Here is a 60,948-nt window from a genome sequence, read left to right on the forward strand (position 1 = left end):
TAATATATATTTTTTGCCTTTTTTCTCTCAACCCAATAAGCTTTAACAATTGTGTTAAAGGAAAAAGAATGGGACATAACAGAAATGTAATTTAAATATTCAATGGATGGAATTCGCAACTTGTGCTGCCACTTTTTTTATTCTGTTTTTTTCCTTTTCTGTTTTGCTTTTCATTTAACTATTTTTCTTACGCAATAAAAGATAACTCTAGACAAAATGGACTTTGCTATCTAATGAAAAAAAAAAAATCAAATACCTACATATTTGTATTTAACATATAACAGAGTAAGAGAATTATGTATTAAACCTCCTGCACACACTTCTATGTATGCAAAGGTGACAATGTTTCCTTATAACTTTTTCTTTCTTTCTTTTATAAAAAATGTAATAATGAAAAATTCATATAATGTAAGCCCTAACTCTAAATTATTGACAAAAATTATATAAAAAATACTACAGCCTTCCACGACCGCGCGAGGCGCGGGTTGATACACTAGTATCATATCATGTGTGGATAAATATACTAGATTCAAGTCCCTTCTCTTTCTAATAAAGTAATATTACTGGTTAATGAAATTGCTATTGCTCATCAGATCTTCATAACGATAAATTTTAGAAGCTTTTCTAGAGAATATGCTTCACATCTTTCGAGCCCATTTGGATTGGCTTATAAGTTGCTGAAAATAGCTTATAAACTGTTTTCAGCTTTTTTGGGTGTTTGACTGACCAGCTTAAAGTCATTTTGTGTTTAAAATAAGCTCAAAAAAATAATAGAGCTCGTTTGGCTTAGCTTATCTAAAGCAGCTTATAAGCCAAAAAAAAAAAGTTGTGCTATCCCAACTTTTTTTTTTTTTTACTTATAAGTTATTTTTAACTTATGAGCTATTTTTTTTTATGCCCATCCAAACAGACTCTCATCTGGTTACTGCTTATTTTTATTAGAGTACACCAACTAGAGTAGAATATTTGTTGACTTTGAAATTCATCCTTACCACGTGGACTATATTTTGGGGACCACTTTACAATATGGAGAAGTTCTGTGCATGTCATGAATTTTTTTTATTAATGCTGGTATAAATGAGGGTTGACAGTGATGGATTTGTGCCACCAATACCGGCGCCAGAGTCAGAATTTTTACTAAAAATTTTCAAATTATAAAAAATAAATACACGAAAAAGTCAAAAAGATTTAATATTTATTACTTATATAGTATATATAACAAATAATTTTAACCTTGTATGTATCATGTTACTTTTCAGTGAAAGAAAGTTCAGATGAGCCCTTTTTGTGACGCCCCTAATGAAGGGAGAGCTAATGAGGGCGGGCCAAGTATGATTGAGGGGCTACGAGGCCGGCAAATTGAGCTTCTGAAAATGAGATGCACATGACATCTTAGGCGAATCCTACATCAAAATGAGAGCGGAAAGTGAAGTAGTTTATAAGTCATAACTCAATTCACATAGTATATGCGCTGTTGAGGCTTGATGTGGTGCAAGCAGAAAGATAAATTTCTGTCGGCTAAGCCTAAAGCGGAAAATACGTGCTACGAGCTTAGGTCATGACACCTTTGTGCACCCAGCTCTGCCACTAACCACCAAAGATTGTGATCGCGTAATAAATATATGTTTTTTAATAAGGGCGTTTCGAATTCAAGTTCTGAAAATAAAGTAACCTTTAATAGCAAGTGTTTCATCCTAAAAGTGTAACTTTCCGATACAAATTCGATTAGTTGGATTATAAAAAGGATATGAACATTGAATTAAAAAGCCCAAAAGAAAGAGAAAAACAAGAGGCAAGTGGATTTGTGAATCACAACGTGATGGGTGCATTTAAGAGAGCAAAAGGCACATGGTTCTGAGCAACTGCCACAATTCAGAAATATGAATATAAGACCGTACTCACCTCGTTTTCCACAATTTTAAGTAGTGTATATATACGTACATTTTCTTTGGAAATTGCCCTTCAAACTTAAAAAGAATGCTAATTTGAGTAGCTCAGTTTATTAGTCAACTATATTGGTACTCAATTAAGTAAGTTTAGTTTGTAATTTTCTTTTCATTCTTTGTTTCTCTCATTTTCTTTGCTAATGAATACTTCAATTTCAAAAGGATACATTAAAAGCAATTATTCAGAAATACCATGAGATTATGATAAACTGATGTACATATTTATACTACATTCGGTCCATATTGTATGTCTTTAAGGGATCATTTGTTACGAGGTATAAGGGATAATTAATTTTCGGATTAAATTTGAGATGAGTTTATCTCAAATTTGGTTGGGGATAAAATTATGGTATAACTAATCCCAGTACTGTTGTGATATTTTTATCCCTATGAGATGGTGGGATAACAATTTCGGGATAACTAATCCCGAGACAATTAATCCTGGGATAACTTGTTCCCCAACCAAACGGCTCCTAAAGGTTTCGCATGCTCCTTGCATAATACTCACATTAAGTTACGCGAAATTTATTATTATTTTATATGAATATAACATAGAATAATAATACATGCATTAGCAATATATATGAATTCAATTATTTAAACACACAAATACTAAAAAGTATTCTTTTTTTTTTCCATTTGGTGTTTGTTGGCCACTTTGGCCTCCAACTAATTAATCTGAATTTGCTTCGAAAAGTTTGTGGGAGGATAAAACGTTCCCTACTAAATGTAACTGTATTATCAAGCCTTAAAACTAAATTTCTTTTTAAAATAAGTAATTCATGTACAATAATTTCTTTTATTGATCACTACGTAACAGTGTTTTTTATTAATCACCGCAGAAAATTCCATTTGTTATAACTTCCACATACCTAGTATGCGAACCAAACGATCTCTTAGTTAATATTACTCATGCAACCGTTCACATTGGTTGTACTATTATGTAAAAATGTCTGGTAAAAAATTGTTAGTTTGAGAATTTTCATTTTTGCAATAATGTCATCCTTTTCTTGGCAAGAAGAATGCTTGGTGAATTTTCCCTATCAAAGTAAGGTACAAATTTCAAAAGAAAGAGTACACTACAGATAAAAATGAAAAAGAGAAGCATTGCACTTTTATTAGCAATATACTAAATAACAAATTTCCACAGTATAGTGCTTTGTCCCACGCCATGTTTCTCTTTATGCTCTCCATTTTCTTTGAATTCCAAATATGCCCTACAAAAATTTATTAGGGACAATTTTGTAATTGCAATAACCATCCTTTTTCCCCATTTTGACACCATAGTCTATTAAGAATTAGAGACGGAATCAAGATTTAAGATAATGAATTTCTACAATAACTTTAAGTTAATAAACAATAATAATTGAGTGCATATTTAAATATTCATAAATATTTATTTAATTATTAACATATATTTTACTCCCTCCGGATAAAAAAGAGTGTCCACTTAGCCATTTGCACACTCCTTAAGAAAATACTACTAACTCCTAGACGAATATAGGTAATTTGACTAAACCGCCTTTAATTAAATAGGTATTGAAAATTGATCACATATCACTTAATAGGGCCAAATCTAGAAAGATAAGGTTAATTCTTTCTTAATTTAGGGCCTGTTTGGAAAGCCACCCAGGTAATTAGAATTGCGGGTAATTACACAGTTTGAACTATTTATTTGACCAAGTAATTATACAGTTAGGTGGGAATTGGGTGTAATTGAGAGGGTGTAATTACACTCTCCAATTCTCAGGGAGGTTTGAGAATCGGGTGTAATTACACCCTGTAATTACAGGGTTACTTTTTTGCTTATTTTAATTTCTTTTTATTTTTAATTTATTTTTTATTTCTATTATTTTAATTTCTTTTGATTTTTAATTTAATTTTTATTTCTATTATTTTTATTTCTTTTTTATTTTTTAAAATGTAATTTTCTTTTTATATTATTTATTTTTCATTTCCATTCTTCTCATTCTAACCTTTACTTCTTGTGGTTCCATATAATTGCTCGTACTTTTTTTTAATCTTTTTATTTTATTCATTTAGCATAACCGTGTTATTATTCTAATTTTTGAAACTACACCTCTTAATATTGAAAATAATGAGTCATTAACAAACTTGACATATAACGAGTAACGTTATTAAATTAGAATTTCGTTGTGAGGTTATAGGCTTATATTTTCCCTTTCTTTTGAATTATTTACTTAAATTACGTTGGCACTTACTTATATAATGTTGGAATTTGACATTAGAGTATTATGTTAAACTTTTTCTTTTGGATTTTGAATATAGGTTATACTTTCAATTTTAAGTTATTTGCTTTCACATTGTATGTTATTTATTTTTCACTTACACTTGATGGATTTTTTGTGTCTAACATTTGACTAATGTTATGACATTATATTTATAAATATTATTTTTTGGCAAATATCCAATCCATGACGTTCTCACAAAAAAAATCATTCTTTTAAGTTTTATAATTAATTGTAGATCCATCTTACTATGTGACTATGTGAGAGAGAGATTAGAGCAGACAGAGAGAGAAATTAGTTGGAAGTTGTACTAGCTCAGTTGCAACTAAACCTACCACCCTAACCTGATTAAACTGATAAACCAACTTTAATCAATGAAACACTTTACTTTATTAAACTGAACTAATTAATTAATTAATTAATTAATTTATAGATGCTCCTCCACACACGCATTCATAGTTGAGAACTGTGACAACTGTTTTTGCAGATCAACCCCTTTTTCTTGAACAATAAAGAACCAAATACTATGCTATATAGTACTAATAATAATATAGTTTAAAAAAAAAAAAAAATAGGAGCAGTACATCACACACTCTCATAAGATCAACCCCTTTTCTTCTTTTCACCTAATAAAAATGTTCTTCTACAAAGCCTATTCTTGAATAAAAAAGCAATCTTTATGTGTTTTAGTGCTTATGGGTACTCAGAGTTTTTTTTTTTTTTGATCTGCAAAGATTAAAACTTTAGTGTATTGACTGATAAAGAAAATGGTTTGACTGATTTTTACATTCGTGGAATATTTTTTCTTGGATTTGTTTGAGTGTTTTTAGTAAGTAATGGAATCAAGAATGGATCATTATGAGATCATGGAACAAATTGGGCGTGGAGCATTTGGTGCTGCTATTCTAGTTAATCACAAGCAAGAAAGAAAGAAGTAAGTAAATTTTTTATTTTTTATTTTTTTAACTTGAATGCTTATAAAGATTTGAATTTGATGTAAGTTTTGATTTTGTTTCTTGAATTTCTTTTGTGGGGTTTGTTGAATTAATAGGTATGTGCTAAAAAAGATTCGATTAGCTCGACAAACGGAACGGTGCAGGAGATCTGCTCATCAAGAGGTAGTACATTGTGTTGTTTTGTCAATTTTATTTTGGTTATGTTTTTTACCTTTTGTGCATTCTTTCTTTGTGTAGTTACTAATAACCTGTTTCGGCGAGCTTTTGGGAAGTCAAAAGTGTTTATTTTCTAGAGTTGAGGTATTTGGTCGACCTTTTAGGAAAAAAAATAAGTAGGCGTTTGGTCATAGAAATCAAATATTTTCCATTTTATTTGGAATTTTTGAAGTTGGAGTTGAAGATGGGATTGTGTTTCGTTATACTTTTTGCAAAGGAGAGAAGTGAGTATGTTATTTGGAATTATGAAGTTGGATTTGAAAAACAGGTTATAAGCTGTTTTTCAAATTTGGAATCCGACTTCGAGTTGAATTTGGAATTTTCATGGCCAAACACTGATTTTCAAATAAAGCGAAAAATTATTCCGGAAATAAGTGAATAATCTTTATGGCTAAACAGGTCCCTAAGTGCTTTTGAGTAGTAGCGGAAGCTATTTTTCAGAAATTGAAAAAGTAGTTTTTCTCCGGAAGCACTTATGGAATCTTGGCCAAGCATATATTGTTGCTCTAATATTACTGTAAGTGCTTTTCAAATTGATTAGTCAAACACAAACTGTTGCTCTCCAAAAGTACTCTTTCGAAAAGCACTCGTGACAAAAAGCACATTTCAAAATAAGCAGATTTTGGAAGTTGCCATAAATAAGGATACAGAAATTTTGGTGCAGGAAGAAGAAGAGATGTTCTTTAGCTAAAATTGTTGGATATGATGGCTTTTTGTCCTGAATAGTATATGTTCAGACTGAATGTACTGGAAGTAGAAAAGATTCTTTTAGTTTACTTTTTTTGAATATGATGGCTTTTTGTCCTGAGTAGTTTATGTTCACCAACTATTGAGTCTGAATGTCACTTCATTTGGTTTTAGAGTTGAATTTCCTTTTTTTTTCCCTGATTCTGGTTTTACCTGATTTCTTGTCTAGCTTCTGTTGTCCATTGAGAGTGTTTTCATATCATTTAATAAAGATCATATATCTGTTATTCACTCTATGCTGGGAATTTAAGTGAAACTTCAAGCATTAAATGTGGATTCGCCGCTCGATTTGATCTCTAAATTCTTATGTTTTTCTAGTTGTGCTCCATTTTGTCTCTATCATATACATTTTTCATTTCAATATGTTCTCCTCTTGGATCTTGCTGCTTATTTGGTGCATGAGACTCTTTTATCTATGTAAATTAATGCAAATGCATAGCTATTTAAAAATATTGAACGAAATTTTATTGCTACTTGCATTGTGCAGATGGCACTAATTGCTCGGCTTCAACACCCATATATTGTTGAATTTAAGGAAGCATGGGTAGAGAAGGGCTGCTATGTTTGCATTGTTACCGGCTATTGTGAAGGTGGTGATATGTAAGTCTCTTATTAACTTCTCATTTTTCATTAATTTAACTGCTAAACTAAAGCTTAATGATGCATATTTTGATAGGGCTGAACTGATGAAAAAAGCAAATGGGCAATATTTTCCAGAAGAGGTATGTTAACAATATATTTTAGTTTATTTTTTCACTAGGACATATTTATTATACATCTAAATTGTACACTACGGATAGCAAAGCAAGTGTATAGCTAATTTAAGAGTATAAACTTCAGTTAGTTGCCATTTTCGGGTGTCTCATCCTTCAAGGAAATGTTCACAATGCAGAACCTTCTGAAGTGGTTCACTCAAATACTGTTGGCTGTGGAATATCTGCATTCAAATTTTGTACTGCACCGTGACCTTAAAGTGCGTATCTTGTTCTGTTAATTTTATTTTATTTATTTCTGTTTCCAATCTATTTTTTGAGGTAATTTCTGCACCCTTCCGTGGCAGTGCTCAAACATCTTTCTGACCAAGGAACACAATGTTCGCCTCGGTAATTACCAACATTTTTGTTCTTTTATTGCATTGGAGATGAATGTAGTCGACTTTTTCTGATGTAGGCCTTCATAATTTTCTTACCTTATACTTTTTTTTCTCCAGGGGATTTTGGCCTTGCGAAAACGTTGAAGGCTGATGACTTGGCTTCTTCAGTATGTATCTGATACTCGGTGCTTTTCTTTATCATTGGCACCTAAGCTACATAGCTCAAACTAGTTTCTATATTCCTTCTTAAAATGAAATGTAGGAAACAGTATGGACCGGGTGAATCAAGTTGGTATTGTAATGCTTCTGGTTAATTACTTACATTGTAAAAGTGAATCTGACAAAACACAGACCTAGAGACATGCATCGGTTTATATGGCTTATATTGTTTATAACTGGCATAGACACATTTCAATCATAGTTCAGTATCTTATTTCCACCTCTTTTGAATTTTCTTTACTCAACCCCGATCCATTTTTAGAAGCTTAAACTTCCAATTTGACCGTCCATTCCATAGAAGGAAAGAATTATCTTGAAACATGCCCATTATGGAACATGTTCAAGATAGATTCAGTATACTTGAAATCCGACTGAAAGTACGAAATAATGAGAAACTATTAGGAAATACTCCTTGGTATCTATAGATGATGTCCTCTGTGCCCAACACGTGTCATTTTGGATCATATATGAGCAAAGGACTTGCATGATGATTTAGCACAATCTGTGCTATATTGTGCCTAAATAAAACTTGGCATTTTGTTCTAAATACTTTTCCACTTAGCAAAGACATAGCAAATGGGAACCAAGGTTACGAACAATCAGGAGCATTACATTGGGGATGGACCTAGCCCATCCCCACCCGGTAGGCCGAAGAAAAAATAACAAGAAATAATGGAAGATCTCACTTGATAGAACTAGTTGACATGAACTTCTAGTGGAAGAAATGTCTTCAGTAAGCTGATAGTGTTGTTCTATATTGCAGGTAGTTGGAACTCCCAATTACATGTGCCCGGAACTTCTCACAGATATCCCATACGGCTTTAAATCAGATATTTGGTCCCTAGGTATGTTATTATTCCTTTACTTCATCCAGGTTCAAGTGCATTATCTCAAGCAATTTTACTTTGCAAATGGTATCAAATTGTATGGAAGTTTTTATGTCTGCACATTCATTTGCAATAATTTTGGGAAGATACAAACCTCTGTATGTCATATGTTACCGCGCCTTTCTTTTCATAAAGTTATCTTTTTTCCCAATGCTGAGAATACTGGTTTTTTGTGGCAGTAATCTCGTGTTTATTTGATACACACACACACACACACACGCACACGTGTCATTGTGGGCTTCTTCTATGTCTTAAATCCGTTCATTTCTTGACCAGGCTGCTGTATGTATGAAATGGCTGCTCATCGCCCTGCATTTAAAGCATTTGTAAGACTTCTTGAATTTGTTTCTTTTAGCTCCATTTCAATTCCTCCGATACATAATGAAATGGAAACTGACCTTATTTTTTTTATCTTCGTTGATTAATTTACGTATGGAAGCTTAAAAACTGAATCTGCATATATAGAGACCTTGGGAGGGGAAGTGCCCTTTGTAAGTTAGTGAATTCAAGTGACAAGTAAATCCAAATTCCAACTATATTGTTGAACTGTCCTAATTATATTGAGAACTCAGCTTAGACTCCTAATAAGTTAAAACTTTATCTCTAACTAAAAGATTAAGATAAAATCAAACCGAAGTAATAACAACAAACGAATAATTTCATAATGATAAAGGACAAAATATTCTTTCTCAAAAAATGGTAAAGGATAAAATAGTCTAAAATGCTCTAATATCTAGATGATAACTATGAAACTAACTGTAAAATAATCTAGAATAGCTATAGTTCATTATCTTCTACAGCAAAAACCACCCAAATCTCTTAGACGCTGCAGAAGATCTTCCAACATGCTGGACTTATGTTCGGAATACGTACAATCATGCTTGTTCGATGGTACACTTTCTAGATATAACTTGCTTTAGGTCGAGAAACTTTTCCACATAGAGGTTTCAGCTACTTAAAGCGAGAGTGCGTCCAAAAATTGAGAAGAGGTCCACTAATGTTGTGGTGAAGGAGGCCTACTATGAGTATATTGGATTAGTAACCGGTTAAATACTAAACTAGACAAAATTTCGTTGAACTATTGGAGCTATCAGTGTGATTGATCTATGAGTTACTGTGGCCTACTCTTTAAAACAGTTAACGCTGAATGATGAGGTGAGTCTTGGTTGTGGGAGCAAATAAGTGAAATTTCATCTCATATATTCTCCTTACTGTATGTTTGTTTCCTCAAAATGGGAACCTTTTGCTACTTATACTGAATTTGACACTTTATAATGATTCAGGACATGGCAGGACTGATAAGCAAAATTAACAGATCATGCATTGGTCCGTTGCCACCTTGTTATTCTCCGTCCTTGTAAGTCAGGCCTTTGTTTTGCGAGCATAATTAGTCTTTGTACTATAGCTTTTGCTCATAAGTGTTTACTTGATAATTTGTATGTGAATATCTAGTCATGTTTTAGGAAACAATTTTTCTTCTTTCCTTTCTCGTGACTGTTAACGTTCAGCAATGGTCCCATTTTCCACTGTGTTCCGAAGCGTGCACCACTAGCCCTGAGGATTTCTTGGTTATCAAAAAGAATTGTTCTACAATGGTCTGTCTTCTCCTTCCTCAGGACACGTGACAGTTTCTTTACATTTGAAGCAAATGTAAATACTTCGAAATACTAGAATCCGAAATCATGTATACTCATAATCCTTATGGAAGATGTTACCTGTTCAAGATATCATGGAGGTGAATTTTCACCAACCTTTTAGGAATTCCATCAAAATTTTATCTGGAGAGGCCCTAGAATGTCAAATTGAGATATCCTGAAGTTTGGGGAAATTGGGTAATTAAGAAGTTGTCAGTTCACTATGTTAGAGTTAAAATTTTCTTTTTAGCTCATCAGTTACATCATGTTTCATGGGCCTATCTTATTTGATGAAGTGTTTGTTCGAAATGTAAGCCAGCAACTTGGTTTCACTTAATTTCTGGTTTTTATTACTCGGACTAACCCATGCAAATTACAGTTTGAGAAGCTAAACTTGAACAATATTTTGTCATTTCTATCTTTCTTGTGCTCTCTTTAGCCAGCATTTATATGGATTGTACGTACAATAATATCACAATGCATAGATACTAAAGTTTTTCAATTTTCAGCGAACAACATATCCGAGTCTCACTGTGAATGCTCTCTTCTGTTACATGCTTATTTAAGATGGTGTTATTTTCACAGAAAAACAGTCATTAGAGGAATGCTGAGGAAGAGCCCCGAGCATCGGCCTACTGTAAGCTTACCAAATTAGCAATTTAACTTTTGTGTCAGAATCAGAATGTCATGTTGGTTGTCTGACCTCCAAATTTTCAGGCATCGGAACTCCTGAAGCACCCATATTTGCAACCTTATGTTGATCAGTATCGACCATCCTTTAGTCCCCCTCCGTTAAGTTCTCCTGAAAAACCTCTCACTGCTGGTCGTGACTCCAGAAAGAATATGGTGGAAAGCCAAAGTAGTACCAGTTCATGCAGTGATAAAGATAGTTCGAAGTCGAGCGAGAAGAACTTGCAGGAAATGGCTTGCGATGATGACCATAAAGGCAGTAACACGAATGTTGCCTTTGTTGATCACGAAGACTTTGAGCAACATTATGGAGTCGATGCATATCCTGAAGATGCAGAGAACTATGAATCTAGGAATATTTTGCATGAAGAGAAAAAATGTGATACAGAAGCTAAGCAACCCACAACTATAAAAAATATTATGTTGGCTTTGAAAGAGGGAAAACTGAAAGAACATAGTTCCCCAATGAGGAGCGGAAAGACAAAGGTCGGTGGTACTGGTGCAAACAAAGCTAAGATTGAAGCATCACCGAAAGTTCAAAAACCGAGTTCACCTACTCCTACCTCTAAATCTAACGCACAGACACCACCTCCTGCATCAAAGCAGAATGAAGGAATGCATACTCTGAAGAATCAGGTATCAAGTCCCTAATCCTCTTAACTTGACTAGCACTTGACTCTGAGTTTGATAATATCTACACCCTCTGCCCTAGTTTATGTGTCACTCCTTCCTTTTTAGTCAGTCCCAAAAAGAATGACACCTTTCTATATTAACTAATAATTTAACTTTGAACTTCCCATTTTACCCTTAATGAGATTTATAGCCATACAAATAATCTATTGGCTTATTTTAACCCACAAGTTTCAAAAGTCTTCTTTTCATTTTTAAACTATGTGTCCAGTCTAACACCTTCACATAAATTGGGCCTGAGGGAGTATATTTTAATTACCTTTTCCTTGCAGTTGCCAACCGCTGAGTCCACCCCGAAGACTAAACCAAGAAACGAGGGAATATCTCCGTCTGGCACTATAAGACAAGTCGTCGATGATAGGTTACCTACAAGGCCAAGACAGAGAACACCACCTAACCTGACTAAGCAACCGTCATTTTCTGGAAGGCTACAGCAAGTGGATCATGATGCCCTGAATACCGCGAACAATGATGTAAAGTGTGGTCCAAATAACCAGTCGCATGACCCTGAAAGGATTCCTAATTCTTCTCCTGATGGCTATCATATACATGCGAGAAAGAACGGTCCTGAAGGAATTCCTATTTCTTTTCCTGATGGCAGTCATATACTTGCCAAAAAGAACGGGATGCTACATTCTCGAAAAGTTTCATCAGGAGCTTCAAAAGGAACGCAAACAGAGAGCAGCAATTCTGCTTCTTCTTCAGTGTCGATCCAAGGCTTTGGCCTTTGTGATGAAGCAACAAATCATTTTATTAACTTGTCCAAACAAACGCGTGGAAATCATGAACAAGCTGCTGAAACCGAAACAGTAGGATCAAGACCTTCCTTTTCAGTTACTACATCATCACACTCAGATAATGCTTATAGTTCAAGGGGAAACCAGGACGATAACCAGAAATTTGAAGCAGGCTCCACTGAAAATTTTGAGGAGAATCATCGAAGTTTGGACGTTGGTGCTTGCGAAGAGAGATCAAGTTCGTATGTAGCTGCGGATACTGTATCTCCGCGCTTGATAGAGGCTGCTCTTTGTGAGGGTGATTCCATAACAAGCAAGCCTGATACTGTGTCTGATATTTTGCATCTGATGGACCCCAGTTTAATATCCTGTGGTGACGAAAAGTCTATAGCAAGGTCGTCATCCTCCACAACAAAAAGTGTCTCTCCTGCTACTCCACTCGTTTCCTCGAGCCAAAACAATCTTCTCCACTCTAACCTTACTTCAAAAGCCAATGGCGATGGCAAGCTTTTTCCCAAGGAACTCTTTTCCTCAACACCCGAAAGTGCCTCCCCTTCCACCTCTCCTATTTCAGCCAGCCAAACCAAGGGAAGTGTTCCACCGAATGTGGTTCTTGAAAAAGCAGCTTCGTCTCAGCTCAAACCAGCTTTTGATGATATCATACATGTCATAAGGCACAGTAGTTTCCGAGTGGGTATTGAGCAACCAGTGATTGACGATTTGGAGAGAAATGTTGATGTTGGGAAACTTATGAATGTGGTAAGAGATGAGCTTGATAGAAATCTAGGGTCTCCTATTGCTTCCAAATCGTCTACTTCTGGATTGATGAGTGTTAAATCCAATATATCGGATAATGTCCATAATAAGGAAATGGATGTTAGAAACCCGAGCAGTCCCAACTCTTCAGGTCTAGATTTAGTTTCTTCAGAACCAGCAAAGACCAACACAACACTCGTGGAGGAGGAACGACCAGTAAAGGAAATATTAGATGTCAAATCTTTTAGGCAGAGAGCTGAGGCACTTGAAGGGCTGTTAGAAGTATCGGCTGACTTGTTGGAGAATAACAGATTAGAAGAGCTCTCTGTTGTTCTTAAACCATTCGGGAAGGACAAGGTGTCGCCGAGGGAGACAGCTATCTGGTTGGCTAAGAGTCTAAAAGGAATGATGCTCGATGATTCTGCACGAAATTCATGATACAGTATGGAGATTGAATGTTCATCACTTTCATTAGTGTATCTCTCCACTTTGTAGCTTTTAACTTTTTGAAGCTTCAATTTCCAATTGAGTCTTTCGGCCTCTAGTATGTTAGCAATTCTTTCTTTCTAGTAATTGTAAATAGAGAGCAGACAAATCTGAACAATTTTTTGTTCCGCAAAAGTAAGAATGTCTTGTAACATTACCTTTTACTTACTACTATCACGATTTTGATATGTTGTACTCTGCTGTTTCAATCGATACATAAACTTTCGAGTCACTTAGTTCTTACTTCTAATGTGTTATAAATATGTGATAAGTAGATGATACTATGAGCATTAATCAATAGTTTCATGATGCCAAACAAATTGTTGATTCTCTTGTAGCGATTGATTTTCCTGTTTCTGCTCAGGATCTTATTGATAATGTTCTTGGATTTGGTAAGAAGTATGAATATGTGGTTGGCAACATCACATATTTTCCATGTCAACTTTCTTTAAAGAAACTTTTGCTTCATGAGAATTGGTTACAGAAAAGAGAACGATTCAACTTTTCATGTTCTTTGAACAACTCCTCTTCAAACCACCAAAGGCTTCACCATGGCCGGAAAACGGAGAGGAAGACCAAGGACAATACCTTTAGCAACGTTTGTCGATCCTGCGGGTACTGGAGAACAACCAGGGAAGGGGACGGCAACTACTCCTGCAGTTACGCCTGCTCCTTCTAATGGTAGTGTCGACCCTAAGGTGCTTGAATCTATGCCGACCACCCGTGATGTGTCTAAGCAACTTCAATTAAGCGGTTCCCCTACTTCAGAACCAGCTAAGAAACCCGAATTAACCCCAATGCCAACACCAATTGTGACTGAGAAGCAGAACCCCAATGGAACGACACCGGCAGCGAAGGACCAGAGTAAAATTACAGACAAGAAGAGATTACCGGAGGACTCGTGGGTGAACTTGTTTGCTAAAAACAGATCAGTAGGGAATGGTATGTCTCTCTCTCTTACATTCCTCCGCAAATCGTTAACGGCGAAACAGTGATTCAACTGGATAAAAATGAGGTAGACCGAGAAACAGAAAAATGGAAATGCGCCCTAATATTGTACGTTATCGGTGATACTCCTGGGTACAACACTATGAGCAGATTTATTAAGCACAATTGGTCAAATGTAGCAGCCCCTGACCTGTTTATGCACGAAGAAGGATATTTCATAGTGAAGTTTATGTCCATGACTGATATGCAAGAGGTGTTATACGCCGGGCTATATACCATCAATAATCGACCTCTTATACTGAAGAACTGGACTGCCGATTTTGATTTTGATGCAGACTTCCCCACTTGCTTCTCTATTTTGATTAAGCTGCCTAAACTTCCCATGAACTGTTGGGGGAGTGACTCACTTAGCAGGATTGCAAGTGCTGTAGGCATCCCAATGTTTGCTGATGAGTGCACAGCCAAAAAAACGAGGGTGTCATTTGCTAGAATGTTGGTGGAAATTGATACTACTAAGCCTCTACCCGAAGAGGTGAATGTGATGGATCCCAATGGAAGTAGGTTTTTGCAACAAATTCACTATGACTGGCGACCCATGTTCTGTAAGAAATGCCAAGTGGTTGGCCACTCATGTCCTGATGAGCAGCCTAAATCTGGCCATGTTTATGCACATTCAAAGAGGAGGAGAGGAGCTAAGAAAATAGTCCAACAGTGGCAGAACAAAGATGTGGTTACTCAAACAATTATAGAACCAGGTGTGAACAGGGATAAGGGCAAGCGGACTCAACCCATACAAAACCCACTAGAATCCATGAAAGAGCAGAACCATACACAAGAAGCATGTCCAATTATACACATAGCTACAAATTATGCAGAAGGGTCATCTCAAACACAAAATCCCGTAGAAGAGCACTCGCCCGGGCCAGGTCTATCCTGGAGCTCCTTTCCTAAACTGACCCCTACCCATGTGAAAAATAGTTTCGGATTGTTGACAAGAGTTGAAGGTGGAACAACTATCGAACCTCTTGACCAAGGAGGACAATCACCTAACTCTCTATGACTTGGTTATTTTGGAATGTTCGGGGTGTAAATAAACGATATAAGCAAAAAGAGATAAAGAATATTTTAAGGAATAAAAGCATCAAGTTGGCTTAAACTAAAGATCCTCAAACCAGCCCTCAAGAAATTAAATGCTGAGGAGTTCAAGACAGTTACTCAGAAAATCTCTCAAGCAAGAACTGATTTGGCTGCAACGCAGGAAATGCTGATCACTCACTGGTCCGATGATTTGCAACAGAAGGAGAAACTTATCTTGCAGAACCTAGAAAGATGGTCCAAGATTGAAGAAAGCATCCAACAACAAAAATCTAGGGTCAACTGGTTGAAGGTTGGGGATTCTAACACTAAGTATTTTTCAGCAGTAGTCAAGGAAAGGGCACACATAAAGCAGATCAAAGAACTTACCTCCCTTGCTGGGATTACGTTGACTGATCCTCAGGCCATAAGAGATGAGATCATAAATTTTTACAAGGGGCTAATGGGCACGGCAGCTACTCAACTTCCAGCAGTTAACAAAATAGTTATGAGGCGAGGACCTGTCTTATCTCACCAACAAAGACTTGATTTATGCTCCACCATCACTGATGCTAAAATTCTAGACAGTTTGAATTCTATTGGTGACGATAAGGCCCCTGGTATTGATGGGTACAATGCTAAGTTCTTCAAGAAATCCTAGCATGTAATCAAGGATGAAGTTATTGTTGCAGTCAGGGAGTTCTTTATCAGAAGCAAACTATACAAAGCCATAAATTGTACTGCTATCACACTCGTCCCGAAAACTGAAAATCCAACTAGTGTTAAGGAATACAGGCCAATCGCATGCTGCTCAATCTTATACAAACTTATCGGCAAAATATTGGCTACAAGACTCCAAAAGATGGTTTCTAGTATTGTGTGTGAGGCGCAGACAGGTTTTATTCCGGGAAGGAAAATTGGAGATAATATCATTTTAGCTCACGAACTTGTTAAATCCTATACTAGGAAACATATATCTCCTAGATGCATGATTAAAATTGATCTCCAAAAAGCTTATGACTTTGTGGAGTGGATTTATCTAAAACGAGTTAAGGAATGTTTATCCTTCCCTGATCAGTTCATTACCTAGGTGATGGAGTGTATCCAGTCAGCGAACTATACCATCCTGATCAATGGAGAGGGTACCGAGCCTTTTGATGCGGCCAAAGGTCTTAGACAAGGAGACCCCATGTCTCCATTCCTATTTGCAATTGCTATGGAATATCTTAGCACAGGACTAAGTGGTTTGTCATATGTGAAGGCATTCCATTTTCACCCTAGATGTGCTAAGTTGAAAATCACACACCTATGTTTTGCGGATGACTTGCTTCTATTTGCAAGGGGGGATAGCTCTTCTGTTAATGCTCTACTTCAATGCTTTACCCAGTTCTCCAGTGCTTCAGGCCTCCAAGCAAATTTAGGAAAGAGTTCAATGTATTTTGGAGGTGTATCCTCAACTCAGAGGCTGGAAATTCTACAACTATCAGGCTTTTCATGTGGTGAACTACCTTTCAAATACTTAGGGGTTCCTTTATCCACAAAGAAATTGAACATCATGCAATGGCAACCACTTATCCTCAAAATTGTGGCCAAAATCTGTTCATGGACAGCTAAAAATCTTTCATATGCAGGCAGGGCCCAGTTAGTACAAACTGTCCTGTTCGGTGTCCAAGCTCACTGGGCACAACTATTTGTATTGCCTTCTAAAGTGGTCCAACTCATTGATAGCTACTGTAGAAGTTACTTGTGGTCGGGAAGTAACAACATCACTAAGAAGGCTCTAGCTGCTTCAAGTATGCTCTCCAAAATGTGTAGGTGGTCTTAACTTGACAAATATAAGTTTGTGGAATAAGGCGACTATAGCAAAGACTCACCTTGCACAAAAGCTTACAAACTTTGGATCAGGTGGTGCACCTATATTATATAAAAGGCCAGGACAAAACACAATGCACCCCAATAAAGGTGATAGAAGCAAGAAGTACCATGAACCATGTGCAAGCGAATATAAGAGCTAAGAAAAGCTTCATTAGACAAGTGTACTTTCAACTGTTAGGAAATGAACCTAGAGTCCTCTGGAGGAACTTGATTTTTCAAAATGCAGCAAGACCAAAAGCCAAATTCACGCTATGGCTTTTGATGCACGGAAGATTGTTAACTACTGATAAGCTGCATAAATGGGGAGTACCAGTTGATCTATCCTGTGTTTTCTGCCACAACCATGATGAATCAAGAGAACATTTATTTGTTGAATGCATATATGGACGGTCCCTGTGGAGCAGACTATTAACCTGGATACAGAGACAACCAATAGCTGCTACTGGATGGGATCAACATTTGCAGATAATCTTGAAGGCAACCAAAGGCAAGACACAGAGGGCTCTACTGTTTAAAATGATCTACACTGAGTATGTCCATTGCCTATGGATCGAAAGAAATGCCCGAATTTTCGAGAAGAGAAGAAAGGAGTATGAAGTCATTGCTAAGGAAGCATATACATGTTGTGTTAGAGCTCCACCTAGGCTAAGTCTTATGTTGCAAAATCTTATGTTTTAGCTAAGTTTCGAATCAGTTTGTGATTTCATGGATAGATTGGCTGAGTCAGTCAACTATGGTGCTTGTAATGGTTTATACTGGTGATTAATGGAAGGGTTAGTTACCAAAAAAAAAAAAAATTGGTTACAGTGTTCCAAAGCTACGTTGCTCGGATTCTCCGAAAAGATTGACACACCATGTTGAGTTTTTTTAAAATGCACTACTTTTGGATCCAGCATGCACCTGACAGCATCTTTGAAGAGTCCTAGCAATATAGTTGCAAGGAGCTTGACACAAGCTTTTGCTACTTAGTCATTCTGTCTTAGAATACACTAATTGCTTCTATTATGTCTTTGTTGCTAATGATGTCTTGAAGTAATTTGCAACTTCATATGATTTTGACAAAATAAATGACGATACTTGGTACTTTGAATTTGTTGCACATGCTTAAATCACCCAACCAAAAGACAATTTTTTGCTTTAAAAAAATGTCTATACATTGGTTTTGTTCATGTGAATTGTTACATGAGCAATAACGTATGCAGAGGGGAGGCAGTAAGAGTCAAAAGAAATGATGGAGGTTAATCCACACCGCATATGGTGGACAGTTTGGAGGGAGAAGAATGATAGGTGTTTTGAAAATAGATCCAATTCCCTTCAGAAAGTCAAATGGAATTGTATAGTATCTTTCTACTTTTGGTGTAAAGAAATAGGATTAGAAGATATAAATCAGTTTATAGATTTATTAAAATCTCTGTAAGTATTTCTATTTTTTTTTATGTTCCTGCTGTAACACTTTTGAAGGTCTCCAGCATGTCCTAAATGCTGATGAATACACAATTACCAGTTTCAAAAAAAAAAAAAAAAAAACGTAATGATTGTTTAAGATAAATATTAGTCTGGGGTTGTTATGTCGGAATTACCTTTTTTTAGTGTTGTTTTGCCTTCAAATACTCTTATCCAAATATCACTAATGCATATTATGATGCTATATTGAAATAAATCTACAGCTAGAAGGTAGAAGAGAAAAGGAATTGCAAGAGAAAATAGTAAATACTTCATTCATTTTTTTGGTCGAACAAGAAAATTTTTCATTCAACCAACTGGGACATTTACAGCCGCTAGTTCATTTGGACTCTAGAACTAGACCTCAAAGTAAGATCCTATCTACCCGTGATTATATACAAACGAGAACTAAATAGCGTAGCTATTTAATCTGTCAAGTACTCCTCTCCATTTTGGTCTATATTGTCCTCTGATATGCAATTGAAGAACAATATCCTTAAGCAATTCCATGTGCTCCGTTGTGAGAACCTATTTCGCTCAATCCAAACGTGGTAAAGAAATTAAGATCTCCGCATGTGGTCGACTTGTATGAGCTCTTCGAGAAATCCATGTAACTTCCTCGTGCCAGCATTGAATCTGTCTTTGCACTTGCATCCATTGCAACAGTGCCTTCCACATATAGTTCGAATAGGGACAGTCAAAGAAAGTTGTTCCTCCCGCTCCAGTAGAAGGAGATTGCATAGTCTATCAAACGTGCTAGTTGACCTTTGTTTTACAGCTAGCCATAAATAAACTGTGTCGTGGGATAATAGCATGCCCCATTGTAAGAAATTTCCACGGCACTTTAGGATACTGTGGTAGGAACTTTTGGTATGCTTTCTTGATTAGAAACTCTCCATTGTTGGTGCACTGCCTAAGTTCCTCTTTGATGTCTTGATTCCCAAACCATTTCTGGGCTGCAAATATTTTCCGGACTAACCAGCAAGCTTGTTTAGGTAATGGTACAGCATCCAGTTCTCTGCCCTTAAGATAATAACTTTGGATCCATTTGACCCAAAGTGTGTCCTTTTTTGAAGAGATAGCCCACAACAGCTTGCATATAGCCGCTTTGTTCCAAGTATGATAATCAATAATATTGAGTCCTCCAGCTGACTTAGGCATACAGAGCTTTTCCCACGCCACCAAAGCTCTCTTAGATTGTTCAGTATTACCAGTCCAAAGAAAGGTCCTGCATATGTTAGTAAATAGCTTGATCACCTTTTTTGGGAGTAGGAAGACCTGAGCCCAGTAAGTTTGTATTTCAAATAGTACACTTTTAATCAACTGGATTCGACCGCTGTAAGATAGAAATTTTGTAGTCCAACATTTAATCCTGGCAGACATTCTTTCTATCAGCGGCATGCACTGTTGGACAGTCACTTTCCTGGATGATAAAGGCACTCCCAAATATTTAAAAGGCATTTCTCCAAGGCTGAATTGCATCTCCGTAAGTATTTGTTCTTTGAACTCTGGAGACACTCCCGTAATATACAAAGAGCTCTTCTCAAGATTGGCATGTAATCCTGACACCGCCGAGAAGTGATTAAACGCGTGCAGCATCAGCTGGATAGAACTCTTATCCGCTCGACAAAACATCAATAAATCATCCGCAAAGCACACATGTACCAGTTGGAGTCTCTCACATTTTGGATGATAATTAAAATTTGGGTTCAATCTCAATTGTTTCAAGGATCTGTTTAAATACTCCATAGGTATGGAGACATGGGGTCCCCTCTTAACCTTTTTTGCTTGGAACTTTGGAGTAAGACCCTCGTTCATCAATAGTGAGTAGCTAACCGTGGTAACGCATTCCATGACAAGGCTGACAAATTTACCCGGCAGCCCGTATTCCAGCAGTACCATTCTTAGAAAGGGCCACTCTAAAGAATCATATGCTTTCCTAATATCCACCTTGATCAAACACCTCGGTGACATACCTTTTCGAGAGTACCCTTTGACTAACTCATGGGCCACAATAACATTGTCAAGGATACTCCTGCCTGAAATGAAAGCGGCTTGGGAGTTGCCTACTAGGCTATCCACTACTAATTTCAATCTCGCAGTGATTACCTTAGAGATAAGTTTGTATATGGTTGTGCAACATGCGATAGGTCTGTATTCCTTGACGAAAGTAGGATTAGGAACTTTGGGTATCAAGGTAATAGTAGCACAGTTAATTTCCTTCAAAGATTTTACCAGTGTTGAAAAATTGTATAATGGCTTGAACAATCTCCCCCCACTTGAAAAAATTCCACAGGGAATCCATCCGGACCAGGGGACTTGTCTTTAGGCATATCCCGAAGGCCTTGAACAATTTCCTCCTTGGTAACTTCCTTGATTAGAGCCAATTGTTGACCCCTGTTGAGGCAGTACCCATCTTTTGCAATACCGCTGTGTAGGCAAGGTAGTTCATTAGCACTTGAGCCCATCAGATCTTGGAAGAAGTTGATAAATTCTGCCTGGACTTGTTGCGGTGCAGTGAGTAATTCTCCTTGGGCAGTGCAAATGGTGGAAATACAGTTTCTAGCTTGTCTAGCCTTTAACTGTGCGTAGAAAAACTTACTATTCGAGTCACCATGGACCACCCAAGTTGCTCTAGACTTCTGCCTTAGGACCCTTTCATTCAAGCTCGACCACTTGTCCAGAGTTAGCACTAACTCCTTTTCCTTTGCAATTAGTTGGGAGTTGAACAAGTCATTTTCCAAGGATTCTTGAGTAGCCTTTAGGTCCTCTTTGATAGCATTAATCCTCCTCTCAAGTGAATTATACTCTTTTTGCATATGTTTAGCTGCATACTCAATTATTTTTAGTTTCTTGCATACTCCGTACATAGCATAGCCTGGCACTTTGTGTTGCCATGAAGATTTAACAACATCTCTAAATCTTTGTTGTGGCAGTAGGATATTCAGCAATCGAAATGGTCTAGGCATAGAGAGCCTGTTGATGTCGGTATTAACCACAATAGGGGAGTGATCAGAAACACCTGGAGAGAGATATATTGCTTCGAGTCTTCCATAAGTGTTGAACCACTGGTCATTGCCGAAAGCCCAATCTATAAGACTATATATTCGGTCTTCGGCCATTCTTTTATTACACCAAGAAAATTGGCAGCCTTTCCTTCTAAGGCGTCGGCCAAGTCCCAAGTCCATGCACTTTCTTGGAAGTCGGCCGTCTCGGTTGAAGCAGATTAAGTCACGGTGTTAAAGTCACCAAGGATGATCCATGGGCCTGTCACGGTGCTATCTAGTATTTGTAACTGAGACCAGATATCTTTTCTCTGTGCCACTGTATTGTAGCCATAAACAAAGGTCATATGACAAGCAAAAGGTGCTCCCCTTTCTTTTACGGCACAGTGAACCACTTGAGGGTTGGAGCGGAGAACCTGTACCTGTATTTGTTGATGTTTCCAGCATACCCAAATGCGTCCATTAGGATTAGTAGCATAATCAGTAGCCACCTCCCAATCAGAACCCAAATATCTCTTTATCTTATCAGCTTTATTGGCTTTAACTTTTGTCTCAAGACAACCCACTAAGTTTATTTTATTTTTCAACAGAAAGGTCTTGAGTTCTTTCTGTTTAAAGGGCCTATTAAGACCCCTTATATTCCATGAAGGGGGGGTTCCTTACGGTAGCCGAACCCGTAGCCACCCTGTCCTAATCCTTGGCCGTGGAGTGGTTTTGCATTTTTTTGTAATAGTGTCAACATCGTCATGCAAGGGGAGGCTCCGAGTGTCTTCAGTTTCCTTTGCTTTCTCTTGATCATTAGCATTCGGATTATTCAATTCGGATACCTCTCAACCTCCGGACGTACCTCTCTCTCGGCGGTCGGTGTCCCCTCCGTTTCGTTTTGCTCATCTCCGGTTTAGCAACATGATAACCCCAACCTGACTTTTGCCGGGTTTGGCTTGCCATTCTTCCTTTGGTTATTGCTTCCTCCTCCTATTTCGTTTCCTAGGAGGAGGGTTGTTCTCTTTCGGCTTGCATGTACCAGTAGTATGCCCAACTTGAAGGCAATCCTGGCAGAACATAGGTTGCCATTCATATTCCACATCTTGTTCATAGTAATCACCTCCAGGCACCTCTATAAGTACCGAGTCTGGTAATTCTTGACTCACATCCATTTCAATAAGAAGTCGGGCAAACGAGACTCTGTCTCCCCCGGGCCGTCAATCTATCATCACTAGCTATTCTCCCCAAATTTTACATGAATAGGTAATTTAGGAAACACAACCCATAGTGGAATCGTTTTCAACTGCTCAGCACTCTTTTGGAAGTCAGGGACCCATTTCTTCAATATCATAGGACGGTTATTGTACGTATATGGCCCATATTGCAACAACGCGTCTCTATCTTTCTCACTGTCGAATCTAAATATGAAGTACCCATCATCGTGCCGAAATACCTGTGGTGTTGAAACGAAGTTCCATACCCCATAAACAAATTTCAAAAAGATATCCTTGAAGGTAGGATTTCCTCCAATAACATAGCCTATTAAGGATGTATTCCATTTGTTCGCCTCCTCCTCCAGTTCTAATGGATCCAGTTGCACTACTTTAACCCCATCCTTGAGAACCGGTGGGAAATAATCCAATTTCAAGCCCATAGTAGGAGCGCGATTATTTCGAACCACCTCAGCCATTGTTGGCGCGTCATCCGAGTTCCCAGTAAATAATAGCTTCCTATTCGGGTTTGATGTATTTACACCTCCTTCCGGCGGAGTTCCCTCTATCACTGGTTGTGTAGGCGCTGGCTCTTGGGCTTTAGAAATTACAGTTGGAGCACTGCATTTCCCTTCAATAGGAGTATCTGTTGGATTGCGTGCCGGAGGTATCACGGTTGGTGCACTACCCATCCCAGGCATCCAGTGGAATAACCGCATTGGAGCAAGGGTTTGAGGTACACCTGATGCTGGGGTAATCGTACGACTTGCCGTTGCAGGAATCGCATTCTTCTCCAAGGTTTCAAGCGCTGGTTCATGGTGTGGTTCCGGCGGCGGCGTAGATCGCTTATCTAAATTAGGCTTTTGAGGAACCCCAATTTTTGGTGTACGTTGAATGTTGCTGTTGTCTTGAGCTGATGCAGTGGTCGCCGGTGCTAGTCGGCGTTTCTGCTTTTTCTTTGCCATCGCCGGTGGCGCAAGTTAGCTAGCCTCACTTATCTTGCGCCGCCCAGAGCTCACTCTCCTCAAGGTTTTTTCATTGGGGCTCTTTAAATACTTCATTCATACCCCTTCCTTTGTGGGATTACAGTGATATACTCCACTAAGAGGACAGGGACTAAAAAGTAAATAACAAAACAATAACAAAAATTATAGAGGGACTAACTAGCAAAGTTAATCATGAAATTGTAACTAACTCCCAAACAACTTATGTATTACTCCATATGCTCTATGTACTGCCAATAAAGCGTATCATTACTCCCCTCCCAAAAAACTTCCTTGACCTCAAGGAAGGAATTTTGGAAGAAATCTGGTTTTCATCTTCCCAAGTTGCCTACTCGGCTGGAATTTGTTCCCATTGTATCAGTCACTGAGGAACAGCCTTATTACCCTTCTGAATCATTCTTATATTAAGGATTTTGACAGGTTGAGGGCAAAAGGGACTAGAAATATCAAGAACAGGTGGATGAGTGATTTTATCAGGTAAAGCATGGCAGAACTTCAATAGAGAGACATGGAAATTAGAATGAATCAATAACTCAGGGGGAAGGGCCAATTTGTAAGCTACAGGTCCAATTCTCTCAGTGACCAAGTAAGGGCCATAATACTTATAGGACAGCTTGTTCAAGTGATGAGTAGTCATAGTGACCTGCCTGTCTGGTTGCATTTTAAGATATACCCAATCACCAACTTTGAATTGTCTATCAGTCCTATGTTTATTGGCTTGGGACACCATTCTCTGCTGTGATCTGATCAGATGAAATTTCAGCAACTGCAATTTAAATTCTCTAGTCAATAGAGTTTTGCCCACTTCTGCAACATCTGATTCACCAGAAAAATATGGCAAGTATAGTGGAGGGGGCTGACCATATAATGCCTCATAAAGGGTACAATGAATGGATGAGTGAAAAGTTGTATTGTACCACCATTCAACAAATATCAAGGACTGAGCCCAATCAGTAGGAGTTTCTGAACAAAAACATCTAAGATAAGTTTCCAAGCACCTATTCACCACTTCAGTTTGACCATCTGCTTGTGGGCGATATACAATAGAAGTACTAAGTGTCACACCTTGGATTGAAAAGAGCTCTTGCCAAAGTTTGCTAATGAAGATAGGATCCCTATCACTCACAATATCATCTGGCATTCCATGTAACTTAAAGACGTTTTCCATAAATAACTTAGCAATATTAGCAGCAGTATAAGGATGACTCGATGCAATGAAGTGAGCATATTTAGTTAATCTATCAACTACAACCTATATAACTGATTTCCCTTTAGACTTAGGGAGGCCCTCTATAAAATCCATGCTAATACTACTCCATGTAAGAGAAGGAATCTGTAAGGGTTGGATTAAACCTGGATAAGCTGCATTATCATAGTTGCTTTTTTGACAAGTATCACATTGCTTCACAAAAACTATGACATCATCTCTAAGACTCTTCCAATAGAAGATTGCAGCCACCCTTCTGTAGGTATTTTCAACTCCTGAATGGACCCCTTGAGTGGATTATGCCATAGTTGCAGAATCTCCTGCCTGAGAGCAATATCAGACCCCACCACTAATTTCCCATGTTTTCTGAGTTGCTGATTAATGAAGCTGAACCCTTTAATTGCACCTAGATTACTCTGCAACTGTTGTATTACCTCCTGTAATTCAGGATCTGATAACCGGCTGTCTATAATAGCTTGTAACAGATTGGTCCTAATAGTAGACATTGTAAGAGTAGCTAATTCAATTGCTGGCACTGTAGAACGGGCATCAGCATCCTTATTTTCCTTGCCTTGTTTGTATTCAATCACAAAATCAAATTGCATGATTTTAATGATCCATTTCAATTGAGATCCTGTATGTAGTTTCTGATCAAGTAGAAACTTGAGTGCCTTTTGATCAGTTTTCACTACAAAATTTCTACCCATTAAGTACTGAGTCTATTTAGTAATGGCTAACACCAGAGCTAGTAATTCTTTGTCATACACTGAGAGAGCTTGATGCCTAAGAGAAAACCCCTTACTTAGATAAGCAATAGGATGCTCTAACTACATAAGAACAACACCAATGCCTACATTACAGGTGTTATATCCCGTATTTTGTACGTTGGAACATTTTAAGTTGGTTGCGACAAGTTATGGACAAGGCTATTTTTTTTTTCCGACTGTGTTTTAAGGCATAAGTTGCTTATGATTTTATTGGGTGGAAATATTAAGGAAAATTTGGGGTTAAAAGTGAATTATGGAAAGTTAAATATTTCATGAAAATTTGGGGCTAGAAGTTGAAATAATATTTCATGAAATATTGGCCAAGTGGCCGTGCAATATAAGTGGGCCATAGGCCACATGGATGAGTTATATATGTAAGTGAAGATGACAATTAATCATATTATTCATCATCTCCACCCCTTAGAAAATTCAAGAACCTTGGAGCAAAAAAAAGAAAGGGACCATCGGCCATGGCTAGCCGAACAAGAACCTTGAAGAATTGATCAAGAAAAATAATTTTCTTCTAGCAGTTCCAACCAATTGGAAGGTCCTTATTAACGTGCTTAAAAATTGACAATCATGTTGTTGCTTCATAATTTAAACTCACGTTGACAGTATTATATTTCGTATTTTTGCACGTTGGATTATTCGCAAGCTGAGGTGGGGCCCACACATTGAGATTTTTTTTTGGGACATGCGACAATTTATATGAATCACATATGTGAAGTTAAACATAACTCAAGAAGGACCCTTGAGCCAAATCAAAGTGGAAGTCCGCCAAGCAAATATTTTAAGTAACGTTTTCGGGTGATCTGACTTCGAGGGGCATAAACGGTATTATAAGTTTGGAATTTGGAAAAATACCAAAGATAGAAGTTGTAGATAATTGAATTATATTTCCAACCATAGGTCGTGGGGCCACAGGTGACGTCGGGATAAGGAGATATGGACGTTTTAAGGCGGAAAGGTCAGTGGGCTAGGTCCAAACCGGGCCCAACCGGGTTAGGCCCATGACCCATGCCTATTTAAGTGAAATTTCAGCCCTTTCCTCTCATTTTTCAGACCAAGAACACCAGAAAATTCTGGAAAGAGAGAGAGAAGAGCCTTGGAGAGAAGAAAAACCAATTTCGACCAAAATCGAGCCCCGAATTCCCAAGCCCATGAAGAGAAAAGTGTTGTACGCTGCGTTGTCTTCAATTTGAGCTAAAAATCAACCAAGGAGAAGAGTGATAACGTGGGGGCTGCATGCTTAAGGTATGAATACGGTTCTTTTTCATTGTTAACGAGTTTATTTAGAATTTTAACGGATTAAACGGAGGGAATAGTCTGATAAATTCGTTTGTTGGTGTTGTGAATTATGGAAGGAGATTTGAAGAGAATTTTGGATGAAAATAAATGTATTTACCTTGTAAAATGTGAAGGCTGTTGTTATTGACGTTGTTCATATGAATTTCGACTCCTTTACGGAAATAAAATTATTAAATAGTTATATCGCAAATTTGGTTGGTTGAGAAATTTAGAAAAAAGTGTGCGGGCTGTTTCATGGCATACGTCGGTATTGGAAATGATGTTAATACTATTGGTATTGTTGTTGATGATATTGGTCGAGTATTGGCCGAGTTGAATTCTCGGGGGTTGTTGAATTTACAGGGGAAATGCTGCCCGAATTTTTGTAAATAAAGCGATAGCTTGGAATTGAATTCTTAAGTGCTTATGGCTAATGTTTGGTACTTAATGACATTATTGTAGATCTCGAGAAGCCGAGACTTAAGTTTGGATTAGCTTAGGAAGCGGACGAGGTATGTAAAGCTTACTCTTTTCTTCTTTTGGCATGTCGTAGACGGAAGTAAGATGTGACATGATTTGTGCCTTGGGGTGACTCCACTCTTATGATTCGAGCATGTTTACGATTCATATCCATCTCTTAGTGTTGGCATTCTTAATGTGGTAGAACTCTGGCCTTTGTGTCTTTTGTATGATTGAATTCAAACGTGGTATAAAGAGTTTTGCTCGAAAAGGATTTTATGTTGAAAATGTCCCTAACTTTCATAGACAGAACCGGATTGCTTTGATATGCTCGTAAATGATTCTATAACGTATAATGACTTTAACTTTCATGGGCGGGCCCGGATTGGTTTGATACATATCCGTGGTCCCCGAGATTTACCTTTGTATAGTCCTAACGAATTGTTTTTGAAAGAACTTAACATGATTTCCGTTTTGACTCTCGAGCGTCTACTACTTACTTATCCATTGAGTCAGTAATGATGATTTATGTGCATATGGTTTCTCACTACTCTGCTCGTGCCAGCCTCAATATGTTCTTTTCTTGCGTCCGGGCCGGGCATGTATTCGTGCAACTCCATTGCATTGTTCACCGCGTCCCTCGCTAGAGGGCGGGGCACGTTATATTTACCGCGTCCCTCGGCTGTAGGGTCGGGGCACGTTATATGATATGATGATGATATGATATGGGGATGGCGGCCAGGATGGCATATGATGATTCTATTCACCGAGTCCCTCACTAGAGGGCCGGGTACGGTATATATATATATATATATATGATGACATGATGCATATGTATATGATGATTTTATTTACCGCGTCCCTCTCTAGAGGGCCGGGGCACGTTATATGTACATGCATATGATGATTTTACTTACCGCGTCCCTCCCTAGAGGGCCGGGGCACGCTATATTTATGCATATGTACAAGATGATTTTCTAATTATGTCTCTAAGTTCCATAATGAGTTTGACATGACATTGACATACATGATATATGTTTTCAAAGGCAAGTCTTATGATTTTCTATACTTTTTATCTCAGTATGATCCCGCTTACTGTATTTCATGCTTTACATACTCAGTACATATTCCGTACTGACCCCCTTTCTTCGGGGGCTGCGTTTCATGCCGCGCAGGTGGATACAGATGAGTAGAAGATGTTCCAGCGGGATTGGCGAGCTCCGTCTCCTTCCGGAGTGCTGCCGAGTCAGAGTAGCTATGTTATGATGTCATGAGTTATGTTAGAGACTTTGCAGACAGAGTCACGTATGGTGTATGTCAGTTTTGTAAGCGGCTCTGTAAGCCGATGTATTATTGTGCATTGTGTTAATAGCTCCATATGTTTACAGATTATACTTGATTTGAACAAGATGAAAAGCATATTGTTCTTCGAAAAGCTTTCCTTATGCATTTTGTCATGATTCAAGGGCCCAGCATGATTACGAGTATAAGAGAGTCAGCGGGTTCGCTCGGCCCTAAGTAAGGGTCGGGTGCCCATCACGCTCTATCGGAAATTAGGGTGTGACAACAGGCATCTGTCTCTACTACAATGGTACGATCAAAATTAGGTAGTGCCCAGCCAACACGGGTGCGAAGTGGCAATTTGTTTCAAGGTTTCGAAAAATGCAGTTAGCGATTGTGTCGAACCATCCAAAACAGTCCTTCTTATGCAAATCAGTTAGTGGTTTGCTGATCATTCCATATCTACTAATAAATCTTCTATAGTATCCTGCCAATCCCAAGAATCCCTCAACTGTTTCAAAGTAGTAGGAGTTGGACATTTCTAAATTGCCAAGATTTTTTTTGGATCAGTTGCCACACCCTGAGCAGAAATGTAGTGGCCTAAGTACTCCACAGTAGTTGCTGCAAATACACATTTGGATCTCCTAGCATACAGATGATATTGCAACAGAATCTCAAAAGTGAGCCTGAGATGTGCTTCATGTTCTTCTAAACTTTTACTAAAAACCAAAATATCATCAAAGAAAACAAGGGTGAATTTCCTTAAGTGCTTCTGAAATATTTGGTTCATTAGTCCTTGAAAAGTGGAAGGGGCATTAGTCAAGCCAAATGGCATAACTAAATACTCAAAGTGCCCAGAATGTGTTCTAAAAGCTGTCTTGTGGTTTGATGGTGATATCCAGATCTAAGGTCAATATTGGAGTACACCTGTGATCCACCTAATTCATCCAATAATTCTTCAATAAGTGGAATAGGAAACTTATCCTTAATTGTTAGTTGGTTCAAGGCTCTGTAATCAACACACATTCTCCAACTACCATCCTTCTTTCCCACCAATACCACTAGTGATGCAAAAGGACTACTGCTATGTTGTATGAATCCTTGAGCCATTAGTTCTTGAACCATTTTCTCAATAACGTCCTTCTGCACAGGGGAGTACCTATAAGGTCTGAGATTGGCAGGTTTGGCACCATCCATTAAAGGAATATGATGATCAAATGTACCTCTAAAAGGTGGTAGGGATTGTGGTTCATCAAACAAGGTCTGGAATTCATCCAAGACAGCTAGTATTGTAGGAAAAGCGACCTTATTTTCTGCACCTTCTTTTTTCTCACCAACATTAGCACCTGTCGGTGTTACTTTAATCATGAAAAACTGAACATTGTTTACACTGGAATTCTGTAGTGAATCTGCATCCACAACCTTTAGTTTTGGTTCCACCCCTTGTAATGTATGAATCTTGCCTTCATACTCAAACTTCATTGTGAGTTGTCTGAAGTTGAATAAAATATCACCCTTTGCTCCTCCCAATGTGCATAGCCACTGCACACCTAGAACCATATCATTATTCCCTAGAGGTAGTAGTAGGAAATTGGCCTTGAATGATATTCCTTGCAACAACCACTCCAAACCCATACAACAATTAGTAACTAATATAGAGTTGCCATCATCTACCCCAACCTGTAGGGGAGGGTTTAATAACTCTATCTTCCACCCCATCTTGACTGCTAATTCATTATCCACAAAGTTATGAGTTGACCTACTGTCAATGAGGATGTTAAGACACCTCTGTTAACAATAACCATGGACTCTCAAAGTATGGTAGCCATTGGTGCCATTAAGTGCTTGCAATGAGATATGACAATTCTCAATGCCTCCTATTGCTTGTGCAGAAACCACCTCACCCACTAGAAGCAACTCATCTTCAGTAAATTCCTCTTTCACTTCCAACAGATAAACCTGAGCCTTAGTCTTACAAACATGACCCGGCAGATATTTCTCATCACATGTATATCAGAGGCTTTGAGCTCTTTTTTCACTCAACTCAGCTGGAGATAACCTTCTTCTATTTGATTTATCATTATCAGGAAATGTAGCTGGTTTAGACCACTGATTAGCAGGAATTGTACTAGTCCTGGTGTTAGACATCTGATAAGCTTGGCCAAAGGTCCCCTTCATAACCTTAGCTTCCTTTAAAAAATTGGATTCCTGCAATCTAGCAAGATGGTAAGCTTGAGGGAGTGAATATGGTCTAAGTATCCTCACATCATCACCTAACTCTGGTTTCAGTCCTTCTAAAAACATGCTAATAGCATTACTAGGGTCCAAGTTTAGTCTAGTCATGGCCCTATCAAATGCTCTTGAAATTGCAACACACTACCCGTTTGTTTAACCTTCAAAGCTTCTGTTATGGGATCATCATATTCAGCCCCAAAACGATCAACTATAGCAAACAAGTATTCTTCCCAAGTAGGCAAGGGTAAATGACTCCTACTTCTCATATAGGCTTGATGCCATTGAAGTAGAATATCATCTAAGTGAATAGCAGCTACTGTAACTTTTTGCTCAGATTGAACCTCACCCAAAGAAAAGAACTGATCAACCTTATACCACCAATCCTTAAAGTTTTTGCCATTGAATCTAGGGAATTCCAACCTAGACAGTCGAGTCAACATTTGGGAATTATGGGGGTTGAGGTGTGAAGAGCCAGGATTATAAGTAACAAATGTTTGTGGTTGAATGGGAACTTGGTTGGATTAAAAAAATAGGGAGTTGGGTTGTGGGTATTGTGTATTGTAATTAGGGAAGGGGTTATTAACAGGAAGGGAATTTGGTGCAGAGTAAGGCATCATATAATTTGGAATTTGAAATGAGGTCAAATTAGGCAGATATTGAACTGGGCTAGGTATGTGTAGAGCTATTCTATTCATATATGGAACTGGGTTCGAATTTAGGGGAACTGAAGTGGGTAGAGGGCTTGAGCTGTTAATGGTAGAAATAGAGGTTGCGAATTGATGGGTGTATAATTTGAAGAGAGATTTGGGGTTATGGGTACAGAATTCTGAGGGGGTAAGCTCATAGAATCGATACCTAGCAATTGAAGAGGTTCTTCGATTGGGGAATACAGTACGTGATTTTCCCCTCCGATTGGAGATAGTGATTTCCCTTTGTCTCGCCTCTGTTCCACTTCTAGTGATTCCTTGAGCTCTCGGTACGATCGTTCATGCAACGATTCCATCTGAATCTACCGCACCTTGCAACTAGCAACATCCGTAGCTATCCGATTGAGTTTTTCTAGCACCTCTTTCATGTCTGCCATTGATGAACCACTACAAGTGCCAAGAAAGTGCTCTGATACCACTGATGCTATATTGAAATAAATCTACTTGACTAGAAGGTAGAAGAGAAAAGGAATTGCAAGAGAAAATAGTAAATACTTCATTCATACCCCTTCTTTGTGGGATTACAATGATATACTCCACTAAGAGGATAGGGACTAAAAAGTAAATAACAAAACAATAACAGAAATATAGAGGGACTAACTAACAAAGTTAATCAAGAAATTGTAACTAACTCCCTAACAACTTATGTATTACTCCATATGCTCTATGTACTGCCAATAAAGCATATCATATTATTATTCCCACATTTTAGTTTTGCATTAAAAATATGATTCTCGAATCTCGCATAAGTTATCGTTCATTATTAACTAACCAAACGATGTATTAGTGTAAATAAAATTGATAATGCAAAATTTTATATTGAAAATAATTTGTAATCCCTCTATCCTAATTTAATGACACGCTTTTCTTTTTGTCGTTCTCATTCCCCAAAAGAATTTTATATTCTTATTATATTTAGAAAACAAGTTAATTTTAAAATTTTAAATATCTCTTGTTTTATACCATAAATTTAAAATTTTAGTTTTTTTCCCTTAAATTTCTTGTACTCATCATCATCAAATATATAGGTCACATAAGTTGGGATAGAGGTAGTATGTAATGTGAGTCTTGTATTCCTTTGTTCACTTTTATTTGTCCACTCTTCGATTTTGCACGTCCATTAAAAGTTAATAAATGAGATATATATTTTATCATAATATTCACATTGATTGGTTCAATAGACATGAAATATAATTTTTTTATGACATGGGAACCCGTAGCCACTATCTTTTGGGTGCGCACAGGGTAAATCTAGCTCATGTACAATAGCTCGCAAACACACAGGAGAGGTAACCGCACTAAGTAAGCTCGGTACGACGAGCTCAATCCAGAAGGCAAATTCTCTACTGTCGTAGGCAGGAAATAAGTAATTAATGTTAGAAATAAAATGAGAAAGAAAATATTTATATTCTTTTCATATGTTAAAATGGACAAGTAAAACTGGAAATTTATTTTTTCATATTGTAGACAAATAAAAGTGAACAGGAGGGAGTACTTTGGGTTATTCAGACAAAAATTCCAAAACGTTAGGATTATATTTTTTTCAAAAAATATCAGAGGTGAGAAGACAAGGTGGAGAAACACTCGAATTCTCCATGTCTGAAAATCCATTGCAGCTTCTTTTCAAAACATACGAGAAAGTATCAAATTGTATACAAACCCAACTTGCTCAATTCATAGGTCTCCCAAATGTTCCTTCATTTCATAATAATAATAATGATCACCATTCATTTTCTTTGCTCTCTTCATCTTCATCTTCTTCCAAGAATCAACCTGCTACTTCTATGCTGATTCAACATTCTGAATTGCCCAAACAGGTACTTTTTAAGGGGTCTTCAATGTTTTTTTTAAGTGTCAGATTGTAATTGTTGAACTTGAGGTATGTAGTAATGCACTATAAGTGTTTGATGAAAGTTCTCATCGAGCATCTGAGTATGTCTTTTTAATTATACGGTAAATGTATTGCTGATCTCTGAGATGGGTTTGAGCTATTTTCTTTATAACCTTGGTATCCGGGTTAGCAGTGGCGGAGCTAGAATTTTTATTAAGGGAGTTCAAAAATATAAAGCAGTCAACTCACAAGGGTTCAATATCTACTATATATGGTCAGACATCTTTATCTCTCTTTAACATCCAAGTTTTTTTTAAACCGATTTTTTATGTTATATTTAATTTCTCTATAAGAAAGATTTCACCTGTAATAGCAACAATTAACTTTATAACAGTACGCTCTTTGTAAAATTACCCTCATATAACAGCTATATTCTTTTTTTGAGAATATACTAATTAACTATCTTTATAAAAATAGAATATCTATGATTATCGATAATAAGTGTAGAGATTTTGATCAAATATTTGATCCTTTAATACACTATTTACGACAAAAAATCAGACGAATATATATATTTTCATCATTAAAAGATTTTTCTTCGCTATATAAAGTGTGATTAAGCTTAGAATTTAGTAATTAAAAAGGAAAAATTAGATTTTATGTATCTTTTTTGCCTATAACAGTGAAATATTATTTAAATGTCTATAACAGCAAAAAAATTTCGGATCCAACGATGTTGTTATATAGAGGTTTGACTGTATACATAAAAGATAATATTAACTTTAAAAGATAATATTAACTTTATCTATACAATGTAATTTTTCGCCAAATGGGTTCGGATGAACCCCTTGCCCTTATTGGCTCCGCCCTTGCTGGTTAGTTTGTGTGCAGCTCGACTAATTGCATCAATACTTGCTACCTCCCAACAACATAGGTACCTGACAACTCTATCCACCTAAGCTTGGACAGATGGGAAGAAATCACCTACTCCCTCCGTTCCAATTTATGTAATACAGTTTGACTAGGTACGAAGTTTAAGAAAGGAAGACTTTTGAAACTTGTGTTCTAAAACAAGCCATAGATAGTCATAGATATTTGTGTGGCTGTAAATCATTTCATTAAGGTAAAAGGGAAAATTTTAAATTAAATTATTTCTAAATATAGAAATGTATTATTCTTCTTGGGACAGACTAAAAAGGAAAGTGTATCACATAAATTGGGACAGAGGGAGTATATTTTTGATTAAACCGGAATTTGGACTTGATACTCATGGTTCTCAAGCCACTTCATTGACCACTAGGCACACCCTCGGGTGTTAGTTGGGGTTTGAGATATTTAACCGAATTAACAATGGTACCTTGTCTAAGTAGTTATAAAGTAGATTTCAGATTCAAAGTTATGGGTTTATGTAGGAATATCTTGTGCAGCAATTGGTCTTATATTGTATATCTGGGAGTTGATGCATCAACTAATATTAGTTTTAGGAATTTGCTCTAGACCTCTTATCCGTCGAGCTCTGTGGTATATAACTGTTCTTGAAAGATCGAAAAATGTTAAGTGCTCTTTGTTCACCTGGAGAATGTGACCCAGCCTATCTTGGTTCTCAATTGTTAACTGTTTGTTTTTGCACCGCATGTTTTTCTAAAATCTAGTAAGCTGTAATACTTGCATCACTCTTTTTAATAAAAGGGAAAATCTCAAAATATAGTTAGTGAAAATAATTTTTAATCAACCATCTTTCTCAGGAGAAAAGTGGTGGCCCAGTGACTAAAGAAGAGCTTGGAAGAGCTACTTGGACTTTTCTTCACACCCTTGGAGCTCAGGTCAAGTATCCACCTTCTCTATAGCAGCAGTTCTCTTTCTACTCACCTGTAAAAACCTTACAATTGAGAAATTTAGCTCAAGTTGTTTAGCCATTTCAGTTGAAATCTTTTTAGAAATAAGACATGTTTAATAATATTGACACATAGTTAAGCGAGGTGAGACCACTTATTACCCCTCTAATTGTGTGATCATGATAATTGATTCTTCGATTTTGATAATTAATGGTCTGGTTTTAATTTTATTATACAATTTAGTTATATTTAGTCTGCTCGAACGCTCTTGGTGATATAATAATTATGTCTTTTAAGCCCTGACACCACGGTTAAATTAAAAATAATGTCTTTTGAAAGTGTAATTATACAATAAGGTTCCACAGGGTAATCCTTATCCGGGTGGTTCCTTTTTTTTTTTTTTTTTTGGCTCGAAAGTAATACTTTTTTCTTCATTGAATATTCTTACGCGTTGACCTTTATAATCATGAGCTCACTTGTTCCTTTTTTCCAGTATCCAGACAAGCCAACCAGACAACAAAGGAAGGATGTGAAAGAACTGGTATGGTGCTCAGTCACACTAAATGACTACTTTTTCTTGATCTCAGAATTTTGTGTTTGAAAGATGATATTACATTAGGTCAAAGGCGCTACTACTTTAGAAAGTTGAGGACTAAATCTGCTAATAGTGATTATCTAGGGGTAAAATAGTTTCCCCTTATCACTAGTTCATAATGAAGAAATTTCCGTTCTTTTCTTGTGCTTTCCATCTACCAGACAAAGTTAAGGTGCCTATCAGTATGGGAAGTGTTATGCATCAATACGTCCAATTAATTGCAAGTTCTTCCATTATATACTTCTTGACCTTGATGTCCGTATCACATAATGATTCTGCTCATAGAGTTGGAGAAAAAATTGAGGCTTCTAAGAAACTAAAGGATTGGTTTTGTTCTTTGCCTGCAGATGGCAATATTATCTCGCATGTACCCTTGTAACGAATGTGCAGATCACTTCAAAGAAGTTCTAAGGTACCTACTTTATGAACTTGCATGAGAGCAATAAGTACATTTTCTTTTTGAAGAATTGTCCAGTTCATTTTCCAATTCTAAACTGTTAAACCTATAGCTATGGGATTGGCTTAAAATTCCCACATGATAGACTTTGCTAGGGGCATTTTAAAAAAAAAAAATGTGATTGGGGCGCGCCTCAAGGCGTGCTTTGGGGTGAGGCGAGGCACTGCTTGCGAAGACTGAGGCACACGCCTGGTGTCTTGCACCTAACACCGAGGCACACGCCGGCCGAACTTTACATATCTTAGCCTGTGATGGACAATTTGCCACTTAGTTTTAAGGCAAAAGTCATAGATAGCCCCCTAAACTTTGCCACATTTTCCTCTGGGGTACCTAAACCGAGGGTTGTACCTATTGGGTACCTAAACCAATCCAAATTCGATCCCATTGGGTACCTTTTGCCTACGTGGCACAACAATTGAGTCCACTTTTTCTTGGGCGTGTGGACAACTCTTTTTTCCTTAAATATTTTTTTTTTTTTTAGTTAAAATTTTACCTCTTTTAAATAAAATTTAATAGATAAATAAATTAAAAAATAACCCACCTGCCCCCCCCCCCCACCCATCTGTCCCCTGACCCCACCCCACCCCTCCCCTTTCGCCCAAAATGTTCACTGTACGTTCTCTTCTCTTCTTCTTCTTCTTCCTTTTTTTTTTTTTTTTTGTTTGTCCTTCCAGTTATGAAGGAATAAAGCCTTGTTATCCATAATGCCGTTTTTCAGAATTGTAAGTAAATATCCTCATAATTTCTCTGCCTCAAACTGTTCTTTTGCTTCTTCTTGCTTTGTATTGTAAACTAGTTAGTGGTTGATTGGCTCTTGGCTATTTAAGTTCGTAACATTCGCCTGCTTCTTCTTCTTCCTTTTTTTTTTCTTCTCTTTTTTTTCTTCTTCATTAGAACACTTCATTTCTTTTAATTATTTATATAAAATTAATTTGTGAATTGGATGTTATTTCTTACCACCGTTTTTTTTGTCCTTTTTAGATCTGAAAAGTAGTATTACCATTAAAAGTTGGTGGATCTTGTTCACCGGAAAAAATGGGGAAATTCACCATCATTTTCCTATGACTCTTTTTTTATCTCACTTTTCATTAAAAGTTGGTAGGTCTTGTAAAGACATTGATAAGACCTAAATAAGAGAAGAAAAACTTGGGTATAAATTATTTCAATTTTTTTTTTTTAATGGGGTGGGGAGACACAGGCGGTTGAGGGGTGGTGGTGTTTTCCCAACTATATAACTTTCAAGTAAAAGTGGATATATATTTTTAGTATAATAGACAAATAAAAAATGGACGGGGAGTATTATAAAAATTTATGCTATTCGGTTTCTTTTTAAATCACAAAGGGGGAGGGGCGAAGGAGATGAAAAAACATTTTATGATTTATTTTTGAAAACTGGGGGGGGGGTGTATAATTTATTTTTTTATTATTATGACGGACCCAACCGCCACGTGTCACGTTTTCATTTGACAAAGTTGCCACGTCATGGACTTTTGTTGTTAGTGTAATGCACTCTCTTAATTTTGTTGACCCAAATAAACTAAAAAGAGATGTATCCGATTATACGTTCTTAACAAGATGAAAAAGGTACCCAATCCTAGATCGAATTTGGACCGTTTCATTAGGCACCCAATAGTGTACAACCCTCGGTTTAGGTACCCCAGTGGAAAATGTGGCAAAGCTTAGGGGGCTATCTATGACTTTTGCCTAGTTATAAAAAAAAATAAAAAAATAATTAATTATGTCATGGCCCACTTGTTGATTGACTTCTATTGTATTCTTTATTGTTGTTTCCACAAAAATCATACTCTATTAAACTATACTTTTACTCCCAAAACGTAGATCTTGCTGACAAGTGACACATTCCTTTTTCATCCTTCTTTTTACCTTTTACCTTTATTTTTTATGGTGGCCGTGTTCGTAAAGTGAAAGAGTCGAGTGAAAAAAGAGATGAGTTGCAAGCAACCGAGTCAATAGTGGATATTCAAGGGCAGAAACAAATTAGTCTGCTGCTATGAAATGCTCAAAAAGATTAATGAGTTTCGTCTTGTATGTTGATGAACTTTGTTTCTCATGTTCTTGACAGATCAAATCCTGTACAAGCTGGATCTCAAGCTGAATTTTCACAATGGTTATGTCACGTGCACAATATTGTCAATAGAAGGTACTGCATCTTAATGGTTTTTCCGTTTTCTCCTGTACGTCTTTCATGTCAAGAAAGAGGACAAAAAACTATTTAAGTATGATATTATTGCATTGGCTCATCTTGTTATCAATCTTACTTGAAACTTCTTTTTTTAACCTGACCAATCATAACCTTTACTTCTCCCTGTTGATAAATGAATTTGACAAGTTCCCTTGATGTTAATTATAGAAAGATTTTCTGGAGTTGAGTATGCATCCAGTGAGAGAACTACTTCTGTAAATTGCTTTCCAGTTTTTTCTTTAATGGGTCTTTAAAGTTGAAACTTCTCTTCATCAGATTATTTCTTTTGTCTCTTTTAGAAGTTGATCATACAGACTTTATTACTGTATTTCTGAAGCAAATTCCAACAATTCTATTCAGCTTGGGCAAGCCCAAATTTCCATGTGATCGGGTCGATGCTCGGTGGGGCAAGCTTGACTGTGAGCAGCGCGCATGTGATTTGCAAGGGGCTGATAAGTTTTGGTTTTGACACATATTGCTCTTATATTAGGAACATGACATACAAGAAAAGGTAATCCCAGATTTTCTTGTAGCATTCAAATCACCAATCCAAGGAAACAAGATACAGATTTTTGATAGGATTACACCTTTGATAGCATTCAAGTAGTATTAGGTGAAGCCTCTGTTCCCAGAGAAACGTAAATTTATTTTACAATGCAAAGTGGCACATGTATCTATATTCTTGAGTGCTGGTTATAAACCCTTGAAAGCCTGAGAGACTCAATTTGTGTGAATATAACTCCCAAGAGATTCTTTTTCCATGGGTAAATACTAATGTTCTTATTTAGAATTAACAAGTACAACTGACCAAAACAGTTATAGGCTGGGGGACCAATTCGCAACTTCAGAAAGCACTTCCCCAGGAGACCATTTTGCAAGTCAAGTTCGACTGTCAAAAGTGTGCTCTCTTTTAGTTTGGTCTTCTTTTCTCTTTTTAAGTCGGGTATATGTGAAGCGGGTACTCTAAATATCTCTCTTCCGGCCTATTAAGTAAGCTAGTCAGAGATCGAAACTGAACTGAGCTAAAACATGAATACCAATTTTCAAGCACCTGTTAATATAAGAGAAATTCAAGATAAAGAGCAATTTCAGTAGCCAAACATCTTCAAAGATTGTTGACACCTTCCTCAGCGTTGGTTATGGTCGAGTCAGAGCAGCCTTTAGAGGGGATACAACTACAAAGCCTTTTGGGAAATGTGTTTTCCGGAGTAGCATGGCACGTTAAGATTAACTTACTTGGATCGATGCCTTCACCAAATCATGTTAACTTATCATGGTTAGTTCTAAATTGAGATTACAATTAATTAATGTGTATAAGATATAACTCTCATATAAATAACGCAGTGTCATGCACTTGTCGTTGAAAATGGTTCTAATCTAGTTCATGGCCTATTAGAAGTAGAAGGCGCTATGGTGGGATGTTCACAGACAGAAAAAGATTGCAGTCGGTTTGATACTAATCGAGTGACATTGCTTCTTCGGCCCGAACTAAGGAATCCCTTAGATATAAAAGGGCTCTCAATTTCAATTGAAAGAATAAGTTGAATGAAAAGTTTTTGATTCATCCATCATTATAAGCAGAAAGCACCAACAAAGATAACTTTGGTGCATGCTATATGGGCAAGCATTTCATAATATTGTAACATCCTATTGTTGGTTTAAGCATTGTTTCCGTCACAAAGTTGCTTAGGCTACTCTTAAGGAACTATACTTCAATCTAAATACACAGCTTAGAGAAAGGAATGATCTATTAGCCTAATTAACAAGCACCATTGGTAAAAATTTACCCGCAAATCTTGTTTACACCAAGCCAATAGAGGCAGGACTTGTGCTCTTCATACACACATTTACTTAATATAGATGGAGTGACATGTCGTCCTACATTAATTTTAATTGCTAGAAGTAAATTGCTTGGTTTGGTGTAAACATCGAAGTATAGTATTGATTAATCAATATGGAATGATTCAATAAGTTTTAAGAACAGTAACAGATCAAACTTCATCACCAACTCATGCCAAGACCATGAATCATTCAAGAAGAGTAAAATGTATCAAAGACCAGAGTAAATCTTCCTATTACAGCGCAGATTACAAGAATATATGATCTTTGATATATCTGAGGAAAGCTAGAGACAAGAGTATGATATTCCACCGCAACACCTAGTCCAAACAACTAAATGAAAGATTAAATACTACCCTAAGTAATCACTCAATAGTAGCGTGAACCAGTGTCATAAACGCGACCCCCTGGGTATTGGACTCTAGGTTCATACCCGTGATCCCTTCCACTGTTGCCAAGAAATCGAGCATTCTCCCTATAAGAGTCATAACTATCAGCATTATAGGCTGCTTGTCGTTCTCCTGCTGGAGAGTTATAGGCAACTTGTCGTTCTCCTGCTGGAGAGTTCATTGCCACATGGATACGAGCATTGCTAGAGCTCATGCTACTTTGTCGATAGTTGTCCAAAGCAACTTGCTCATACTGTTGTTTTCTGGCATGAGACTCCCTTCGAAGGACCTCATCTCTGTGACTAGCTTGCCGAGCACGAAGGGCAACTAGCTGTTCTTGATACTGTGCATTGATTGCATTTATCCGCTGAAACATAAGCAAATAATGTTACTCTCATAGAAACAAGATTTCTATACCGATAAAAGCTTAACACGCATTGTCCCATACAAAAACATAGAGAAATTCTAATCTCAATAGTTACCCATGACTGATCTAAAATTAATCCTAAGATGAAGAATCGTGCAAGATTTTGCACTGGATTTTGTCGATATATGGGTGACAATTTACAATATACATGACATGAATACAAAGTAAAGAATAGAAGCACTTGCGGAAGTGTCATAAACTGCAATCTGAGCATCTTACTGGTCTTTAATCAGTTCACTTCCAAGGCTAATTATAGCATCTCATGACCACAAATTCAAGATAACTGTGAAGCAGCGCAGCACTGAGCCTAATAATATAATTTTCTTTTGGTTTCTGTGTGTACTATTAACATTGAAAATAAATCTCCTATAGCAGCAAAAGAAGCTACTATGTACATTTGATCTCAAGCCCTGGTCTCAAACCCTACCTTACCTTTATTTTATCAATCCAATTGCCGCCCTTCAGAAGTTATCTCACAAGCCAGATGAGGGGTTGTTTTCCCTTTTAACTAATTTTTGGAAAAGGTCGCTTTACCATAACTAATAAACACTTGTCCTTGGAATAATACTTGCATAGTGTTCAAGCTCATATATATCACACCCTATTTCGTCCTATGATTCCCTCTGCAGTTATTCCCAGTTTCATGTTTTCCACATCAAAGTTTGTTGTCAGTTTGTGAAGTTAACTAAATAAAAGACTGTCATTTATCTCCACCCCAAGTAGAACCATGTCTCAAAACGAAGAATCCCTAAACGAGACATATGTCTGGCCAGGGTTAGAAGGAACGACATTCGTGACAAGGAAACCTGTAACTCACCTAAGTCACAACCATTTTAATCTCTACTGACTGGAAAATAAGATAGAGAGCTCTGTTACCTTTTTCAAAAAAAAAAAAAAAGGAAAAAAAGATAGAGAGCTATACTTTGATTCTTCTTTTTTTTAGTACTTGCTAAGTTATCCCCGAGTTTTGAAGGTTGAGGTTGGTCCTAAGATTGGTCCCAGAAGGATTTCTCGGTCATCAAAAAAAAAATATAGCGGGACTTAGATCTGGACCATCTGGTTTACAATTTTGCCAAGTTTATTGAGCTTGACCAGTAAGTACGGCTAATCCTAATTTTTGATTTGCAATTAGATCTTAAATGCCACCAAATACTGGCTGAAACATGAATAATTTTGCAACAGAAACAGGAAGGGAAAAGGCCATAACTGAAATTCAAGTGAGAACCAAAGAACAGAAATGAATGTGTATGGATTATGCATTTCCACTGAGAAGAAAGGCTCAGAAATCTAGTGCACCATATGAAGAGAAAAGAAGGTTCAAAATAGCTGAAATTGCATAAAACATCAGCAAAAATCTATCTCAGTACTTTTTTATTCATCCTCCCCAGCCCCCCAAGCTTTCATCAGTTACATACACATCTTTAGAAAGTAAAAAATGAGAAGATAAAAGCCTCAGAAAATTCGAGACTCAGCATTTAATTATCCTTCTTTTACACCTTGTACTAGTTTATAGCCACAAACTTAGTTTGGGTATACAAGCTTTCTTGATAAGACAGAAACTGTAAACAAGGAAGTTGCAGATTTCCGGTTCTGTGAAACCAGTATTATGTATAAGAAAATTCATTTGTAGATTATTGCAGCAAGTAGGTATGATAATCTCCCCTCTGGTCTTAACTATTCACTGTTGTTCTACCCATGCAGGGCGGGCATTCTAGAAAAGCAGCAAAAGAATAAGGACAAAAATTTCAGTACCTACCATATGTACAGGAAAGGGAAACAGACTATAGAAGAAACATCAACAGAGTGTAACCTACCTAAATTAAAGGCCAAAGTCATAGACAGCCCCCTAAACTTGTCCACAGATTCCTCATGGCCACCTAAACCTAAGCTTGTTCCAATTGAACACCTGCACTATTAAAAAATGTGCCTATTGGACACTTTTTGCTGATGTTGCGAAATGTGTGTTATACACACAAGAGAGGAGCGTGAAAGACATTATTTACCCTATTTTCATTTATTTTTATTTCTTCTCCTTCTTCTTCACGTTTTCTCCTTCCCGCTGCCGCCGCTGATGCCGCCACCACCGGCGAAATTCAGTCCCTCCACCATGAACCACTGCTCCCTCATCTCCCCCTCTCTTCATTTTAAATAGCTTTTTCCTTTCTTCTTCTTTTTCAGTTTTTTTTTTTTTTTTTTTTTCAAATCTTTTTTCTCTTTCTTCTTCTCTTTCACAGTAAACCTGACCACCATTTTCAGCCGAACCAAACCTCTGTAATATCCAACATTTTCTATGAAAATTTATTTCTTTCATTAATCCATTAATTCATCCTTAAAATAATAAGTTATTTATCCATAAACTATTTATTAGACATTAAATTAAAATATTAGATTTAATAGATGAAACAAAAGATTCGCCGGAGAAAATTTTCCGGCCAATATTCATGAAAGTTCTGACTAACTCTTCATATTTTATAGATTTGGAGAAACTTTTTGCGGAAGGTTTTCTGAAACAAAAGGAATAAGAAAAAAAAAAGGAAAAGGAGAGAGAGGTATGTTGGTAAGTACAGTTTTGGTCGGATGTTGGCAGTGCACCGGCGTGGATCTAAGGTGAAGGAGACGAAAAGAATTTTTGAAGGGAGGAAGAAGAAAGGGGAGAGGGGGATTTATCTTGGAAGTGAACGGACATGGCTTGGGAAGAGAAAGAGATGGATGGATGGGCAATGAGGTAGTTTCTACGACAAAGAAAGAAGAAAGGGGAATGGTAGGGTGGGGTGGTGTTGGCGGGGGCGCAGATGATTTTTTTTTATTATTATACTTATTTTGGACCCCAATGCCACATGTCATTTTTTAATTGGTCATTTTGCCACGTCACCGCCAGTGTAATACACACATTTTATATTTTTTGCTGATTGTAAAAAAAGTGTCTAAATGGTACAAATTCGGAGGGGTTTAGGTGTTTAATCGGAACAAGCGTCAGTTTAGGTGGCCATGAGGAATCTGTGGACAAGTTTAGGAGGCTGCTTATGACTTTGGCCTAAATTAAATGTTGAACATATACATCTTTTGAAAATTGGACATACAAGCTTAACCGTGGATCCTTATTCTCAACGCTCAAGTACTACAGACTACTTGGTAAATTTAAATACTTGATTGGCTTGATCCAAATTTTGGAAGAGGACACACAGATATTATTCAATCTCATTGAAGGAAGAAAACTGCAAGAGCGGTGTCTATAAAAATAGTCCATTCATCTACCAGTAGACCTTTTTTTTTTTTTATTGTTGACTCATCTGAAAATGCTCCAACCATTGCCATTAACGAGTTGTTTTTACGAGTAATAGCCAACATCAAACTAACCTAATGCAGTCACTGGTACACAGTTGCTAAGACCAGCCTTTCCTTGCTCTGAACTCTTTACCCAGTGATAGACAAAATATTTGACGCACTATACATAACATATAAGCCAACGTGACTAAAGATTATGATATATTGTCAGCACTGTCAAGCAAACTTCATACAAGCTCCAAAATTGATATCTAATTAATTGACTAATAGTAAGATTATTAAGCATCTAAACTCCATCGCCATAAAACAGTTTGCAAAGTATTTTCTGGCTAGACTTTAGATATGGCATTTAAAAGGTTTACTTGGATTTTGATCTGATATCTTTTTTACGTCATATTTTGATCTGTTTTACTATAGCAGACAGTGCCCAAAATTAGAAAAAGGGTGGAGACAAAATATCAAGGTAAGGTATTGATTTTCTGTTGCAAGAAACTTAAGGAGAAGATAAGCTTTGAGGAATTGCAAGAATGCTCTTAATTGAAAAGAACTAAGATTTTAAGGGAATATAGATACTGCATGTTGTGGTATTATTACCCTTTTGATGCACCTCTTTAAAACTTGACTTAATGAAGAATTTACGGAGCACTTAAGTAAGCTGAACTAACCTCCCTGTGCCTAGAATTTTCTGCATCCTCTGCATCATTTTGCTCCTTGGTCAGTTTCATTATATCATCAAGGAATTTCTGTTCAAGAACTTCCAGAGTCTGCTGCACAGGTTTATCTTCATAACCAATATCCATATCTTCTTCACGAGGCTGTGCTCTGGGATCCTTGACACCTTGATTCTCTAATGCCAACCTTGGATCAGTCCTCTGGCCCTGGTAGTAGGATCTAGATGCTTCACTCCCCTGACCTATAGGAAAGGCACTGTTGAATGAGTTGAAACATAGAAAGACAAGCACTAGTTTTCAAAAATAAAATAGAAAAGAATTGTTGAGTTCACAACCTTATAAAGTTACCTATGTATCTCTAGGACAGTATTTTTTTTTTTTTAAAAAAAAAAAAATGCTGGTACACTAAGCTCCCGCTATGCACGGGGTCCGGGGAAGGGCCATATAATGCCTTTTAATCAGAATGAGCAAATACAATACATACAAACACATTCTAACATTTGTAAGTCAGTGTTATTAACAAAATAGGAAGGTAAGAAAGAAGTAAAGCCTACATGGAAGGCAGCAAAACTCCCAAAAAGCTACAAGGCCATTATCAAGCTTTTGAAAGGATCTGTGCCATGACTTAAACAGCAGTTGCTGGGGGTCATAGTACCCACATTTTTGCATCAAAAACTAACCAATAATCAAGTGGGGACTGTAGCTACGGATGCAGCTGATGGCCTTGTACGAGGAATGGAATCATAAGAGGAATGGAAGTGTTCCTTCTGTTATAAATCAATTTGTGCACTTCAACTTTCAGGCAGCAGGAACACTTCAAATTCATGCTTCAAATAAGATTTTGTCTAATCTAACTTTTTTAGAGATAACATATTGTCAACCAGCACCCAAAGCTGTAACCAAGTGGTCAAAGCGGGTGCAAATCTTGGGAGTAAAAATCCAATTCCAGTAGAGACAAAAGATACTCGGTGATTTCTTCCTATCTGCCTAAACCTTGGTAGACAAAGTTACCTGGCGCTGCTGGTGGGAGGTAGCAGGTACCCGGCAGAATAGTCGAGGTTTGCGCAAGATGGCCTAGACACAATCATTGTTTAAAAAATTATCAGCTGGTTTGAGGTAATCTTCATCTTCTAGTTGAGGATAGAGTTTCCTTTATTTTACAAGTTATTTCTTAGAGTCCTTATTCTATAAATTAAAATGCTTAATGCAACTGAAAATACAGGCACCTCTCTCTAAATGTAACAACGTAAAAGGCCTATGAATCACAGAAATTGAATCTAATATATCAAGGAAAAAACATCATGGCCGCATGCATAGGCATTTCAGGTCTGTCAAATGTTAAACTCTTATAGTCATGTTATTGGCTTGTTATCGAAAGCATATCAGACGTCTGCCTAGAGTGGTCGTTACATAAGCTTTATTGGAGTTGACAGAAGGAATGGTTTTAAACCCCTGCAGTCCTGTCCAAATTCTTTTCATTTACAATATTTTTTCTGAAACCGGTAACTTGACTTTTCATTTACGATATTAAAACAAACTTCATTTACAATATTTTTTCTGACACCAGTAACTTGACTTTTCATTTACAATATTAAAACAAACTTCATTTAGGAAGGACAGAGTTCAAATGTGAGAGGACAAGTCGCTCTAAGAAATCCATCAATAAATCAACTATTTCCAAACCCCATATAAAGTTGGAGTTGGTTATATGAATCCTCTAAAACCATTATGCTCTACAGAAAAGGGCCAAAAACGCTCCTGGACTATCGAAAAAGGTCCAAATATACCCTTCATCCACCTATTTTGTTGAAAATCCTCTGGTTACCTTTTTGGCTCACTTATTCCCTTATGACTAACGTTCAACACTAAGCTTAAAAAATTATTTAAATTCCATGTGGCATGTTATTACTGATCCGATTTTAAATTCTGGCCCCAATTAAATAAATCCACCTACCCTGTTTTCTGACTTACACGACCCAAACAATAACCCACCCAGAAAACATAAAATCTCTCCGGAAAAATCATTTTCGGCCATTTTTGCTCTACTTCCTCTTCTTCTTTATTCTTTTTTTCCCAAAACACCCATAGCCTCAGCAGAAAGCTCACAACTTCCCTCTAACAATAGCAATTTAAACCCACATATACAGAATTCAGAAACATTCTGAACAATTCATGTCATGTGATCGATCAGTACTATTGAGCACTGAGCAGTACCGTTTTTCTCTAGAATCCTTAAAAGCACTTAAAAAGAATAATTAATGATCTGAACAAAGTACTGGTTACAAGGAAACTGATGATGATAAGTCAAAATTTGGGATTCTCGTTAAAGATGAAATAGTACAGTTAATTATCCGAGAAGGAGAACAAATTCAAAATTCAGATCCAAATTGTGGTAAATCATTGAAAATCAAATAATAATTAATTCACATATTAAAACAAGGAAAAGAATAAATGTGTAATAGATACATACATCAATAGTAAGATCGATCGTAGAATATAATTTATTTTATTTCTGGCCTGCAGGTAGCATTCATAATTTACACAAGACACCTTCTCTTCCTGTTACCACCATAAATTTAGAATTCTCATCAACATAGCTGAAGAATGAATCTACTTCCAAACCAGAAAAGTATTTTTGCTCTATTTTTTGGAAATAAAAAATAAAGAAGAGGAAGTAGAGCAAAAATGGCCTAAAATGATTTTCCCATCGAGATTTTATGTTTTCCGGATGGGTGAGTGTGTGGGCTGGGTAAGTCAGAAAACCGGGTGGGTGGATTTATTTAATTCGGGCCAGAATTTAAAATTGGACTAGTAATAAGATACCACGTGGAATTTAATTTTTTTTTTTTTTTTTTTTTATAAGTCAATGTTGACAGTTAGTCATAAAGGCATACGTGAGCCAAAAAGTAACCAGAAGGGTATTTTCAGCAAAATAGTGGATGAAGAATATATATAGACCTTTTTCAATAGTCCGGGGGCATTTTTGGCCCTTTTCCGTATATACTCTATCCAGGGCCATATCATTCCAACACTACTTTGCTTATGAATACTTGTCTTTTTGAAGGAAAATAGGACCTTTAAAACTAGATGTTACCAAAATCTCTCACTTATGAACTAGCACTGTAGCACATAAGTCTTTAACCAAATTAAATATAAAAAGAAGTCTTTAACCAAATTTAAAAAGCTCCTAAAAACACCAACCCTAATGTAAGTATTAAAACAATAGTTAAATCTATAATCTCGAATAGTTTCCCTCACTTGTGTGGATCTTTTGCCAAGACGAAGCAAGGTTTCCACAAAAATGGAAGTTCTAATTAATTTATTTACAACACAGCACCAAAGGGTGTGGCCTAGCGGTCAATAAATAGGTCGAGAACCATGATTTCTCAGGTTCAAATCCCAAGCAAAAACACTAGTGATTTCTTCCTACCTGTCCATCTATGATGGACTCTTTAAAAATGGTGACGGGTGAGAGGTGGCGAGGATCCTCCAAAAAATAAGTGCATTTTTGGAGGATCCAAACACCACGGTTATCGGAACAAAAAGAAAGTACCTTATATGGTCTAGATTATACTTCTCCTAATTGGATGCAACAATTATTCCCAAAATATTGCCTAGCAAATAATCAGAACAAAAAAGAAACTACAACAACAACAACTACCCCTCAGTCCCAAATATTGCCTAGCAAATAATCAGAAGCAAACTACAACAACAACAACTACCCCTCAGTCCCAAATTGGCATGTCTGGCTGCCAGCCTACCACAACCCTCATCCTTTATCCGAGCTTGGGACCGGCAATGTAAACAAACTCAATCACAAGAAAACCAAAAAAAAAAAAAAAAAAAAAATCCCACCTAGTCTTCTACGGAAAATCTAAAAAGGGTATCTGAAAAATCCAATCTTTATTTAATCTGTGTACAAAACAGCAAGTAATAAGCTAAAAATAAATTTTTTAATTAATTTATCTACAAAACCGCAAGTAATAAGCAAAAACACTTGAAATCCAACCAAAAAAAAAAAATAGCAAGATTTAGAAAGAAAAATTTGCCTTCAAGAAACATGTTAGAAGACATTGAATTAGTGGGTAATTTAGTTTTCTAGGGAAAATCTATAAAGGGTATCTGAAAAATCAAATTTATAGTCAATCCATCTACAAAACAACAAGTAACAAGCAAAAACACTGGAAATCCAACCAAGATATATATATATATATATATATATATATATATATATATATATATATTAAAAAGATTTAGAGAAAAAATTTACCTTCAGGAAACATGTTGGGAGACATTGAATTTGTTGGCAATTTTGGGGTTTCTCTTTCCCATCTCCATTGTTGATGATGTTGTTCATTCTTTATCTGTTGTTGTTGTAGTTGCACTGTTTGAGGGACAGAATTGTAATTTGCATCATCAACACCACCGTAATGTCCACCGCCGGGACGTCTCATTTTTTTGGTCAGAATTTGTAAATAATTTTGTCACTAGGAAAAGGGTTTGAAGATGCTAAAAATAAGTGTATATCAATGGTGAGGTTTGAATATTAATGGTACCCTTATTAGTAGTGATTGTACATTTTTTTTTTTTTTTTTTTTTTAGCAAAGACAACTATTTTTTTTTCCCCTTTTTTTGGGAAAGGTAGCTTCTCAATTAATCAAAAGAGAGCACGTCACAGAAAAAAGATGGCAGGACCGCAGGGCCGGAGCCAGCATACGGTTTGCAAATTCGGCCGTATCCAGTAATTTTGATTTAAATTCTGTATTTATTTTGAAAAATTTGTGAATAAGTTTAAATTGTTATTTTAGAACCCAGTAACTTAAACAAATTAGAATTTCGAACCTACAAACTTCAAATTCTGGCTCCGCCTCTAGGTAGAACAGACCTTCATTCCATTGAACCAGATATAGAAACAGGGGGAAGCCTGAGCAGCTTGATTCGCTAATTTTCTAATTAGAGAAACAGACAATAATTGAAAACTTTTTATAACAATCATAAACAAGAGAATCAAAATAAGAGTTAATTGAAATGTTTCCTTCGAGAGCTTAAAGAACTAGCTAATTATCTGTCTCAATCACCACACGACTATAGCAAAACCGCTCTTCAACCAGCCGAGAGCTTCCCGAACGCTCATAATCTTTGCAACTATCGGGCAACTTTTAAATAGATTTGTTTGACAATAAAAGGGCTCGCTAGTAACTAGTTTGAAGCATAATGATTACAAAATTATTTAATAAAAAATAAATATATACCTCTTCCATCCTAATTTACGTGCACCATTTGATTAGACATGAAATTTAAAAAGAAGAGAGAGACTTTTAAAATTTGTGATCTTAAACAAGATTTAAATATTTGTGAGGTTATAAATTATTTTATATTATAAAATAAGAAATTTAAAGTTAAATATTTCTGAATATATAAATGTAATATTTTTGACAAAAAAAACTAAAAAGGAAATTAGTGCGCTACATAAATTAAGACAGAGACCGTATTTGTTATCCTATGTTTATTTTGTTGTACTAAAATTGAAATACAACATGTGATATATGTGTGTTTTATGCTTGTTCCAAATCGCAGTGCCTCTCTCCTAAATGTATCATTGATTATGATTTTTGTGTGGACGTGACACTGATTTGTTTATAACCGTTCTTTCATAGATGATCAGAAAGAACAGTGACTCAATTTAAAGACAAGAATTTAAGGGGATTAATTACATGAGGGAATTAATCGTGGTGACATAGTTCACGAATAGAATAGCGAAGTTTCCAAACAACAATAATATTACAAACAAAACGATGTGAATCTCAAGTTTTTATTATAGTTTGTTAAATTATTCGCTACCATAAAACTTTTGATAAATGTGATGCGCTTATGAGTGATATATCCTCTCAAATAGGAACTGCAATCATTTAATATATGTGAATACAATATATTTTGTGAGGGTGACCAAGTGTGTGAAAATGACTCCATATCTTTATTTCCATTAACAAAGAATCATAGTGAAACTAATGAGACCATAGAGGTTACGTTTTTTGGATAAAGAGCATATGGTTCTGTGCACTATCAATTTTCAGCTAATTCTTTGGGCCTGTGATTTAATAATTATTAGCTGGAAGCCTGGAACAAGTATAAATTCTTGTGATATTATCAAATTTTGGCATATAAATTTTGAAATATGTCTAACAACAAACGTCATAGAAATATAAAACGTGTCAAAGTTTTTAAAGATATTTCTCTTGTTAGAATAAAAATAGGCCTAGTGACTCATTCCTCACAAGAATTTCACACCAAAAGTTTGTGATGTCAGATAGCTTAGAATCTATTTGGCCAAACTAAAATTGTCTAAAGTAAGTTTAGTTGAGAATCCAAATTAATCGAGGCAAAAATTTAAACATCTAAAGCCAAATAAAGTAAAATTGTTTAACATATTTTTCAATAACTCAATTTTTAAATATCCTTTTTTAACTTAAGATACTTTCTTTTTTTGTTGCAAAAACTTCCCAAACGGAAACCTGGATGCCCATTGTCTACCTATAAAGCAATACCACTCAATTAACCTTTTAGCTTTTGTTGGAACAAAACATACTGAAAATAATAAATTAAAGAAGGGTTAAAAAAGACAGTGAAGAAAAATTATGAGAATCCAATTGATGCTGGGACAGACATGACACCAAGTCAAAGTTGGCTAACAAGATTTTGTCTGGCTAACTATACACTATAGCTTTACCAACATCATCATCAACTAAAAAAAAGTAAGAGGATACTCCGGTATCATTCTAATTTATGTAGCGGTGTTTGACTGATTATTAAACTTTAAAAAAAATCAAAACTTTTAAAATATATGGTCTAAATCAAGTTATAGAATAACTGTAAATCATCTCATTAAGGATAAATGAAAAATCTTATTTAAATTATTTTTAAATAAGAAAGTATATTAAGTATGACACATAAATTGAAACACAGGGAATACTAGTATGTAAAAGGCTCATAATTAAGATAAAATGGTTGTATTGACCTCCATTAAAATCTTTCTTGATCTCTCTCTTTTTGTTATTTGGCTACGTACACAAAACTCCTTTTTTGACAAAAGAGTAAAAACTAAGAGAGGAAAATCATATTTGTAATGACTAATGATACATAGAATTATATATCATAAAATACTATAATCAAATAATTTGATTAATACTTTGGATTAATGATGATCACCATTAAGAGGTGGCAATGCAATAAGGCTCCCAAATTATTAGAGATCTCCTCGGCTCTTTGCAGCTTCTCAACAAAGGCACCAAATTATTGTTCATAGATGCCTTGTTCCCTCTGATTAGCACCAAGTCTTGCTTATTGTTGTTGTAGTACATGTCCTTGTTGCGTTGTTCTGCAACAGTGGAATTATTCACAATGTTTGCCACTGTTGGCTTTTTCCTCCAAAAGTTCTCATAGGCATTTAATGAGGCTGCAGCCGCCGGTGGTGGTGGTGCCGGGATTACCTCAGCCACCCCTGGTGGTAGAGGAAGTGACTGAGAAACCGATGAAGGATAAGTGTAACATTCTCTAATATTACTAGTATATTTCTCCTCCTCGGTCATCGAGTTTACTGAGCAGTTGAACCTGCTGTTAAGATTGAAATAACCGGATGTCATGCTGAAACTGACAGTACATCTAGACCATGTTAGTGGATTCTTTTTCTCTAGCATCATCGGGGCTGATGTTTTCACATTTGTCACCTCACTTGACATTCTTGGACTTTGTTCCATCACGACGCCCTCGCCTTCTTCTTCTTCTTCTTCATTATTACCACCACTATCTGAGTGGGGTGTTTCATTACCTTCAACTTCTTGCATATCGTCGAACACTCTCTCAAACACGTCAGGTTCATCATCATAGTTCTCCATTTCTAGTTTGGAATCATTTTGATTGATGAAGGTGAGAAGAAGGTGGCCATGAACGCGTTGGGCATGGAGATTATTAGATGGAACAGAAGCCGCTTCAAGAATCAATCTACCATTTTGTCTGCGCGATTGCATGTGAACAGAAGGTAGAGAAGGAGGAAAGGATTTTGGAGAAGATATTAATCTCTTGCTATAATTATACTTTACAACTCCAAAATCCTCAAAGGAATTTTGTTGTTTTTGTTGTTCTTGACAATGATAGTCTTTGTCATTGTTCGAGTCTTCGGTATCCGACTTAGGTGAAGAGGAAAAGCAATCAGAGCTAGACTCTGATCCAAGACTCTCAGTGCAAATTTCAAGACTCCTTTCACTCAAAGAACTTTTTGATTTTTTGTCAAGAGGATGAACATAAGGACTAGTTGAAATTAGCTTATTGGTTGAGTCTTCATTCTTTGAAGATAGAATTGAACTCCAATCAAATGTTATAATTGGCTGATCTTTGAGTTCCTCATGATGATCTTCTTCTCCAGTTGAAGAAGAAGAAGAATCAACATTATCAAGAATTGACACTATCCCTTGTTTCTCCATGCTAATTGCCTCTTCTTCTTTTATCTTTGAAGATAAGTTGAAGTTCTTGATCATGCTAACACAATGTGTTGACATCTTGAAGAAAGGGAAATATATATGGAGGAAATTATGAATATTGATAGAATTGGTAGTAAGTGTTGTTGATTTTTTTTTTTTTTTGTTTGGCTGATACTTGGATTGCAATTACAATGAGGCTGTGGAGGGTTATTTATAGGAAGCTCAAGAAGCTTTTGGTGGAACCTTTTCCCATTCAATATTATTCCGTTCGTTCAAATTTATCATTTATGTGGTGGTGTTTCATTGGATATGGAGTTAAATAAAGGGATAAAAGATTTTTGAAACTTAAGGTTAAAAATAAGTTATAGATGTTTGTGTCTATATATCATCTGATTAAAGGTAAAATAAAAATTTTATAGTTAAATTATTTTTAAAATATAGAAACACAATATTTTGAGAACAAACTAAAAAAAGTGTGTCACATAAATTGGGACAAATGAAGTAACTACTTCGTCCCTATCCATGTGATATGCTTTCTTTTTAGGGAAAAGGGCTAAATATATTCTCTGAACTAATTTTGGATCAAAAATATCCCTCCGGTCATTAAAGTTTTCCAATATGCCCCTCTTTTAACGGAAATTCCCAAACTTTCCAAAATAACCCAATTTTATTTTTAAACCTGCTCCATTATTTAACCCAACCCAACTAAGTAATAACCCATACTATCCCCTTATTCCCCTCCAATTCTCTCAACGAAATGAAATCGGGTTATTATAAGTTTGGTCGGCTTAAATAATGGAACGGGTTTAAAAAATGAAATCGGATTATTTTGAGAATTTCCATTAAGAGAATGGTATATTTGAAAACTTTAATGGCGGGAGGGGTATTTTTGACCCAAAATTAGTTCGGAGGATATTTTTAGCCCTTTTCCCAAAGTAGAGGGTTATTTTTGACCCTTTTCCCTTCTTTTTAATTTAATCTGTTCCTAGAAGAATGTCATATTTTCTTAACTTTGAAATTTTCGTTTTACCCATGAGATGATGTACAACCACAAAAAATTTCTATGACTTGTTTTAGATCATAAGTTTTAAAAATCTTTCATACTTTCCTGAAATTAGTGCATAATCAAACACTACCACATAAATTGAAAGGGAGAGAGTGTTTTGGCTATATGATGGAATTTTTCATGGAAAAAATAGCTTATTTTAAACAAAATAATCACGGATAATTGTGTTTTAGTATACTTAGTTATAGATATATCTCATGAAGTGTGTGAGTGTAGAATTTTCATAGTATAATTAAAGGGTGTAAGTATTTAATTTTAAATACTATTTAAAACTAAGTCAGATTCCAGAGATGTTTAGTGTAATTAATCCTTATTTAAATGCAATATGGAAATTATACATTCAAACTATGTATATAGGATAACTCCAAACAAACAAACAATCTATAGGCTACTCCTCTTTCGCAGATTATTGTGTTTATTTATATGATCCGCAAGCAACAAAATTCTCGTTTTTCTTCCAATCCCTATCTCGATTAGCCAAAAAATAAACTTCTATTTTTTATATGTTGAGTCATAGTTCGAATAGGCCTTGAATAAGCCCTTCACAAGCTTGATGCAAAATAACTTTTTAAAAAAATTATTCTACGTCTTTGAGATATATATCTCCAGCCCGTTTAATTTTGGTGTATATGAACTTTCATACCTTATCCTTCAATTTTAGGCTTCTTTTCTCTTTTTTTTCTTTTTTCATAGGTATTTAATATATTTGTCACACTTTGATATTGCGTATACACTCCAAAGAATATTTTTCTCATACAATAATAATTGCCGCTCAATCTTGATCAAGTTAGAGTCGACTATATAAAGCATTACTGGTTTTATTTATCCAATTTAATTAAGTGAGCGGCCAAAAAGATGATGGGTCTAATGTCTCCTCTATTAGAGGGATTTGTTCTATTTGTCTGGATCCTATTTGTCGACCGTAGGTCAACTCATTTGATGATTGGTGATTTGGCTCTCGAGTGCACATTAAAAAAAGGGAAAAGGGCAAGAAAATATCCTTCTACTGAAAAAGTGCTAAAAATATCCTTCAAATTTATTTTTCAGTCAAAAATACCCTTTTCCCGTTCTTAGTTTTCAAATATACCGCCGACGTAAGTTATCGGGTTAAAATAACCCGAAATTATTTTTTAAACCTCGCTTCCATCATTTAAACCCGACCCAACTAAATAATAACCCATAAAATCCCTTTATTCTCCCAATACATACGTATGAAGTTTGAGGGAATTGCGTATCAAGTGGGATCTTGTTATTATTATTTATTTGGGTTGGATTTAAATGACAGAATGCTTTTTAAAATGATTTTCGGTTATTTTGACGGATAATTTCCGTCAAGGCAGGGGTATATTTGAAAACTTTAAGGACGGGAGGGGTATTTTTGACCCCAAATAAGTTCGGAGGATATTTTTAGCCTTTTTTCCAAAGTAGAGGGGTATGTTTGACCCTTTTCCCTTAAAAAAATTGTATCCCAAATTGGTGAGGACTAAAATTACAATATTTTTACCCCATAAAGCATTGGTTTATGCAATGACAAATGGATGAACCAATATTGAGTTGACTCAATCGTGTGTATATATAAGTAATAGTGCATAAAACCGATGCACTCTAATTGATTAATTCATTTTATTCTTAAGATAAATACATTAATGTTTCAGTATCATGTATCTTTTGTTATTCTTTATGTTAAATATTTTTTGGTTGGTTTTATTTATTACTAATGCCTCTGCCACAGTCGAAGTTCGTTGACCTTTGAAAAGATTATGTGACATAAATAAGATATATATTACGGCAATTTAAGTAGGCATTTTTATTCCTAAGTATAATCCACCCCATGCTCCTTTAATTAATATCGTTTTCTTTTAAGAAATCTATGCGAAAACAGGTAAAAAGGGTTGTAAATTTTGTTAATTTTAGTCAAGTGATGTTTCAAATTATTGTTACCATTTTAAAGATTATTCGTAGCTTAAAAAAATAAAGTATTAATCACATGAATGTATGAGTAACTCCTCAAAACAAGTATATATATATATATATAGAATATTAAAATCGATGCAAATTCTACCTATGTTGTGAATTTGCGTTGAGAAACCCACTTTGGAGAATAAATTGTTATCAAATCTGTGTTCAAAATCAGAAAACAGAAACTAACAACTGGAAACGAAAAAATGCAGAATTTGCAATGCAGGGAAAAAATTTCAGTAGTCGAAAAATGAGGCATTGCCTCAGTTTATATAGCCTCGAAAATGCCTATTCGTAATAGGCAAAGTTGGTGACTGTCGAAAGGCCCTCGTTTTCGCAAAAAAAAATAAGAACGTTGGGAGTTTTAATTATTCCGTAAATTTAATTAATTATCAATTAATATTTTTCGGCGGAAATAAACAAAATGATTTCAGAAAATGAAGATTGAAGTTAAATAAATTTGGTCCAAAAAGATTATCAATCAATTGACCAAAGCCGAAGCCGAAGCCGAGCGATGACGACGCAAGGGGAGTCCCTCTTCTCAACCCTTTAAGAGTCAAAGGAAGTGTTTTCTAATATAAGCACGTAACTTTCCCTTTCTACCACCAATGTGGTACAAAGCTCCTTTTCAAAGGAACTTTGCTTTGAACTTCATTTTCCTTCCATTGTCTTTTTTTTTCCCCTTCCATTTCTCATTCACACCAACTTAGCTAGCTTCAATCATTAACTAGCTTTAACATAAATCGGTCCCTAGCAAACAGGACTCCGTAATAAAAGCTGAGAAAAAATATAGAACTAAGTTTGATGTTTTACGAATTTTTAGGTTGCATAAAAGTTCTTCAATTTTGCAAACAATAAAAAAAATCGGTTTTGCCTAACATAAAGAACTTAAATTTTTTCTCTAATAACGTTTGATAGAAGAAAAAGTTAAAAAGAAATTTCACTTGTCTTTTTAACCAAAAGCCACCTAGTTTAATATTTTTCTTGGTTAGGTTCACTTTGATATGACTCTTAACAAATACAACTGTTATATATCAATTTGAATCTCTTGAGTGGCATATATGATAACGACACCTGATGAGCAGGTGGATAAAAATTTGTTCTACTACTTTAATGTGTAGCCATAATTATTATCCTTTAGTTGCAAACATTTTTTAAAAAAAAAAAAAAACTGCCTGGAAAAAACGAGACCAGAAGTTATGGTCTTATGGAAAGTAAACATATTGTTCTGTCTACCATCAACTATAATTCCAGCTTTTATAACACAACTCTTCAACACAACATCTGATTAATTTGTGATTCTCACTTGCACTCAAGATTAGAAATAGATCTATTAGTAAGAATGAGCCTAGTCTTATCCCTTTTTCTATGGCAATTGTTCTAGAATTTAAACATGATATTGTTAGTTTTAGAGTATTTAATTTGAAATCATGATGGAGGGCCGACCAATAAGGATGGGTCGAAAAGAATAATCCGTTTTGGAGTATATGTTCTACCTTATAAGAAAATATAACACTATTTCACATGTATACACGCTTTTAAGAGAGGATCCGAGATAGTAGAAGAAAAGAATTATAAAAAGAAACTTATAAACTTAATATGAAGAAAATTCAAGACAAATAGCAGCTAGATTGTTATTATTTTGATTTCTTAAAATGATTGATTAATTGATTGAAGATTTCTTTATGAATGAATACTAGTATATCCACTTTAGATAGAAGAAGTGGATATAGTTTATTCGTTTCAATCATTTCAACTTTCAAGTACATATGTACACCTCAAGATCCAAGGAAAATAAATAAAAGTAGTTGGATTTGATCATTTAACATAATTTTACTATGAAGCAACTAACACCCACATACCCTACAAATCACATGCCCTTTATATGTTTGTATGTACATCGTTGGATCAGTGGCGTATGAAAAAAAAAATCATAAGCGATGTCAATATTTGAAGAAGTGAATAAATTAGTAAATAATAATAATAATAAATGATTATTCTTTTTACATTTATACCTAATATTTTCATTTTGCTTATTATCTATATATATACACATATATATCTAGTAAAAGATCTCGACGAGGTGGTGTAACACCGCTTGTAGTAAGGTATATATGTTGTAGCTTTGGGCTGTGACATACTCGTAAACCTAATTCTAATACCACCAAAGGTTGTGTCCAGTGGATGGTAAGCACTTTTCCATCCTTAATTAGAGGTGGGTTCGAGCTCAGTGAATGGACTCATCTCTGATAAGGAGCGCGACCTTATCCCCTCTTTCTTTCCAAATTGAAATTTTCCAACACAAAACTGAACTATTCAAACGTCAAAGCGAGTATCGGATACCTGTGGAAAATTCCAAAAAAAAAAAAAAAAAACAACTAACCCTAGCAAATCAATCTATGTACCAATTGCAAAGCTTCTTAGTGGCAGGTTATAGAATCTAATATTTTGTTGGTATCAATAGACTTTCAATTACAATCAGCAAAAATGTCCATTTTTTCTTTGGAATAAGGACCACCCCACCACCTCTTTTTTTTTTTTTTTTGTGTATGTGTGTGTGTAAGATGGGATTAGAAGCTAGTTACTTTCATCCTCAACTTGATGAACCTTTTGTTCTAATCCTGTTTGGTTTAGTTTGATCCACTCTTTTCTTAATGAATACAGCTAGGTAGAAAATGAGTGCTTTGGAATGAAGGTATCACTTCTTATAAGCTTGTGAAGTTTTATCCAAACTACTATAGAAAACATATTTTCATGAAATTTCTGAAAGAATTCGTGGGAAATTTGTTCCATTGAAAATTGTTTGTGACGGATTTTCATCGAAAGTCTTAAATTAGCGACGATGTTCTCATAGAGACCATGGATCACAGATTTCTAGTAATTAATTAATCAAAATGTTAATTTCGTCTGTGAAGCTTGCTTACATTTCCGGTCTCAATCCCAGATAAGGGTGAGGGTTGCGGTAGGCTGATAGTTAGGTAAAATCATCAATTCACATGGAGATTTATGCAGTTGATACAACTAACTATTTGGATTGAGGCATAATTGTTGTTGTATTAATCAATATGTTAAGTGGTTTTATGGTTAAAATTGTAAGACATCAAATTATTATGGATTAGCTGGAAAGAAGGTTTGGCTGAGAGGACCTGAGCTAAGTGATATGCTTTGGAATTTCCAGTAATATTCGCGGTACATATTTGGAACAAGGTTCTTGGATTTGTTTCCTGTCCCTTCAAATGTGTTTTGTTTTTTTCTTTTCAGCTCTGTTCATTCAATTTGTCATTCCAATAAATATCAGTAAGATATTAATTTGACTAGTTCTAGCACACAACTAATAATTAAAATTACTTTAACAAACATTGAAAAGTTGATTGAAAGCAGAAAAATATTCTTTAAATTCTAACATTTTGAACTTTCAGAGTTATGTAAAATAATAATTGTTATCTACTAATAGAATTTTAATATGCCTACCATTGTTATATGCTAAAAAGGATCATTCTATTATACCTCCAAAAGAACAAGTCAATACAAGCAAATAATGTTGTATAAATGAAATTATACAAAAATAAAAGTATGAAATATAGTCAATATACATCATAATATATATTAAACTGAATATAAATGTGATACTGGAAATTAGTTATCCAATCATGAGCCTAGCTTTGACTAACCATCCATATTTTAATTAACATTTGTCTGTCGCAACAAAAAATATCTCCAAATCTAATGTACCTTTTAGTATCACCTATCAAAATTCATCGACCCTCCACCAGTGGCGGAGCCACATAGAGCCGAGGGTGTTCATCCGAACCCCCTCGGTGGAAAAAAATATTTTTTTACAAGGTTAAAATTATTTTTTATGTATATATAGTAGATGTTGAACCCCCTTAGGCTTCTTTGTATGTTTATTTTTTTATATTTTGAACCCCCTAAGCGGAAATCCTGGCTCCGCCACTGCCCTCCACCCCTAAAGCTAGGAGAGAGAGAGAGAGTTTTTTAGAAAAAGGTACAGACAAGAAATAAATTAATATTAAAATTCCATTATTGGGACCCTCTTAATCAGGGTCGGAGGCGGAGCTAGAGAAAAAGTTATGTAAATAATTTATCTTGAATGCAATTATCT

General features: G+C 36.0%; 4 protein-coding genes across 5 annotated transcripts; 2 read left to right on the forward strand and 2 right to left on the reverse strand.

Annotated features, from left to right (window-relative positions):
- The first annotated feature begins 4,909 nt into the window (after positions 1-4,909).
- On the forward strand, positions 4,910-13,510 carry LOC132065526 (serine/threonine-protein kinase Nek5-like). Its single transcript, XM_059458954.1, has 13 exons — positions 4,910-5,129; positions 5,247-5,313; positions 6,602-6,714; positions 6,791-6,836; positions 7,007-7,087; positions 7,175-7,217; positions 7,325-7,374; positions 8,190-8,271; positions 8,590-8,639; positions 9,597-9,670; positions 10,533-10,584; positions 10,665-11,273; positions 11,600-13,510. Exons 1-13 carry the CDS (start codon positions 5,032-5,034, stop codon positions 13,256-13,258), a joined length of 3,024 nt encoding a protein of 1,007 aa, XP_059314937.1. The 5' UTR covers positions 4,910-5,031; the 3' UTR covers positions 13,259-13,510.
- Positions 13,511-33,350: 19,840 nt separating this feature from the next.
- On the forward strand, positions 33,351-39,484 carry LOC132065527 (FAD-linked sulfhydryl oxidase ERV1). Its single transcript, XM_059458955.1, has 6 exons — positions 33,351-33,611; positions 35,371-35,448; positions 35,954-36,001; positions 36,403-36,467; positions 38,596-38,673; positions 39,076-39,484. The coding sequence occupies exons 1-6, from the start codon at positions 33,390-33,392 to the stop codon at positions 39,182-39,184; spliced, it is 600 nt and encodes a 199-aa protein (XP_059314938.1). The 5' UTR covers positions 33,351-33,389; the 3' UTR covers positions 39,185-39,484.
- Positions 39,485-40,712: 1,228 nt separating this feature from the next.
- Positions 40,713-49,869, reverse strand: LOC132065528 (uncharacterized). Of its 2 annotated transcripts, XM_059458956.1 has the most exons (4): positions 49,597-49,869; positions 46,338-46,400; positions 45,321-45,568; positions 40,713-41,310 (listed from the first exon to the last, which is right to left on the reverse strand). In XM_059458956.1, exons 1-4 carry the CDS (start codon positions 49,778-49,780, stop codon positions 40,924-40,926), a joined length of 882 nt encoding a protein of 293 aa, XP_059314939.1. In that variant the 5' UTR covers positions 49,781-49,869; the 3' UTR covers positions 40,713-40,923. The 2 variants fall into 2 exon arrangements, with proteins under 2 accessions (XP_059314939.1, XP_059314940.1); XM_059458957.1 differs by lacking the exon at positions 46,338-46,400 and having other exon boundaries at positions 49,597-49,863.
- Positions 49,870-52,293: 2,424 nt separating this feature from the next.
- Positions 52,294-53,969, reverse strand: LOC132062941 (protein FAF-like, chloroplastic). The gene has a single exon (XM_059455402.1). It carries the CDS (start codon positions 53,876-53,878, stop codon positions 52,535-52,537), a length of 1,344 nt encoding a protein of 447 aa, XP_059311385.1. The 5' UTR covers positions 53,879-53,969; the 3' UTR covers positions 52,294-52,534.
- Positions 53,970-60,948: the final 6,979 nt, after the last annotated feature.

Source organism: Lycium ferocissimum, chromosome 7 (genome assembly GCF_029784015.1).
Source record: "Lycium ferocissimum isolate CSIRO_LF1 chromosome 7, AGI_CSIRO_Lferr_CH_V1, whole genome shotgun sequence".
Classification (NCBI taxonomy): Eukaryota; Viridiplantae; Streptophyta; class Magnoliopsida; order Solanales; family Solanaceae; genus Lycium; species Lycium ferocissimum.

Coding starts and splice junctions, on each gene's coding strand:
- LOC132065526 (XM_059458954.1), top strand. CDS start 5,032: ATGGAATCAAGAATGGATCATTATGAGATCATGGAACAAATTGGGCGT. Junction 5,314..6,601: donor GGAGATCTGCTCATCAAGAG/GTAGTACATTGT, acceptor TGCATTGTGCAG/ATGGCACTAATTGCTCGGCT. Junction 7,375..8,189: donor CTGATGACTTGGCTTCTTCA/GTATGTATCTGA, acceptor TCTATATTGCAG/GTAGTTGGAACTCCCAATTA.
- LOC132065527 (XM_059458955.1), top strand. CDS start 33,390: ATGTCTGAAAATCCATTGCAGCTTCTTTTCAAAACATACGAGAAAGTA. Junction 35,449..35,953: donor TTCACACCCTTGGAGCTCAG/GTCAAGTATCCA, acceptor CCTTTTTTCCAG/TATCCAGACAAGCCAACCAG. Junction 36,002..36,402: donor GGAAGGATGTGAAAGAACTG/GTATGGTGCTCA, acceptor CTTTGCCTGCAG/ATGGCAATATTATCTCGCAT.
- LOC132065528 (XM_059458956.1), bottom strand. CDS start 49,780: ATGAGACGTCCCGGCGGTGGACATTACGGTGGTGTTGATGATGCAAAT. Junction 46,401..49,596: donor TCCCAACATGTTTCCTGAAG/GTAAATTTTTTC, acceptor GATTGTGTCTAG/GCCATCTTGCGCAAACCTCG. Junction 41,311..45,320: donor AAAATTCTAGGCACAGGGAG/GTTAGTTCAGCT, acceptor CTTATGTTTCAG/CGGATAAATGCAATCAATGC.
- LOC132062941 (XM_059455402.1), bottom strand. CDS start 53,878: ATGTCAACACATTGTGTTAGCATGATCAAGAACTTCAACTTATCTTCA.